Source organism: Salvia hispanica, chromosome 4 (genome assembly GCF_029641045.1).
Source record: "Salvia hispanica isolate PSC_SH4W2 chromosome 4, Shi_PSC_v1, whole genome shotgun sequence".
NCBI lineage: Eukaryota > Viridiplantae > Streptophyta > Magnoliopsida > Lamiales > Lamiaceae > Salvia > Salvia hispanica.
Genome location: NC_142695.1, coordinates 16,824,252 through 16,879,817, shown reverse-complemented (window position 1 = coordinate 16,879,817; position 55,566 = coordinate 16,824,252). Strand labels below are relative to the sequence as shown.

Below are 55,566 nucleotides of genomic sequence, written 5' to 3'. Positions count from 1 at the left end.
CTAATACCCGATTTATCTTATATTTCAATACCCAATCCCACACCCAATCACATAAAATTGGATATTGGGTATCCAAATCCGGCGGATATCGGGTCGAGTACGGGTAAATCCAATACCCGATATCCGTATTCCCACCCCTAGTTCAAATGAACTAGGACTTAAGAAAAATGCAGCCTTTATAAATTCGTCATCTATCATGTTACTTTCCTCTAATAGTAACACAACGACAATTATTCTGAAGATTTTCTACTTTTCAGTTAAACCTTCTTATAGTCATTTCTTGTTACTTTAGGCGATGACTTGTGTCCGAAACTATTTGAGTGATCAAAAGATCCTCAAAACATTCTGTCACTCTAGGATATTCCAATCGAATCATCTTGACAGATTCTATTGATATCCATCTTTCATCGTCATTAACCAAGACTTGTCGAGCTACTTAAAGGAAAATAGCTTGACCTTATTCCTCTAAGAGCTTGTCAAGTACATGCATAATGCATTCTCGAACATTCTTCGTGGAATTATGTCGAGGAAATGGATGACATGAATCATTGAGTATAAACTCCAAGCTTTCAGCGATGGGAATTTTATCCATTTTTGTTTCCGGTCTACATAATTTAGGCATTCGAGTTTTCTTTCTTTAAGGATCGCAGACAAATATTAAATGACATAATAAAGATTTGGCAAAGAAACTTATTATCACACTCATATTCAATACACAATCACAAATAACCACAAAACAATTATGTATCTTACAACAGCAAAATTAATAAATTGTATCCTCCTTTGGAGGTTAATACGCATTAAAATTTTGACAATTTTACTGGTCACAACACCGACGCATTAAATTGTATCCTCCTTTGGAGGTTAATACGCCTAATGTTGCCTAAGCACGACCATCTGATTTAGCATTACAGAATTTTATCTCTACAACACACTCCCATGACAATGTTCATGTGCTAATAACAAAACCAAACTATCTCATAAATTCTGATTGAACCCTGAAACTCGCAGTTCCTTAGGATTATTGTCCCTACTTTGCAGGTGACAATAATATTGGGAACCACTTTATAGTTCATTCTGTTTATTATGTGAGAAGTCCGCCCTTATGAACTTACTGTTTTCGTAGGATTATTGTCCCTACTTTGCAGGTGGCAATAATATTGGAAAATCAGCTTCACAAAATTTGGCAGTCCAACCGATGGAGACCATATACAACGCACTTGTTGTAATCATCACTTAGATATTTTGTATGGTTTTTGCATAATTATCACATAAGCAGATAAAGCAGATAATCCACTTAAAATAGATAAACACCAAATAAACAGATAAATCCATTTAATGCATGGCATTTAAACACACATGATAATTAACGACAATTATTTAATCTAGTCAAGGGAGAATCAATTAAATAATTAAGTTTTATATTGGATCATAATTATCCAATTACTGATAGGATTTATCAAGATAGAGTTAACTATCTAAATCCATTTAGGATTATTCAAGATTTTATTTCGATATAATCAAATCCTACAATTCAAGATAACGTTGATCTAGGATTATCATTATTTAAATCATACTAGTATATTACTAGATAAAAACAATTCCACCATTATCCACAAGATAAAAATAAAATCCTATCAACCAAGATTTATACAAATCTAATTTTATTTAGAATAGACATCCAGAATATATCAAACATATTTTAGGATTTCTTAGATAAATAAATTTATCTAAATCCAATTAAATAAGGATTTCTTATATATCATCTTTATCCTAATCTATCTAGGATATAAATCCAAAGGATAAGGATAAATTTGATTAATACTTATTTTAATCCATCTAAGATTTGGCTCAATAGAATTAAATCTATTCAAATCCATAGGATAAAATAAATTAATATAAATGTTTATCCTAATTCATCTAGGATTTATCTTGGAATAAATCCATAAATCCATAAAATAAGATAATATTATATTATAATTATTCAAATCTATCCAAGATTTATCTAGGAACAAATCCATATAAATCTATATGATAAGAATAAAATATTATATTATCACTATCCAAATCCATCTAGAATTTATCTATGAATAAATTCATATAAACTCATAAGATAAGAATAAAATAATATTATCATCATCTAAATCCAACTAGGATTTTTCTAGGGATAAATCCACATTAATCCATAGGATATATATAAATATTAGATTGTCATTATCCTAATTTAACTAGCTAGGATTTTCGTCTAGAAATTAAATCCCTACAAATCCATAAAATAAGGATAAAATCTATAATTAATCCATGATTTAATACAAAATCAAATCTTATATAATATATAAAATCCACAAAACATATATTCAAATCTTATTTCCAAATTAATCTTGAATTCTTTCCAAAATTAATTCCAAGGGTTAGGAACCCTAATTAATTTTGGAAGGCGAAGTCACGAGAACGAGGCATAGGGAAACCCCTAGTCTAGCACTCCGTCGGACTCCCACTGCTCTGCAGCCTCTGCCTTATTTCCGGCAGCCCGTGCACCGCTGCTGCTGCGTCATCTCTTCTGCGTTCTCTGTTCCGCGTTACCTCCGGCAGTACAGCTGACTGATTTGCCCGGTTACGCAACAGATTGCCCAAGACGTCGCTGCACGCTGCTGCGCCTTTGCAGCGGCTGCTGCACCGTTGACTCGCGATGACTCCCAGCCTGCTCCAACCCCGACTGCTCACGAAGGGCGCTGTCTTTCAAGCCCGGGAATTGCCCCGAAGGGCTCCCACTAAGACCGCCATCGCTGCCGGAGTCGTTTCTGCGGCTGCTGTCTTGGCAATCTCCGACGCCGCTGTCGCACACGTCGCCGCCAGCCCGCCCCCGCTGCTGCGCAGCCACCGGGGATGACTCCAAATTGCCGACGTATTGAATCGATTCAAGATTCACGCAAAAGAAAAATATTTGCATACATGAGAAGTCATCAACAATTTGATTCACATATAACATAATTGGAACAATCATTACGTGAATTGGAGTGATCAAGGAATGTACTCATTACTCAATTAATATATAAACTAGAATTACATTCCTCCGACGTCAAAGTTGTTTTCGTTCTTTTATGTACGGACTTTGTCTCCATAAGAAATATCATATAAACAGCGAACATAAAACGAAAAAATATATCCATTCAAGCGATTCACATAACATGAAATTAATCACATAATCAGAGCCAAAAATTGGCTCTGATACAAATTGATGGGGTTTGGTGCCCCTTGCACAGCGGAAGACTTGTACAAAACAAATAAATCAGACGTAGGATCTATTTGACCGATTATGCGATTAATCAATTCACATGTTAAACAGATAATTGCATGCTACAACGCAAATAATTCATGCTCAAAGAAAGTAAATCCTAAAACATGAATTCTACGGTTTAGAGTTACCGATTTGATTCTCCAAAGAATCGTCGATTGCTCGCGCCTTCTCCACGATGATCTTCAATACTAGACCACGGATCTTCTCTCTGGTTCCCGAACTGTATCTCGATATCAGGGTGGGTTGATCTTATCAAAATACTAGTACTCGAATAAAGAAGACAGAAGAAATCCTTCTCCAATTAGAAGAGAAATTCGAACTCCTCTAGATAGAGGGAGACGAAAAATATGAGTAAATAATAATGAATGATTTATGTCTCCTTTATTCTCTTATTTATATTAAGTTCCTTTTGGGCCCAGACAGGGATCTATGGAAGGTTTTGGATATAGGCTCCCCCAATTAGCTTTTTACTAATTAAATTGAATCCACAATTTAATACAAGCTTTTATTGGAATATTACGAGCAGCCAATACAGAAGTAATATTGAACTCTCCCCATCCAAATCCGAAATTACAAGTAATCCGGGTTTCCACTTTGTTTATTATTTATTTCCCGCGCTTAAGATATAAATGTCCATTAATTAATTAATGTCTGCTATGGACTTAATTAATTAATATCTTATTAATTCCAAGAGTGGACTTAGCAAGAAACATTTATTTATTATTCACAGAGTAATAAAACTCCAACTGGCCAGTTTTTCGAATAATAAAACCTTGTTCGAGCTCCTCTTGAGGACATTATCAAACGAGACTCACCTCGCGCACGTTTCAACATAATAGCAATCCTAGCACCGCTAGATATTAATCACCACTACCCAATATATCAGGATTATTGGGTTGCGAAAAATTCGCACCATTTGATAAGTCAAAGTAGTGCATAATCAATACCGTATGCTCAATGCTAACATATGTAGATTAAGAAATAGTATTTTATCAAGACCTAGTCTTTCAGTAGATAGCATAAAGACACGTCTTGCTGTTAGATCCGTTCAGTGCTATACCACACCAATGTCATCTTATTTCAGTAAGGCTTAGAAATATGCGAACTGACATTCCAACCTTTCACGATAGGTAGCCAAAGCCTATCTAGGTTGTGAAATTCTTCTTTTTCTTTTGCAAAGCATTGCATATATCTGACCGTGTTACCTTAAAGTGGACGACGCCCACAACCGGTCTACTAAGCAAAAGACTTAGACTTTGTTTACTTCTTATGCATTTAATTGTTTGTAAAACATCTTATAATGCACAAGCAAACACAATGTAATAATAATAATAGTGATTCTATTCGTGCGAGACTGCTCGAATAATACTGAATCGGGTTAAAAGTGAATTGTAGAGTTTTACGTATACAAGCAAGATTCTATTCGCGCGAAACTTGCTCGAAACATGCTTTTTTCAGTATACCAAACCTAACACCTAGATCTTTCATCTCAAATTCAGTTGCTAGATTTTTCTTGAGTTGATCGATCTCCTCTTCATCGTTTCCTGTTATGATCATATCGTTAACATAGATCAGTGGCAAGTAATCTATTCTCCTTTCCTTTTTAGGAACAAGGTGTGATCTTCATTGCCTCACTGAATCTACCAAACCATGCTCTTGGAGACTGTTTTAGTCCATACAAAGTTTTCTTCAGTCGGCATACCTCCCCTTCTTTGAATTCTCAATCAAAGCCAGGAGGGCTCTCCATATAGACTTCTTTCTTCAACTCTCCATGTAGAAAGACATTTGTAACTTCGAATTGATGTAAAGGCCAATCTTTGTTTGCTGCAATTGAGAGTAATACTCGAACTGTATCCATCTTGGCTATTAGGGAGAAGGTTTCTGAATAATCCACTCCATAGGTTTGAGTGTATCCTTTTGCTACAAGTCGGGCTTTGTACCTTTCAATGGATCCATTTGGTCGTCGTTTGATTGTGAATACCTATCTACATCCCACTGCGATTTTCCCTTCTGGGAGCAGACATTTTTCCCAAGTATGATTCCTTGCAAGCGCCTATTCTATCTGCATTTCTTCTCTCCACTTTTTATTTTTCATGGCTTCTTCGACTGACTGGGAAATCTCCTCTTCCTCATATAATGCTTCTTCAAAAGCTCTAGCCATTTTTGTCAAGTTTGCCCTGGCTATATTCCCTATTGAGTATCTTGCTTTCCCCCTTCTTTCCGGCGAATATCTTTTGGGTGGGACACCTCGATTACTCCGGTAAGGTAGGATGTATTGTCCAGTGTATCCATCTACTGGGTAATATTCAGAAGTATCATCAGTAATAACATGAATTTCAATTGCAGTATTGTTTACCTCAGGCGTAGGACGGGTTATTGGTGAGTCACCGGGTTCCACAAGTTGTATAGTGTGCAAGACTTGCTCGGGGGCAGTATTAGCTGGCTCGGGTGGACCCTCAGTAGGATCCGTTGTGTATGGCATAGGTGACAAACTTAGGAATTCTGTCGTATTTCCCTCCCCCTGACTTGGAAGTTGGGAACCGTAAAAGAACTCATTTTCCAAAAAATGACAGTTCATTGTGGTAATGACTTGTCGACTGTTAGGATCATAGCATCTATATCCTTTTTGGTTTATGCCATATCCTACAAAAACACATTTTAGGGCACAGGGAGACAGTTTGGTACGGTCATTTTCGGAATATGAACAAATACTGAACATCCAAAAATACGGGGTTCAAGAGATAGAGCAGATGGGACTGTTGTTAAGGAAGGCAAGACTTGGAGAGGAGATCTCATGTTTAAACTGCGAGTAGGAAGACGATTGAGGAGATAAATGGAAGTAGCTACAGCCTCTAACCAAATATATTTTGGAACCTTGGAATCAAGGAGAAGTGCCCTAGTCAATTCTAGGACGACCCTATTTTTCCGTTCGGCTACCCCATTTTACTCAGGCGTATAGGCACAAGATGTTTGATGTAATAAGCCTTTTTCAGCACAAAAATCTTTCATTTTTGAGTTCACGAATTCTCCCCCATTATCAGACCGAAGAATTTGAATTTTGGTTTGGAATTGGGTAAGAATCATCAAGTAGAAATCAACAAACTTTGAAAAAACATCAGATTTATTTTTAAAAAAATAGACCCACGTCATTCGAGTGCAATCATCAATGAATAAGACAAAATAGCGGAACCCATGTCCCCCGGTAATAGAAGACGGACCCCACACATCAAAATGTATTAATGAAAACATAGTCCCAACTCTAGTATCGACAGAAGGAAAAGATTGTATGTGGCTCTTGGCCAAAACACAAGTTTCGCAATACAAATGTTGAATTTGAAACAAGACTAGGAAATAAAATTTTCAAATAACCCGAAGAAGGATGCCCGAACCGCCTATGCCATAACATCATTTCCTGTTCTGAAGTTCTTTGAGGCAACATTACTTTTCCGGTTAAGCTATCTCATCCACGTAGTACAACCCATAGCTTTCAGTGACACGCCCAATAATCGCTCCCGTCCGAATACCCTGTAGAACAATTTGTTACATGGCTGACAGACATCAACTTTTGGCATAGAGACGGAACATAAAGACAATTTGATAGAGTTAATAACTGAGAAATTCGAATAGTGCCAACCCCTTCTACCCGAGCTAGTTCTCCGCTAGCAGTTTCAACATATTTTCGCCGTGACGTAGTTAAGTTACACAAATCTGCTAAATCATACGTCATTGTATCAGTAGCACCACAATAAAAAATCCATCGCTTATCTTTCTTACCCTCCGTGGATTGAACATGACGTATTCGAGCCAAATATGGATCGTCTAAGGTAGAACAATTTTTATGGCCGAAAACAGGATTAATGAGCTTTGGGGGGCTGTTTCATATATGTCGGGAGTTTGAGGTCCAGTTTGAAAGATATTACTAGAATGAGGTGGTTTTTATAAATTATTAAAAATAGAGGGGGTGGGGTGGATTTTGTAATAAGTTAAAAAGAGGAGGGTTTGGGATTAAAATCCCAAACCCTTTACCTTCATTCGCATTCCCACACCGAGCCTTTGCTATTTTGGTGTCGTTGCCGGCGTAGGCGGCCTTTTGGCTACCCGCAGTGGCGACGACTCCGGTGCTCTCCTCTCGCCCCACCGCTGATTTTCCTTTCGCAGTTCCATTCCGATTCAATTTGTGGCCGTCCTCCCACCACTCCGGATATCCAATGCTTTTGAAGCATGTCTCCATTGTGTGTTTGTTCATACCATAGTGTACAGTAAGCTTGGATTTTTCGATTTATGGTGGACGATTCTGGGTGTACCCATGTGGTTGTGGTGGTTGTTGGTCGCGGGTGTGTGGTGGAGCGGGTGTTCTGTTCTGAGCGGGTGGCGGCGGTTGCCTGAACCGGGCACCAAAACCGGCTCCAATTCCGACCTCCCCTGAGTCAGTAGTCGGCTTGACCGATGGCTTCCAAACCGTGGTCCGCCCTTCTTCTTGTTTGACGATGCCAAAAGCTTCTTCGGCTGTTGTGTCGTCCCCAAGTTTTAGGATTTCTCTCCGGAGGCTGTCGTATTTGTCATTGAGGCCACCGAGAAACTGGTGTAACCTTTGACTATTCGTCTCCTTCATGTAAATTTCGATTACCTTGTCACAGTAGGTGTAGCGACATGGTTTTCTTGCATCAAAATTGATCCAATGTTTCTGGAGTTCTCCTCAGTAGAACTCGAGTGTGTTATCTCCTTGAATCGTCTTGATTGTTGTCATTTCGAGATCATAGATTTGGACTCGATCGGCCCTCACGCCGAAGGTTGTGACCAAGCTTTTCCACATGGCCTTGGCCGTCTGATGTTGGGCAAACTGCATGACGAGCCGGGTCTCCATGTTTTGGATCAGCCATGAGAACACCGTGTAGTCAGCGGCCTGCCATTCTTTGAATTTTGGATCGTCGGACTTGGGAGGAATGGCGTCCCCCTCAAGATGGTCCAGCTTGTCTCTGCTGCCGACGGCTACGAGCATGAGTTTGGACCAAATAGGGAAGTTTTTCCCATCGAGTTTGAATCCTATTGAAACTGATTCAATTGATTTGGCCATTTGAATTGGATCTCACTTGATTTTGGTTTGCAGGTTTGAGATTGGAAGAAAAAAAAGAATTGTATATTGCTAGATCTTGGTCGGAGGGTTGGAAAGGTACTGAACAATGATGAAAAAAAAATCTGAGTTCGAAAAAGGTGTTTTCTGATTTTGGATTGAAAAAACTAGGATCGAAACATTGCTCGTGATACCATGTTGAATAATCAGATATTGAACATTGGAGAAGATTGTTTATTCACTGAATTGTGTTTATTTGATACATTGTACATTGGTATTTATAGGGCAAGAGATATAAATGTACATAGGGACTAGACTATTGGGACTCTACATTATAAATGTTATATCCTATTTCCAATGGGTTAGAACTTCATACTTTCTCTTCCCCACATTCTTGGTCTTGGATACTTCAAGTTGTCTTTCCAACATGCTTAACTATTTCACAACTTCATTCTAAACTGAAAATCTTATTATCTTTAAAGAACTTTAGACATCAACAGCCAAAACAAAATTCACCATTTTGATTCAAGATGTGATTTTATTTTTCTTCTCAATTTTCTATCATAAAATTTATAAGCAAATCCAATATAGAAGATCAGAAAATATCCTCCTATTGATTTATCAACATGATATTCAAGAACTTGAAGTACAAAGCAAACGAATTATACAAATTTCAATTATTCAGTGAGGGATGATCAAATTTGTTAAATTTCTTAGCTAGAAGCACAATATACTAGCTAGTATTAACTACCTTTCTTTGCCACTTTCCTCTTCAACCTAATTTGACCCATTTTATAATGTCATTATCCAATCTATCCATGTTCCATCTACAGATCTACTTAGCAAAAACTTAAAATTAATGATATCTCCATTGGCCAAGATATTCGACAAGAATGAAAACAGAAAAAAACTATGTTAAGTCCATTCCATTCCATTCCATTCCAAAAACATGATTATTCTCCTTAATTTATAAAAATGAAGAAAAGGCTATTTAATACTCCCTACGTCCCAAGGAAGATGACCCCTTCCTTGGCGGCACGAGATTTTATGCAACTTTATTTTGTGTGTTAAGTGGAGAGAGTAAAGTAAGAGAGAGGGAATAAAGTAGAGATAAATGTATTTCCATTTTAAGTAATGGGTCATCTTGATTGGGACAAACTAAAAAGGAAAGTGGGTCATCTTCAATGGGACGGAGGGAGTAGTAATCAATCAAGTCAATTAAGTGGCAAGCATAACTTCCGAAATTCAAACCTAGAAAAGTTGGGCATATTTACGTTCTTCAATTTTCTCCTGCCCAAAATGAAATATCATCAAACCAGGTATCAATAGTATGTCTGAAAAAAAGATTAGCTTAATTACAAGCGAAAGAAATCGAACCTCCATTGTTAATTTTAGGCCCTTCTTGGTACGGTGGAATGGAATAGAGGAATGGAATGCCTACCTCCATTCCACATGGGAATACCCATTCCATCCATTTAGCTGAGGAATGGTCATTCCATTCCATTCCATACATTTCACACACTACACACACTTTACACACTACACATACTACACACACTTCACACACTACACATATTTCACACACTACACATTTCACACACTACACATTTCACACACTACACACACTATGCACACTACACACACTTCACACACTATGCACACTACACATTTCACATACTACACACACTACACACATTTCATACACTACACACACTACACACAGTTCACACACTACACACACTACACACACTTTACACACTACACATACTACACACATTTCACACACTACACACGGTTCACATACTACACACACTTCACACATTTCACAAACTACACACAGTACACAAATTCAAAAATAGAATGCTTGAAATGTGTTAAATGTGAGTAGTGTTTGTAGTGTGTGAAAAGTGTGTAGTGTGTGAAATGTGTGTAATGTGTGAAACGTGTAAAGTGTGTGAAATGTGTGAAATGTGTGTAGTGTGTAGTGTGTGAAATGTGTGTAGTGTGTGAAGTGTGTGTAGTGTGTGAAGTGCATGTAGTGCTTTTTTTGGTAGAATCAACATATTAATTATTCATATTTCATTCCATTCCATTTCTATATTAATTTGTAGATATCAAACATAGGAATGGAATCAATCAAGGAATAATAATTCCATTTTTTTTGCATTCCTTGTGCTTACCAAGCACAAACCATTCTCACCTTCATTTCATTCCCATCTCCATTCCATTCCCTCCCCATTCCATTCCATCCTACCAAGTAGGGTTTAAGAGTCTGTGGTGAATTTGGAGTTCGAAATAGAAGAAGGTTGAGAGGGATGTAGAGGCGGAGGCTTAGTAGTCAGCCGTTACAATAATCACTAGCTTAGTCACTCCAAATGCCACATTATAGTTGCCCAATCATATATACTACGGGCTCGTTTAACTTCAACTTAATTTCTAGCTAGTACTCACTTCCTTCATCCCAAAATAAGCAAAGAGTTTGGTTTTTTCCACTCGTACTAACTAAGTTGAGTCGTAATCTTTTTTTATGTCACAACTAAGTTAAGTTATTTCCTTTAAGACAATAATCAATCACTCTTAATTTTTTTTTAATTCACCTACTTTATTCTCACTTTATCTTTTCCATTTTTATTCTTCTTTCCTACTTTTCATCACAATTCCGTAATCTCTGTTACCAAAAGTTTGGACTAAACTTAATCATGGGACAAAGGGAGTACTATAAAATAGTTAGAATGGAGAAATAGTAAAATAAGATAGAGAATGATGTAGAGAAAAGAGTGTTCTCTACATTATTCTCTCTCTTACTTTACTCTTTACTCTGTCTCCACTTTAATTATTTTATACTTTCTCCTTCCCAAGGTAGTTGAGTTATAGTATTCCTTTTTAGAACATGCATGTGCTCACCGCTGTGCTCTTGCACGGCCGTGCTATAGCTAAGAGCACCACCGTGCCGACGGCAAGAGCACGAGGAATCGACGTGGCATGCTTTGATTGGCCAACGTTGGTTTATCATTTTTTCATTTTTATTTTTTAAAAATTTCAAAAAGATCTGAAAAATTCAGATTTAAAAAAAAAAAAAAATTCTCACTTCCCAATTAAATATATTTGTTTTTTCCACACTTTTAATTTATTTTTCCATTATTTTTACCCTGAAATTCACACTTTCATCTATAAATACCCCCATTTCAACATAAAAAATCACACTACACCATACAACTCTCTCAATCTCAATTTTTAGGATTTTAATTATGTAATTTTTAATTTTTTAGGATTTTATTATGTAATATTTTAATTTTTTAGTAATTTGTAATAGTATTACGGGTATTTTAAATGCATTTTAATATGTGGAAATGTTTTTAGTAATTGAAGTATTTTAATTGAATAATAGAATTAATGGTGAGACCCTTGAGCATGCTCTTGCAGAAGAGCGGAGAGTTAAAAATGAATAAAAGTGGATTCAGACCCACATCTATGCTCTTGGCAAGAACATGGATGTGGATGCTCTTAAGCTGTGTCAAGGTAGTTGAATCATTTTCTTATTTGACAAAAACTTTTTCCTCTCTTATATAACTCTCTTTTCCTCATTCTTATTTTATTTCCTCTCTTACTTTACTCTCTCCACACTAACCTTTAACATATCAGTTTCTTAAATCTCGTAACCAAAAGAAATGCCTCAACTACCTTGGAACGGATGAAATATTATTTTTTCTAAAATGAGTAAAAACAAAGAAATGCCTCACTTATATATCTCTTGGGACGGTGGTAGTAAGTATTTTCTTTTCAAAAATCCTTACCGGACACTAATTATTAGAAAATTCTTCACACAATCCTTTAGTTAAATTGTTTTTTTTCTTAAACTTTTATCGTTATAAAATTTGAATTTTCAAACTGTTACAAATATAAACTTAAATTATTATCGTCATAGTATAATTTCACTCAATTAAAACATGCGTGACAATTGAAAAAATAAACACTAACTTTTACAAATTTACAGGCTGGTTTTTATAGTTGCACATAATTTTATAAAATTTTAGTACTATAATTTTTCTAACCATTTGTCTCAACTTTAATACTCCCTCCGTCCAACAAAGATTGTCCCATTTTTCTATTTTTGTCCGTCCCACAAAGTTTGTCCCATTTCACTTTTTATTATTTTTAGTAGTAGACCTCATATTCTACTAACTCATTCCTACTCACACTTTATTATAAAACTAATATATAAAAGTAGAATTCACGTTCCACTAACCTTTTCAACTCACTTTCTATTACATTTCTTAAAACTCGTGCCGGGTCAAAGTGGGACTATCTTTGTGGGTCGGAGGGAGTAATGAAATAGGAATGATCAAATTTATCCTTCGTTAATAATTTAATAAATTTTATTTTGAACTTTATTAGTTTTAACATGGAGTAGTATTTGTATCAATTTTAGCCTATATTTTTCGCCTTACCAATTCTATCTTCATCTTTATCAAGTTAATCATTCTTTTTATTTATAATTATTTCTAAAACTATCATTCCATTTTTTTAAAAATAAAAGTCACCTATGACATCTCATACTACACACATAAATATAAGTGAGTGATCTCACCATCACTTTTATGTTTGTCTATGCAGTACTTATAGATAATCTCCCCTGCAAAAAGCATTCAGCTTATTGTTAGAAGAAAAATATTAGATCTTCCTACATATCATGTCACGATTTCACTATTGAAGTGGAACTACAATATTAGAAATTGATATAAATTGAAAGTTAGAGATATAATTTGTAAGTTTAAAACATTGGAATATGATTCATCATACAATTATTGGAGTCTATAAACAAATTTGATTAATTTTCAAAGGTTGAAAAAAATAGTAGTATAATAAAACCACTAAAGATGAGCACATTAGAGATCCAATAGTCAATGCTTAATTAAACAAACCGGTTTGTTTTGTGATTGTGATCAAGCTACTGTCTCATAAACATTAATGTCTCAGTATGTATAACATATAGTAGTATGCCTTTTTTTCTCGGGAACACAAAATAAGGGGATAGGATAATTGAATAAATTCTTGGCAAAAATAATTTCATTTGAATATTCGTTGCTGAAATGTGAAGATTATAATATTCCAAGCTTGTGGATTGAATTGGAATGAATAAAGTGTTGGCAAGGCAAGTATAAAGGGAAATAGGGAGTAGTAGTACTAGTAAAGGAGTTGAGAAGAATAGTATTCTCCGTATTAAGAAAGAGGCGCGGGAAAAGGAGGAGGTGGTTCTTGATCATTCCGCCCATCTTCATCCACTCATTCTGACCAAATCAGCTAGCATTGATGGAGCAGACCATTATTGTTATGGCTGTGAGAAGTACATCTTCTCCGGAGAGGCGATCTACAGATGCCGTGACGAACACTACACGAAGTATGCGCAGAAATGCCGGCAGAGATCACCTTCTCCTTGCACCCTCAACACACCCTCGTCCAAAGGCCCAAAGGAGTGTGGTCCCACCCATGTGCCATCTGTGAATATGGGGGTGTTTCAAATTGGGTACAACAGCAGTAGCTCATGCCAATTCCGGGTCCACTTCGGCTGCGTAAACAGCATGGACGTGATGGCTGCAGCTGCTTCCGGATCCACCAAACATCCGAGCCATCCGCGCCATGAGCTGACTCTTCTGTGGAAGCCCGGTCGAGCTGCCTCCTTAAGGTGCGATGCTTGTGGCGCCATACACCGAGGGAACTCCTATTTCTGCACCCTTTGTCAATACTGCATCAGCCAGAGCTGCGCGGCCTTACCTGCCAGTCTCGACCGCCACCACCTCCACAACCACCCGCTCTCCTTGGCTTATCGTCTCCCACTTGAATATCTCAAGTACCATTTCAAGTGTGATGTGTGCCTCAAGGTGTTGCTCCCTCGATATTGGGTCTATCACTGTAGGATTTGCAGATATGTTGCCCATCTCAACTGCACCATCTCAACATCTCCCTTCATCACGTAAGATCCCAACCGTCAAATGTTTTGTTATTGAGTAATTGAGTCAAAAAAGGCGCAAATGTTATATGATTATTCATCTATAATTAAGTTGTGAGATTATTTTAGTGGGAGATGTGGCTATGACTCATTGTTATCATATCATTATTCAATCATGATATCTATATAGGGATGTACTAGTATAACAACTAATTTTAAAGTTACAACGTACATCCAATCTGGTGTTGCCATGTGGCACAAAAAATGCAATATTGTAAACACTAAAATGCAATATATATTTGTAGAAGCTATAAATGAATTTCGGCAGATTGCATTTTTGTTATATGCACATTGCATTTTTTATTGTTGAGTTTTGCATTTTAGATATTAACTGTTTAATTTGCATTTTCTATATAGACGGATTGCATTTATATATGTGAAAATGCAAAACTTAACAATATAAAATGCAATTTATGTGAAAATGCAAAACTCAACACTATAAATGCAATTTACCTACAACTAAAATGCAATCTGCGGAAATGCATATACAACTAGATTGCATTTTTGTGTTTAAAATATTGCATGTTTTGTGTCATATGGCAGTACCAAATTGGATGTACGTTGTGACTCTAAATAAGGGGCACCCTAGTGCTCCCCTATCTATATATACACCATAGTTTCTAAATCTATTTGCCCCATCTTATCTTATTAATATAAAATTTATTTATTTGAATTTTTTCCTAGGAGCAATATGAACGTGGATGCAAATGTCACTGTGTTTCCAATAGAAGATGCAGCTGAAGAGCTTATTGGACCTCTCGTTGCAAAATTAGGAGTAACGACTATCTCTCATGATAATGAGATCATCAAAGGCAACTTCAAACTTCATAATACAAACCATCTGTTACGCCTAATCTCATCATTGCATTATCCGGAACTAAACGACCATGTCGTCGATGATGATGATGAAGAAGAAGATGTTGATCTTAACTATGGCTTGAATGGAAAATTAGTAGTGATGGATGCACCACACCAATTTCATCAACAGATAAATACTACTCCCTCCGTCCCAGAGAAGTTGGCACACTTTCCTTTTTAATTTGTCCCACAAAAGATGTCACATTTCCCTTTTTGAAAAAAGTTCTCTCTCACATGAATATAAAAATTATATTTTCTATCTCCATTTAACACACAAAACAAAACCTCCTAAAATCCCGTACCATTTTCAAAGTATGCCAACTTCTCTGGGACGGAGGGAGTACATAAGTTGTGGTGAATGCAACTACCTTCTCCACTTAAGTTGCTGCCAATTACCACTGGAGCTCCCCCCTCATCCACTCCACAGAAAACCTCATCACATCCTATCCCTTGAAGCATCTCCCAAACTGTTCAACTTTGGTTTTTTGCAAAATCTGTCGTTTTTATACAAACGGGCTCTTCTATAAGTGCAAATCGTGCAACTTCAGCATAGATATAAAGTGCGCTTCTCTACCCAACACCATAAAACATTTAGCTCACCCACCCCATCATCTCAACTTGGTCGCTCCAGAGATAACGATGGAATATAGCACTTTTCACAACTGCAGTGCGTGTGGTGCTAATACATTTGCTCAAGCCTACTACAACTGTGATGTCTGCCAAATCAGATTGCATTCTCAATGTGCCATGTTGCCGCCACAAGTGAGTAATCGTAGATGGGATAAGCACGTGTTGGCGCTAACGTTCAATGCTAGCATTAACCACCCAAGTAGCTTCTACTGCGAAGTCTGTGAAGGAGAGATGAATCCCAAAAGGTGGATGTATCATTGTTCAGAATGCGATGTTTCCATCCATCCCACGTGCTTGCCGACAACGTCGGGCAAGTATCGGAACTTCAAGTTTGGACAGCGATATAATGTACGGGCACTTCACCACCACCATGTCGCGCATCAACTAACCAATAGGTTGCGTTACAGCATCTGTGGAAAAAGAAAGGTACATGGTACTCGTGGATTTCAGTGTGTTTCACACGGTGGCGGATGGGGTGGGGGTGGGGGGGGGGGGCAGGAGGGGGCGGTTTCACACAAAGTGACTTCTTCGTGTGTCCAAACCGCTGTGGTTAAAACTTAAAATGACGAAGTTAATTGAGGATACATACTTCAACCGCTTGTAATTAAGAATTGCATGGTAGTGTATTTTTTTTTCTCTGCTTTGAGTTATATCCATCTTTGTTGTATGATATCCAATGTGTAATTTGAAGTTTTATTTCGAATTAATGTGATTTGCTATAGAAATAAAATAAACTAAATTTATAGAATTACAACTGATATGAACATAAGATAATCTTATGTCCATTTGAATGTCATTATCAATTACATAAAATATTCATGATTCTCACATTTTAAAATATATATTTTTCTTATATAAATCTTAATTCCACAATATTGCCACGTGTCAATCATCCAAGAATGTAACCGAATATTTGAATTTATGTGTTTAACAATTATGACCATTACATTACATTGCATGGCCCCGTTTGTTTGTCAGGATTTTAACCAGTAAAGTAATCTGAGATTTTAAAATCCAGCGTTTGTTGCAATAATAAGAGAACAAGGAAAATAATCTTATTCCTAAAATCAGAGAAAGTTAGTGAAAAAACTGGGATTCTGATTCCTCAGTCTAAAGCTGGTATTCTTTTTTCCTGATTTGAGGATTTTAAAAATTACGGAACAAAAGATGTGATACCTGATTTCTCTTCTAGGTATTTCACTTCTGTCGATTTCTGCTCTCACCTCTACCGAGTTATCTTCACCCTTTAAATCTATCAATTTCATGGTTATATCCATTATCAGGTAAAGTTCTCAATGAGACTTTTTTTCAATTCATAAATTTCGTGTATGTAATCTGTTCTTAGTTGCCTACATATAATTTGTCATGTGCAAGTGATTAATTTGTGTAATTGACTGTAATTGACACTCAAAAACTCAAATAGCACATACACCCACATCTTTGTGCGTATATTGTCATCAAAAAATATTTGTGTAATTACCTGCAGTTGGTTGGTTCATCTTGTACCGTTTAATTGTTAACTTTTGTGTAGATTGATTCATTTATGTACTGTTTAATTGTTAACTTTGTGTAGATTGAATGTAATTTGCTTCTAGACGCAGCTACTCATATTGATGAATTATTGTTTATGAAACACAATAATTCTTCCTTTCGTTTTCCTTTCCTTTTCTCTTTCTTTTTTTTGTTCTAATCAATTTCGTATATTTTCTTTGGATGTCAAGCAGGCTAGGCATATTTTATATTTACATTCATGCATCTTTGTTTGGGTTAAATTTTCCTCAGTTAAGTTATGGTATCAAACTATCAATTACTATGTTTCTTCAATTTCATAGAGTTTGTGTGAGCATGTATATTGTCACCCACAATTTTATATGCTGCTGCTTCAATGTTTGTATGCATATATTGATCAAGCTTCCTGTTTTTTATTCCAAGCTCTTATATACTTTGTTCCTTATTAGATTATGCTTGAGAACTTTATTATATTTACTTTCATTTTTCAGGATGTCTTAAAAAGATGACAACAATAAAATCAAATTCAAAGAAACTTCTTTTTCTTATAGTTTGTAAAAAAGAGAATGATCATATTGAAGCTAATAATGTTTGTGATTAAAACTATCACTACTCATTATTATCGAAAATATTATATAAAGGCCCTACGTTTTGTGAATGAGATTGACCGATCACGCTACCTTCATAGATTGATCTATGAGAGTGTTGCCACATGTTATGAAGAATTGTTTTAGGATAAATACACGTTTAGATAATTCATCATGCTTGAAACGATTGGAAGACTAAGTCCTACTATTAATCTAACTGTCGATGAGCAAGTTGGTATTTTCTTGTACCTTATAGCACATCATCAAAAGAATCGTGCAATGAAACTAATTTCGTGATAATAATGTTGATAATATACATTTTTTGCATATAATTATAATAAATTAACTATTATATTTCTTAATTTACTTTTTATATTAAAATATAAAATTCAAAATATTGTCATGTTTCCAAACACAGGAAAGTAAAGTCATCAGAAATCATATTCTTAGGATTCATATTCCCAGGAATCATTTTCCCTGACAACTTTACTTTCGTGACAAACAAACAGGGCGTATAGTATATTAGTTAGGAAATTTTGAAAATAAATTTATGATTGTAGCATCTTAACATGTCATTATATACACTCTCTGTTTCATAACACTTCGTAACACTAGTAGTAATATTTTTCCTTTCATTTTGGTATTTACAAAATTAGTAGTACTACATTCATTTGGGCAAATTGCCCCACAGTACTCTAACAACATTTCAATCCATTTTTAATCTATCTCTCCTACTTCAATAAAATTAAACCCCTAAATTTAATAAAATTATATGCTGGATTAAATAACTCCGTTCTTCTGTAGCTGAGTCATATTTCTTTTTGGGTTGTCCCATTGTAGCTGAGTCATTTCCGTTTTTGACAAAAAGTTACTTTTACTCTCTCTTACTTTACCTCTCTTCATATTTCTACATTTTTCCTTTCTACTTTATTCTCCTTTTATTTAACTTATTTAAAACAATTTTTCTTAAATCTCGTGCTGAAAAGAAATGTCCCTACTACAGAGGGATGGAGGGAGTACTATTATTATTTTGTTAAATTTCATTGATTTATTTCAATTTCTAGTTCCATCACTTACCATAGTTCGACCTCAAACTGTGGCGTTTAGCAAAAAAAAATGAAACAAAGAGGAATTTTCATGCAATTCGATACGAGGCCGCTAACATATAAAAGGTGCAGTGATTTGGACAGATAAAACTGGCAAATATAGAGTGAGATGCCCGATAATGGTATGTGTATCATCTGATCATTTTGGCTAAGCTGTTCGGGTATAACTTAGAAATAAAAATATTTCATTACTTGATGATTTTATGCCTAAGAGAGTGATATGTTACTCTATTTGTAGTAATGCGATTTTGAATATCAAGCCATCACAATTTGACCATTTTATACACCAGTAATTCAAATCCCAAGTTTTACTATTATTATAAAACACCCAACCACTAACGTATACTACGTAATTCACATCAAATTGAAGAGACTCCATATGCATTGGTTTGAAAGTTGTAAACTCTAGAATGATCGAGCTGGTAAAAAAACTACTAGTTGATTTACTAAGCTCAGAGGCGGCTTCTCCCTCAATAAATACCAAAAGGTTCCACCACAATTTCTCATAATTTGAAAAAATTCTCTCTGAAAGGAAAGGCATGGGTCCATCGATAATAAGCCGCCAGCCCTGTCAAGTGGGTGTTCGGATAGGCTACTATTTAAAAGATCACAAGCATATTTTATTTTCCATCTTATATTTTTTTTCAATTTTACTTAACTCACTAAATAACACTTCCATAATTCTAGTACCAAAAACGAGTAATTCTTTGCTATTTGTTCTGTGTAGCAGATACATAATAATTGAGCAAAAAGATGAAAAATAATAAGCCGCCAGCCCTGCCAAGTTGAGGTTTGGAATTGGAGTATAAAAGAGGATATTCATATCTTAGTTCAATAGCACACTGGTATTTCAGTTTGACTGATATACCAGTCACATTCCAAATGGAGCTTCATACTGCAACAATGACTCTGTTTCTGCTGCTATGCTTTTTCTTGGCTAATGCAGCTTCATCACATAAAAAATCCACCTACATTGTCCACATGGATAAAACCTCCATGCCCAAACCTTTCTCCTCTCACCATTTCTGGTATTCCTCCCTTCTCAAATCCACCAATCCCAACCCAAAGCTTCTATACATTTACGACCACGCTTTCTGCGGATTCAGCGTCTCCATCTCCCAAACTGAGCTCCAATCACTAAAGCACTCCCCAGGATTCGTGTCCGCTTACCCCGACTCTGCTGTCACCCCAGACACCACCCACACCCCTGACTTCCTCTCCCTCAACTCAGCCTCCGGTCTCTGGCCGGCCTCACACTACGGCAAAGACGTCATAATCGGAGTCATCGACTCCGGAATCTGGCCCGAGAGCCCCAGCTTCAGCGATCGTGGGATAACTACTCAAGCCCCTGCTAAATGGAAGGGAGTCTGCGACGGCGGTGCAGGATTCAACTCTTCGCTCTGCAACAACAAAATCATCGGAGCTAGATACTTCAATCAAGGCTGGAAAGTGTCGGGCACCTTTGAGGTGCCCGACACTGCAAGGGACGACGACGGCCACGGCAGCCACGTCTCGTCCATTGCAGCCGGAAACTTCGTGGAGGAGGCCTCCTTCTTCGGGTACGCCACTGGGACCGCGAGAGGGATGGCGCCGCGGGCCAGGCTGGCCGTGTACAAGGCCCTCTGGGGCGGCAGCAGCGTCTCGTCGGATGTACTCGCGGCGATGGACCAGGCTGTGGCGGATGGAGTCGATATACTCTCGATTTCTTTGGGTGTTCTAGAAATTAATTTGTATGAGAGCCCTCTTTCAATAGCTAGCTTCGGAGCGAGGGAGAAGGGAATCGTGGTTTGTATATCGGCTGGAAATCGAGGCCCGGGTTCTCGGACTATCCGATCGGGAATCCCCTGGGCGGTGATAGTTGCTTCGGGCACCGTTGATCGTTGGTTTGCCGGAAATTTGACTCTAGGAAATGGGAAAACGATCACCGGATGGACCACATTCCCGGCTAGGGCGATAGTCCGCAACCTGCCTATCGTGTACAACCAGAGCTTATTCGGTTGCACCGCAGCTGAGCTAGCGGAGGCGCCGGAAAATAGCATCATTGTCTGCAACATCACCGTCGGAGACACGGATTTCGACACCGTTATGGGAGACTTATCCGATTCCAATGTGAAAGCGGCTATAGTGATAACGGAAGACGCATCCATTTTCCGATTCAACGCGTTTCCTCACCCTGGAGTCGTGATCACGGCTGCGCAAGGACGACAAGTGGCGGATTACGCGCTGAGCAGCGCTACCCCGACAGCGAGCATCGATTTCAAACAGACCATTCTCGGCAAAGAGCCGAGAGCCGCGCCGGCTCTCTCAGATGACTCGTCGAGAGGCCCGGGGCTAAACTATGAGGGCATCCTGAAGCCCGACTTGATGGCGCCGGGAGTATTGATCTTGGCAGCGTTTCATCCTCAGCTTATGGCCGCAAGTATCGGTAGAAATATCGACCTCGCAACCGACTACAACCTCCTGGCGGGCACGTCAATGGCGTGCCCGCATATCTCAGGGGTCGCGGCGCTTCTCAAAGCCGCGCACCCTGAGTGGAGCCCCGCAATGATACAATCTGCTATGATGACCACCGCCAATCCTCTGGATAATACCAACCAGCCCATTCGGGCACATGATGGCTCGGTGGCCACACCGTTTGGCATCGGGTCGGGTCAAGTTGACCCGAACCGGGCGCTTGACCCGGGCCTTGTTTATGACGCTTCCTTGCAAGATCTTGTGAATCTAGTTTGTTCCATGAACTTCGCTCGCAATCAGACTCAGACGATCATAAGGTCGAGCTACAATTGTTCGAATCCATCCTCGGACCTCAATTATCCGTCGTTCGTGGCTCTGATTCGTGCAGCGGAGATCGGGAGGACGCTAACTCGGTGGTTCCGTAGAAACGTGACAAATGTAGGCGATGCGGCCACATATAGAGTTATGGTGGAGGCGCCGGTGAACACAACAGTCGTAGTTCGGCCTCAAACTTTGGTGTTTAAGAAGAAATACGAGACAATTAGCTATTATCTCACGATTCAATACAACGCTGACATAAGGATTCAACACAGGGAAGGTGCAGTGATTTGGATCGACCAAGCTGGCAAGTACCGAGTGAGAAGTCCGATTATGGTCGCCGCCGCCGCCGACAACTTCGAATAATGCGACAATAATTACAAGTCCAATCATGGTCTATTTTAACCAATAATGATGTTATAAAATGTACTACTCCATTACTTAAAATAATTCAGAGCAAGTTACATAAAATATTCCCAAAATAGAATGCTTTGTATCTAATTTTCTCATGCACAAGAAATTCCAGTGAATATCGGTCTTTCTATTTTCAATTTAGAGTTCAATAATTTTCTTTTAAAGTTATAACTCACATTAGTCACATATACTAAGCAGGTATTCCCTCCGTCCCATATTAGATACTCCCTCCGTCCACGAAAATTTGTCCCAGTTTTCCATTTCCGTCCGTCCCCCAAAATTTGTCCCATTTCACTTTTACCATTTTTGGTAGTGGACTCCACATTCTACTAACTCATTCCTACTCACATTTTATTATAAAACTAATATATAAAAGTAGGACCCACAATCCACTAACTTTTTCAACTCACTTTCCATTACATTTCTTAAAACACGTGCTCGGTCAAACTGGGACGAATTTTCGTGGACGGAGGGAGTAATAGTTAAAGAATGACACAAGATTTTATGAGATGTTTTGTGTGTTAGATAAAGAAAGAAAATAATATATACTTATTTATATTAATGTGAGAGAGAATAATTTTTTCATAAAAATAAATATGACATTTTTTTAGGATAAACTAAAAAAAAATATGTGACATTTATCATGGGAAGTTAATTCGATGAAAAAACTTCTTACCGAGGAGTAAATTGCATTTCATTTTGTGCAAAACTAATTCGGGCCTCTTTAATATGTAGCCCATCAAAAAGCCCAAAGCAAGCGTAAACTCGCATCGCACAAATTGACAAAATCCCTCTTTCCTAACAGGGTTTAGGGTTTAACCTCTGCTGCATTCATCTCCTTCAATCTCTAGCGGTTTTGGCATCTGAAATTTCTCAATATTTGTGCTTACTTCTCAGAGTTCAATTAAGCTGGAATGGCGAAGAAGCGAAAGCACAGCGAAACTAAGGTGGCAGAAAATGAGAACAAGGAAGAAACCGCGCCGGAAAGGCCGAAAAGAACTCTTTTCGGATTTAAAACCAGTCCTGAAGATGTAAAGGAGAATGATTCTACCCCTTTTTTCCGAAACAAAGAGAAAGTTTTGGTTACTTGTTCTCGCCGCATTAGTTTCAGGTTTGGTTCCTATAGTTATATGCAGTATTTGATGAGTTGAGCTTTGCTAGTTTTTGGCGTTAGACCAAAATTGAGTTCGTACCATGTTTCTATTTGATTGCTCTTTTTATTGGAAATGTTGAATGTGTGGTTTTAGGTATAGGCAGTTATATTACTCTTTTTTTTATTGGATTGTTGAATTAATTATTTTAGGTATTGGAATTTATTCAGTTAGCTGTTATGTTTGCATTTGATTACATTTTTAATTGAAAATGTTGAGTGAGGGATTTTAGGCATTGGCGTTTATTCAGTTGCTCAGTGTTATGTTTATATTGGATTGGATTACTCTTTTTATTGGATTAGTTAATTGTGTGATTTTAGGTATCGGCATTTGATGTTGAACTTGGTTGATTTATTGCCTCATTGTAAGAAAGATAACAAGGTCGAGTCCAAGGGGAGCAAAGGCACAGATCTGAATGAGCTTGTCGAGCTCAGGAGCTGCTCCTCATGCTTGTTTTTTGAGGTACTATGAGTTTCACAACTTATCTTCTGATAGTTTTTGATAGAAACATCAATGGTTGTGTAACAGCAATGCTTGCTCTCTGCAGTGCAGGAAAGGTAAAGATCTCTACTTATGGATGGCTAAGTGCCCCAATGGTCCCTCTGTCAAGTTTTTGGTTAATGCAGGTATGGCCAGCTATAGTTGTTGACTTTTAGACATTCGACCCTCCCAATGCCCCATAATCCTTTACTCTGCCTTTTAGATTGGTTGTAATTATGTTTATTGTGTGTCGATGTCTGAAGTGCACACAATGGAGGAACTGAAACTTACTGGAAATCATCTCAAGGGTTCGCGTCCTATCCTGACATTTTCAGCCAACTTCGATAAAAGCCCTCATTGGAAGCTTTTAAAGGAGATGATCACTCAGGTAGGTCTTCCTAGTAGCAAGACCTTGTTTATGCATGAATTTCTTTCATTTTGCCCTATTCCATATGTTTATTGCTTTTTGCTGTCATGAGTGTCTTACCATCTTTATATATTGATTTATGATTTCAAATTTTTGTACTTTGCTTTATGTATTTCAGATATTTGCCACACCAAAGGATCATAGGAAATCTAAACCATACCATGACCATGTATATGTCTTCTCAATAGCCGATGACCACATATGGTTCCGTAATTACCAGGTTTGTCATGTTTCTTTAAGTTAAATAATTGGATATTAATAATATCAAAATGCTAAGCATAGAGCACTAAAGAGGCTAGCTGTGATTAGCTACAACTATGTTAGTGCATCAAATATACTCGGTTGTTAGTCTTTCTCCACGAGAGGAATTTATCTTAGTATCTTCATTTTCGTGAAGCAGATATCAACCGACCATACTGGTACAGCACAAAAGTTAGACCGTGGAGACTTGGAAAATATGACGTTGATTGAGGTTTGTGAAGATACACCACATCTGTACACCTAATGTTTACATTGCAAAAATTTGTGTTAACATATTTCTTGTGCAGGTTGGTCCAAGGTTCTGCTTAAACCCAATCAAGATATTTAGTGGGAGCTTTGGCGGCCCAACATTGTACGAGAATCCTTTCTACGTTTCACCCAACACGGTTAGTTCTTGCAGTATTTCTTCATGGTATTGCCAAAATTCATTGCATGGTTCTGTTGAATGAAACCTTTTAATTATCCTTTCTCTATACCGTCCCCAGATACGCTCTATGGAGAAAAGGCAGAAGGCTGGGAAATATGCAAAGAAGGTTAAAGCCAAAACCAGGAAGAAGATGCATGAGCTGGAAAATCCCCTCGAAGTCGATGAGTTTGCTGATATGTGGAAGGAGTAAGGATATAATAACTTTGGCACCTCTTTTTATTTGCTTCCTATAGTGAAAAAGGTGTTTGATTATCTATAGTTGTTTTTGGTTGCAATGATCATCAAATCATCATGTTCAAATCTGTATCCTATCTTGAATTGTTTTTTATTTCATATAAACTGTGTTTGTTCTGTGCTCAACCATCTTCCTGAATATAGATGGAAACCAAAGGCTTATCCACACTGTTTGGAGATTTTTGAAGATATGTATTGTAGTAGTACTTTTGAAGATAATATATTAGATTCGTAATTGGGTAAATTAATCGAACTAAATGGCATAAATGCATTTTTACAAAATGGTAAATTATAAAAATAGTAGAAGGCGATAATTAAAGATACTCTTAGGCAAAAACAATTTTGATTTGGATATATTCTTTGCTCACATGTGAGCTTAATAATATTCTAACTTGTGGAGTTAATTCGAACATATATTTCCTCTTCGGTGAAGGCAAAGATTATAAAATAAAGTGCTGGTAAGTGAAAACTTAACAAGGCAAGTATCAAAGTGGAGTGACAGTACTAATCACACTTGATGCAATATATATAGAGGGTGAAATCTTAATTTATCATATCAATTCAAATAAAATCAAACAGACATTGTTTGTTTGTGAATTGAGAAGAGTAAAAAGAGAGAAAATATGAGTGAGAATGAGTTTATTCTTCTTGATCATCCCATCCATCACCATCAACTCATTCTTACCGAATTTGATGGCACTAGAAGAAACCAATGTGAAGGCTGCCTGAGGTGCTTCTTCTACGGCGAGGCGATCTACGTATGCACTCACCGCTGCAGCTACCCACTCTTACATGAAGCATGTGCAGAAATGCCGCGAGAGATCACTCTCTCCTTGCACCCTCAACACACCCTCGTCCAAAAGCAAAGCTATTGTATTTGCGCAGTCTGCGACTATGGGATCAACTTTGGCTACTGCTGCAGTATTAGCTCTTGCAGATTCGAAATCCACCCAGTTTGCGCGAGGAGCATCGAAGTGATGGGTGCAAGTGAACGCAGCTGCATCAAACACCCGAGCCATCCGCACCATGAGCTGACACTGCTGTGGAGGCCTGGCCGCGCTGCTTGGATAAGGTGCGATGCTTGTGGATCCATACACCGAGGGAACTCCTATCTCTGCATCCTTTGTCAATACTCCATCAACGAGAGCTGTGCAGCTTTACCTGCCACCCTCGACCGCTACCACCTCCACGACCACCCGCTCTCCCTTGCTTATGGCCTCCCACTTGAATACATCGAGTACCATTTGGAGGAGTGTCAAGTGTGTTACAAGGAGTTGCTACCTAGATATTGGGTCTACCATTGTGGGCTTTGCAAATATGTTTCCCATATCAATTGCGCCCTGTCAACAACTGCCCTCATGATGCAAGTATAAGTATAACATCCTCCATTTTCCAACATTTGAGTACAATTAACTAATTTCAAGTTATTTGTTTTATTTTCTAGGAGCAATACTGACGACGATACGAATGTTGTCGCGTTTCCTATAAATGACGCATCGGAAGAGATCATTGGACCTTTTGTTGCTAAATTAGGAATACCGGCCATCTCTCATGATAATGAGATCGTTAAAGGTAAATACAAACTCCATAATCCCGACCATCAGTTACGTTTAATCTCACCATCACTGCATGATCAAGAAGAAAACGATAATAGTGATGATGATGTTGATCTTAACTGTGGCTTAAAATCAAAATTAGTATGTGATGGATGCACCGGACCAATATCATCGTTAAATAAGTACGTAAGTTGTGGTGAATGCAATTACATTGTCCACTTAACTTGCTTCCAGTTACCGGTAGAGCTCTCCTCTCACCCATTCCACCAAGAACCTCATCACATCTTAACCCTTCAAACTCCTCCCACACTCGACTCTGTTTTTTGCAACATTTGTCAATTTTATACAAATGGGCACTTTTATGGTTGCACAAAGTGCGACTTCAAAGTGGATATAAAGTGTGTTTCTCTGCCCGATACCATAAAACACGAAACTCACCTACGCCATAACCTCAAGCTGCAAACTGAAGAGATAACGAGATTCGGTTACATCCGCCCCTGCAGAGCATGTAATTGGAGTACATGGGATCGAGTCTCCTACAAATGTGATGTCTGCCATATCATGTTTCACGCTGAGTGTGCACTGCTGCCGAAACAAGTGAGTAATCGTAGATGGGATAAGCACCTGTTGCTGCTAACGTACAATGCTAGCGCCAACCATCCAAGTAAATTCTACTGCGAAATCTGCGAAGAATATATGAATCCAAAGTGGTGGATGTATCACTGCAGATAATCCGATGTTTCCATCCATACAAAATGCTTGCCCACAACGTCGGGGGAGTATCGGAACGTCAAGTTTGGGCAGCGATATGATTTAGGGGAACATCACTCACACCCCGTCGTGCATCAACTAACCACCAGGTTGCGTTGCAGCGCCTGTTGTAAAAGGAAGGTTTATGGTACCCTTGGATTTCAGTGTGCTTCGGACAAATGTGACTTCTTCATGTGTTTACAATGGTGGTGTGGAAAAAAACACAAAGATAACATACGTGCTATTGATGGAAGAAACAGTGTGGAGTGTTCCATAGAGGAGTAATTTTTAGCAAATAACTACTCCTATGTACTACTGTTTTCTTAGTTTGTGATGAATCCATCTTTGTCCACTTAAATATTTGGTGTGTCATTTGAAGTTTGGTTACGAATTTACTGTGGTTATCTATTGTTGTAAAATAAAATATACTAGTATCATTTGACTTAAATCTGAAAGCTTTGTAATAAAATTTCCGGTTTGCAATTTACGTTGTTTATAATCAGTCTGAGTTATAATGTGAAATTTTAGTATAAAAATTTATAGGATCAAACGCTTCAAATGTTACAAGTTGTTGGGAGGGAGAACATAATTCTATGCACAATGGATAACCAAGCATAGTCAATTTGCAAGAATATATTAGAAGCACAATTTATTTGCATTCAATGTAGACGAGTTAAGGTGATAATAATGAGAAACGAGAACAAAGATAGCAACATCAAGATTTTACTTGGAAAACCGTCTCCAACATGAAGAGGTAAAAACCACAAGACTCATCGATCTACAAATCCACTATCATCAAGGAGATAATACAACCAAGAAGTTTACCTATGATATCTAGTCCTTAACAATACAACGAAAGTACTAGATAATGCACAATTGGTAAAATAAATTACTCCCTCCGTCCCGCTTTAGGAGTCCCGGTTGATCAATTTTGGGCGTCCCGCTTTAGGAGTTCCGGTTGAGATAAATTAATAAAAAATATCTACAAAGTGTTAAAAGTGGGTCCCAACATCCACTACAATTAATAAAAAAGTGTTAAATGTGGGTCCCAACATCAACTACAACATTTATTTATTGGACACTCAATTAAAAGTGGGTCCCAACATCCACTACAATATTTATTTATTACACACTCAAACAATTTTTTCTTAAAACATGTGCCCGACTCAACCGGGACTCCTAATGCGGGACAGAGGGAGTATAAGAATTGGTAAAGTAAGAGAGAGGAAAGGAAAAAGTAGTGAAAGTAGAGTTAGTGGATTGTAGGGTCGATGTCATAAAATAGAAAGATTCTAAAGTTTTTATTGTTAAGGAACGGCCCAAAATGAAAAATATTTGTAGATAGTACATATTTGGAAGATCATAAGATTGGAAATATATACTCCATATTTGAAGGGCTACTAGTTAGTAGGTAGTGAGTATAATGAGAGTCTTCATTCTCCGGTGGCTGTATTATTTAATCTAAGATTCCCGTCGTCCTATTTGAATAAACAATTGGATTGGCGTCAGCTGTTGAATAAATTGATAATTTTTCAAATCTAATCAATACAGTCATCGTTCTCCTTGAATAATTAATTATTTAAGCAAGATTTCGGTCAATGTAGTCCGCCCCATGCAGCTAGTGAGTCGAATAAGACACTCTTCCCTTCTCCTTGTATAAATTCATGATTATTTTCAAATCTACAAATTGACTAAATCATGGCTCTCTCACTCTTGATCGCAATAATCGTATCGATTTTGGCATGGTCCCATTTCCGCCGCCGCCACCAGAACCTCCCGCCGGGGCCATACCCGTTTCCGATCATCGGAAACATCCTCCAACTCGGCCGTAATCCCCACAAGTCCCTCTCCGACCTCTCCAAAACCTACGGCCCTCTGATGTCTCTCAAGCTCGGAAGCATCCACACCGTCGTCGTATCATCCCCGGATTTCGCCAGACTGGTGCTGCAAGAGCACGACCAAGCCTTCTCCGGCCGCACCATCCCTGCCGCCGCCGAAGCCCATGGCTTCGACAAGGTTTCAGTCGGGCTCATACCCGTCGGAGAGAGGTGGAGAAAACTAAGGAGACTGTGCAAAGAGCAGATGTTCTCGGCGCGGCGCCTCGACGGCGGCGCGGGCAACCGGCGCGAGAAGGTTTCGAGGCTGGTGGATTACTTGCGCGAGTGCAGCGCGAGGGGGCGAGCCGTGGACTTGGGGCAGGCGGCGTTTGTGACGTCGTTTAATCTTCTCAGCGCTACATTTTTCTCGGTGGATTTGATTGAGTTTGGATCCGATGCGACGCAGCAGCTGAAGGAGACGATCCAGGGCGTGACGAAGACTTTGGGGACTCCGAATGTTGCCGACTTTTTTCCGATTCTGAAGCGGTTGGATCCGCAGGGGATCAAGAAGCGGTCGGAGTTTTACTTTGGGAGATTGCTTGGTGTTTTGGGAGGGATAATTGATGAGAGGATGGAATCAAGATCTATGGAGACGAAGAATGATTTGCTGGCTGCGCTTCTTGATCTCATGGACGGATCTGACTATGACTTGACCTGCAAGGACATTCAACATTTGTTTCTGGTGAGTTATCATGCGTTTCACAAACTCATTTCATTCACGTATTTTTAAAACTCGTGTCCGTTATATGGCTTTTGATGGTCTTTGGTCTGGTTTGAAAAATAGTTCAATTAAAGTTCATATTCAGTTAGTTTGTGGCGTAAGAGATGTTAATTCAAATTCTGTCTCCACATATATTAGGACTTATTTGTGGGAGGATCAGACTCGACTCAATGCACAGTTGAATGGGCAATGACAGAATTGTTAGCTAATCCGGAGAAAATGAGTAATGCAAAGAATGAGCTTAGAAGTGTGATAGGAGAAAAGAATCAAATTGAAGAATCGGACATATCAAGGCTCCCATACTTGCAAGCACTAATCAAAGAGACCTTACGACTCCACACTCCCGGTCCATTTCTTGTTCCTCGACGGGCGGTTCGTGATGTCGAGATTGGAGGTTACATAATCCCCCAACACTCCCAAATATTCGTCAATGCTTGGGCTATAGGCAGAGATTCGAGCGTCTGGCCCTACCCTACTTCGTTCGAGCCTGAAAGATTCTTAAACAACAATATAGGGTTCAAGGGCCAAAATTTTGAACTTATTCCATTTGGGTCGGGGAGAAGAATGTGCCCGGGGTTGCCTCTAGCTGATAGAATGTTGTTTCTGATGTTGGGCTCTATGCTTCACAATTTTGAATGGGAAATGGAAGGAGGGGTGAGACCTGACACCACCGAGGAATTCGGAATGGCATTGCACAAGGCGGTTCCTCTCAAGGCCATTCCACTTAGTTGTTTCTGAAATTTGGACTTCTTTTTTTACTTGAAAATTGGATGAGATATTGTGCGTTGTATCTTTATCCCTACTTTAATAAAATATGGTTTGGTACATGGTTGTAATTCGATGAACATCCAATTTAGTTTGTTACATTTAAGGCGGTTGGATGATGCATCTTCCTCATCCAAAAAGAAATGATGTAATCTCTCCGTCCACGATTAGAAGTCTCGTTTTAGCTTATTTGCCAATAAGAGTCTCAATTCACCTTTACTATAATGGTAGGTCTCACATTCAATTAAGAGCATCCGTAACGGTGCCCACAGGTGTCTCGGTCTCGTCTCGCCGGCCGAAACGAGATGCCGGCGAGACACCATTGCAAGTGTCTCGCGAGGGGAGGTGCATTAATCGAGAAAGTGTGCCACCCCCTTCCCACATGGCGCGATTTCTTTGAGCAGTGACGCCCACTTGCAATATTAATTTTTTTAAAATCAAATAAAATTAGCATTTAAAGAAAATTTTCCACTTCCCCAAATATCAATGTTTTTTATCCAATTTTTTTAATTTTTTTAATTTTTTTAACTTCCATCTTATCATAAAATCATCTATAAATAACTCATTTATCACATTTTTCACACTATAAACACTCTATCTTCATTTCTCACTCATATTTCTGTCCAAATTATCATTTTAAATTGTGCAAATATGGTCGGTCAACTCGGATTGAATTTGTGAGCCTCAATCTCCAACAACAATAAGGTTTTGTCACTGGATTATCCGAGTTTGAGTACCCCAGACTCGGCGACACCCACCAGAGGCTACAGACACCAACTAAGGACTTTTACCAACCTTACATGTCGCACATGCCCCACATGAAGTACGGGGCGATGCCCAATTGCCAGAGGTCACAAACTCCAACTAAGGACTTATACCGACCTTACATGTCTCATGCCCCACATGAAGTGCAGGGCGATGCCCTACGGGTCGTCGCAATCGTTGTCCAAAATTCAGGAAGATAACGGCCAAAATCCGGAAGAAAATTTGGAAGCTGGCGGCCAATCCGAGGTTGGTGTCCGTCATCCTTACACTGCCGGCAAGATGAAGAAATTGTTTGTAATATGGGTTGCCACTACGGAGAATCCGATCGTGGGAACTAACAAAACTGGAATTTTTTGGGTGAGGATGACTGAAACCTACAACAACGTGCTGCCAGCAAGAACTCCCCCGCATGTGAAAGATGCTTCAGAGTCATTTCAACCAAGTGAGCGCGGATATCCAAAGATTCTCTAGCATCAACAGGAGTAGAGAAAGGCGACTCAAAAAGTAGCGAATGAAACCGTCATTATGAGATCAGTTAGGATGATCTACTAACAAAAGACACTGGTTAATTTTTTGGATTTAAATAATGAATTTTTTATTTTTTAGAAATCTATAATGTAACTTTTTTATTTTTTTAATGAATATTTTTTAATTAATTGTATTTTGAAATTATTGAAATGGATTAGTGGAATACATAAAAAGGTAAAAGAAGAGATAGTTAAGAGATGAATAATTACAAATGTTATAAGTATTACTACCTCCGTCCACCAAAATTTGTCCCACTTTGACCCGGCATGGGTTTTAAGAAATGCAATGAAAAGTGAGTTGAAAAAATTAGTGGATTGTGGGTCCTACTTTTATAGATTAGTTTTATAAAAATGTGAGTAGGAATGAGTTGGTGGAATATGGGGTCCATGAAGAGTCTAGAAACGTGCAGTGCAGTGTGTGATATCTCTCAATCTAACAGGTCCAGAGGATTCGACTAGATCTCAGAGGCTAGACGATCATGAAACTATTAGATAGAGGTCATTGGATGCACTCTATTTCTTCAAAAAACCTCAACCAACTATACTACAACTAGCACAGGGAAGTAAAGGATCGATCCCACGAGGACGGACGTGTTATGAAACTGCATTTGGGATGTTTTGGAAAAGGGGGTTGGCTGCTGCCACGCAATTTTTGGGGTTGAGAACTTAAAACTCTACTGGGTTGAGAGATTTAAAAATTACTTTACTCTACCTACTGGGTCTAGGAAATGAGAACGTACGGAACATGCATGACTTTGAGAAACGAAATATTTGAAAGTTTTAAAACCGGAGTTAACGGACTAGACGTACTTTCCTAATTTAGACAAACAAAAGTAAAGCAAACAGTGGGGACCAATTTCCTTAAATGACCAGGGTCTGGAAAAACTGCAGAAAAGCAATAAGACATGCAGAAAGTACTGACAAAAGCAGATTTAATTCTAACTACCAACAAACTTCATCTTCTTCGGAAAACAAACGAGAATAGCAGATAAAACAGAGCATTTAACACCATAAAAACATAGCAAACTTCATATCTAAGCTTAAAACGAGAAATTAAAGCCGAAACTAATAGATCTACGCTACTGGACCTAGAGAATGCAGAAACAGAACGTAAATAGCCATAATCATGCAGAATTTAAACAACACACACCAGATCTACAAAACTCCAACTCAAATCCACCACAATTCAACAGATCCAAACATCTCCATATGTAAATCCACAGCCTCCAACAACAAACCAATAGATCTTAGCTCTAAACATCCAACAATCAACAATAACGAAAGCAAAAAGTAAGAAATAAACATCAACTCAGCGAGATCCAACAAAACCAACATAAACTTCCATAATAACGTGAAATAGGTTCGAATCCAGTAGATCAAAGTCAGAAACTAAAGTTACGAAACTAAAAACCAACAAGTACTTGAAACAAAAAGCAAACTAAACAAAGCAAGGTAAATATTGTTTCTTCGCCTTCACAAGGCGGTGTTACACGACAACAAAATGATGAGAACCACGATGGCAGCCAGAATTCACCCCATCTCCAAGTGCGCAGCAAGTGAAACGAGTATTTGAAGTGTGAAAAACAGGAATGGAACAAGGAGCCTCCAAAAGTGAGCTAAGAGAGTGTGTGTAGAAGTGATGATTTCTTCCTTAAGGTTGAGCTCTTTATATAGGTGAGGCTCTTATCCCTAGGGCATCCTTTTGGTGATTTGACGCTTGTGCCCTTGAATAAGATGCTCTAAATATCTGCTCTTTGCTCTTTTCTGCTCCTGTCGCCAACTTCTGATCCTCCAGGTCTGAACGACGACATCTGAATTTCACTTCAATTTCATCTCTTTTGCATCTGCCAGGTCAGGTAACAACAACTCCTTGGTCCGGCAGATTTATTACGCACCTGAACTCAGAAATATAGATTAGCGCCTCAAATGCACAGAATTTTCACCTAAAACCAATGCATGAAACGAGCCTTATCAGTCCACTACCAAAAATGAAAAAAGTGAAATTAGACAAATTTTGGGGGACGGATGGAAATAGAAAAAGAGACAAATTTTGGTAGACGAGGTAGTAGAAAAGATTTTTAATGACCTTGAATAGTGTAGTTACTGTTGTGAATAAGGACTTGATTATTTAAGTAACACATCCTTTTTCTCCTATCACAGAATTAACTGAATGGCTCTCTCACTCTTGATCGCAATAATCGTATCGATTTTGGCATGGTCCCATTTCCGCAGCCGCCGCCAGAACCTTCCCCCGGGGCCATACCCGTTTCCTATCATCGGAAACATCCTCCAGCTAGGGTGGAACCCCCACAAGTCCCTCGCCGACCTCTCCAAAACCTACAGCCCCCTGATGTCTCTCAAGCTCGGTAGCATCAACACCGTCGTCGTATCATCCCCGGATTCCGCCAGACTGGTGCTGCAAGAGCACGACCAAGCCTTCTCCAGCCGCACCATCCCCGCCGCGGCCGAAGCCCACGGCTTCGACAAGATTTCAATCGGGCTCATACCGGTGGGTGAGAGGTGGAGAAAACTAAGGAAGTTGTGCAAAGAGCGGATGTTCTCGGCGCGGCGCCTCAACGGCGGCGCGGGAGTGCAGCGCGAGCGGGCGGGCCATGGACTTGGGGCAGGCGGCGTTTGTGACGACGTTTAATCTTCTCAGCGCGACGTTTTTCTCGGTGGATTTGATTGAGTTTGATTCCGGCACGACGCAGCAGCTGAAGGAGACGGTTGAGGGCGTGATGATGACTTTGGGGACTCCTAATGTGGCCGACTTTTTCCCGTTTCTCAAGTGGTTGGATCCGCAGAGGATCAAGAAGAGGTCAGAGTTTTACTTGGGGAGATTGCTTGGTGTGTTGTAAGGGATAATTGATGAGAGGTTTGAATCAAGATCTATGGAATTGAAAGGAAGAATGATTTGTTGGCTGCACTTTTCGATCTCATGGAGGGATTTGATGAGTATGACTTTAACTTCAAGGACATTCAACATCTGTTTTTGGTGACATCTCTCTTTCTCTCTCTAACATTTGTTTCAATATTATGCTACTCCCTCCGTCCCACCATAAGTGATGGATTTCTTTTGGACACGAGATTTAAGAAAATGATACTCCCTCAATCCGCGACTATGAGTCCCGTTTTTCATTTTAGTCCATCCGCGAATAAGAGTCCCGGTTAATTTTTACCATAAATGATACTCCCTCCGTCCGCAAATAGGAGTCTCATTTTTCCATTTTAGTCCGTTCGCGAATAGGAGTCACGGTTCATTATTACTATAAATAATAAAGAGACACCACATTCCACCAACTCATTCCTCTCACATATCATTTAAAACTAATATATACAAGTGGACCTCATATTCCATTAACTTTCTTCCACCCACTTTTCTTAACATTTCTTAAAACTCGTGTCAAAATGGAATGAGACTCCTATTCGCGGACGGAGGGAGTAATAGGGTCCCACTTTCACCTAACTCATTCCACTCACATTTTATTTAAAACTAATATATACAAGTGGACCCCTATTCCACTAACCTTTTCCACCCACTTTCTTAACATTTTTTAAAACCCGCGCTGCCAAGGAATGAGACTCCTAATGGTGGACGAATGGAGTATATATTAAGTTAAAGTGGAGAGAATAAAGTATGAGAGATGAAAAAATAAGAAAGTTAAAGAGAGAATAAAGTAAGAAGGAGAGAATAGAGTAAAAGAGAGTTAAAGTTTTGTTTTTTGTTAAAAATTGAAATTGATCACTTACGGTGGGACAATCCAAAATAGAAAATTGATCACTTGTAGTGGGACGGAGGGAGTAGTATATTCTAAAAACTTACAAGGTTGCACAATTTATATAGGACTTATTTCTGGGAGGATCAGACACGACTCAAAGCACAATGGAATGGGCAATGATAGAACTGCTAGCTAATTTGGATAAGATGAATGATGCAAAGAATGAGCTAAAAAGTGTGATTGAAGAGAACAAGCAAGTTTAAGAATCACACATATCAACACTCCCATACTTGCAGGCACTGATCAAAGAGACCTTACGGCTGTTAGAGTTTGTATACTAGAAATCACCTTTCGAGTGATTGAATACTGTTAAAACTCTTATTCTATTTTCCAAAGGAATAAACATATTATTTTTGTCATAATGTTATGTTTTACATTTAATGGATGTTTATTACATGTTTAAATGTATAAGTAACTTAACACAGTCTAAGTCTTTGTTTTAGTAGACCGGTTGTGGGCGTCGCTCACTTTAAGGTAACACGATCAGTTCTGAACAAAGAAAAAGAAGAATTTCACAACCTAGATAGGCTTAGACTACCTATCGTGAAAGGTTGCAATGTCATTCCGATTATTTCAAAGCCTTACTGAAATAAGATGACGTTGGTGTGGTATAACACTGAATGGATCTAACAGCGAGACAGTCTTTATGCTATCTATTGAAAGACGAGGTCTTGTAAATTATTGTTTCTTAATCAATGTACGTTAGCAATGAGCATACGGTATTGATTATGCACTACTTTGACTTACCAAATGGTGCGAGTTTTTCGCAACTCAATAAGACTGGTATATTGGGTAGTGGTGATTAATATCTAGCGGTGCTAGGATTGCTATTATGTTGAATCGTGTGCGAGGTGAGTCTCGTTTGATAACATCCTCAAGAAGAGCTTGAAATAAGGTTTTATTATTCGGAACCTAACTAGTTGGAGTTTGATTACTCTAAGAATAATAAATAAGAATTTCTTGGTGAGTCCACTCTTGGAATAAATAAGATGATAATTAATTAAGTCCATAGCAGACAATAATTAATTAATGGATGTTTCTATTTTAAGCGCGGGAAATAAATATCAAGCAATGGAAACCCGAAGTACTTATAATTTTGGATTTGGATGGGGAGTGCAATATTACTTCTGTAGTGGCTTCTCGTAATATTCCAATTATAAGCTTATATTAAATTGGGTTTAATTTAATTAGTAAAAAGCTAATTGGAGGAGCCCATATCCAAAACCTTCCATAGATCCCTGTCTGGGCCCAATATGTGTCTTAATATAAATAGGAGAATAAAGGAGACAGAAAACACACTTGTTTTTATTCAAAATATTCGTCCCCCTCTCCACATAGTGATACGCTCGGATTTTGCACGGTTTTAAGGCCATTATTTGGCCCGTTTTTAAGGTCAAAGTTGCAATACATGTCCATTATTTGCATATTTCGTCTATTTTGGTATTTTGACATGTTTTGTGAAAAATGTGCATATTTGAGCCGAAAAAGGGAGTTAAAACGCGAAGTAGGGAATCTGGAGCTTCTCCGGCGACCGCCGGCACTTAGCGGAGACAAAGACACGCCCGGCGACCGCCGGGAAGTGCGTGGCGACCGCCACAAGTAGTCAGAAGCTACTGGACTGCGCGCGGCGACCGCCGGCAAAGGTGCGGCGGCCCGCCACAGAAACGCGGCGCGCGACAGTTGTCTTCAAACTCATTATTCCGGCTATACTGAAGTCCGATCGGAGCGTTCTATACACCATTCTCTTCGTCTTGAAAAGAGCTTCAAGATGGTTCAAGAATTATCTCAATCAGAATTCTGTGGAGAGAGTTATGGCCGTTCTACCAAAGTCGCGCAAAGCTGTCAGCTGCAGTCTATGCGGGAATTTGAAGAAGGAAAGAAGATATTACCTTGTGAAACCAAATCTTTTCCTTCTACAATGGGGAACGAAAATTACATATTTCCTAATGCTTGGAGGACACTTATTACCAAATTTAAATCCTTCTAAAGCCTATATACACCCCATAACCTCATTGATAGAATTCAACCCTTCCTTAGCCCCCAAAAGGGTAGCTTTCATAGCTCCTCCTCCAACCCTAATCTTTCATCTTCTTTTTGCCAATTACTTCCATAGCATAAATTTGAGAGTTCTTCATTGTGCAAGGGGTTGGAGAAAGAAGCAACAACATCAAGAACGACAAGGATTCAACCTACGGGTTTTATTTGCTTTAGTTTTATGTTCCAATTGTTTTCACTCCAATCTATGTTTTTAGCTTATTCAATTATGTCTAACTAAATTCATAGGATTCTTTGGATGTGTTAGTAACTTTTATTGGTTTATACAAGTTCCGTTTTCTATTTAATATCCGTTTTGTTTTTACTTTGTTTCTTCCCTAAGTTAATCTTGATACTTCATGATTGAGTGACACAATCGTGTATGATTTAATATAACTTGCTTCATAACTGTGACAGAGTTCTAGCGAGTTAGATCCACTTAGTAGACGCTACAGTTAGCTTCCCTTAAAACGACACTGTTAATTGAGAGTGATGACTTTTCAGGGGTCTTAGGAGCTTTTTGGAGTTACGTGTTAGGTTTGACAACCCTAATCTTGTAATCAATGTTTGCATCGCATAAGCATAAGCTAGGTGACTCGTTCTATCAAAGTAATAACTGTGCTAGGGTATTGTAGTTTGAAATTTGTATAACCCTAATTGTGAACGCACATCTATGGAATTCTCTTATCTCTCATATTTTATCTTTGTGATTTAATTGCATTTAGTTGTTTGATTGCTTTTAATTGTTTTTACTTTCAAAAACCCAAAACTTCTCTTGTTTCTCTAGATAGTATTTGACTCTTAGTACATAATAGCCAGTTGCAATTATATTTCCCGTGTTCGATATCCGGTACTGACCTTTAGCTATACTAGATCTACTCTGTATACTTGCAGGTTTATTTAGTGCTAATAAAAAGTGCATCACATAGAAGAGGGACGATTTTTCTCCTTCGTGCGAAAGGATTTCCGTCTTCTTTATTTAAGTCCTAGTATACTGGTGAGATCAGCCCACCCTGATATCAGTTTACAGTCCGAGAACCAGACAGAAGATCCGTGGTTTTGTACTAAAGATCTTCACGTGGAGAAGGCGCTAGCTATCTTCGATTAATTTAATTTAAAGCATATTTTAGGTTTTAATTAATTTAAAGCATGATTTATTTGAGTTATGAGCATGATACATGTAATAATTACGCGAATAGAATTTGTCTAAATAATCTGCTAAATAGATCAGGATTATTATGTAATCGATTTATGTGAGCGCTTCCGCTGCAAGTTCCTTCAATTGGTATCAGAGCCAGTCTTTGGCTCTGATTATTTGGATTTAAATTTCGCAAAATTCATGTATGCATGCGTTTTTGTTTTCGAAGCATGTTCTTGTTTTTAGTTGTTATTTTTTTTTTCATGCATGACGGACTCAAGAACAATCGAAACAAAGAACTCAAATATTTCGAACGCACGAGATGTGCGATTCGTCGGCGCTTGCGCCGAGACGAATCACGCTACATGCGATCGATGTAGGGTTGTCGAGCGAGTGGGAGCGAGGGAGGTGATCAGCCGGCGACGCGCTGACGAGGGTGGACTCGTGCACCCCGCCGGAGAGAGCACTGAACCCCAAGAAGACGCGGCCGAACAGTGGGAGCAACGAAGCGATCGGTTGACGACGTGAATACGAGCGAGGGCTCGTCCACGCCGCCGGCCAGACCGCATCGCAGGTCTTCCTGCAACTGTCGGCGATCGACGGTCATGGTAGGCGAACCTGATCGCTGCTCGTCCGAGAGCAGCGGCGGTTCATCCATGGCAGAACCCTAACCCTAACCCTAACCCTAATCCTAACCCTAGTCGAACCCAGCCCTAGCGACGCCGTTCGCGACTGCTGCTGGTTTGCGCGAGGTCGTCTGGGCGGAGGGAGGCGTCGGAGCTGCGCGGCGGTGACTACGTGGCTGGACGACGTCGACGGAGGAGGAACTCGTCGCTTTCGCGATGGGTAGAGGGAGAAAGGAAGCAGTCGCGCGAACCGCGCGCTGCCGGTGGTGGCTGGACGGCGGAATCGTCGTTCCGGCGGGAATATCGCCGGCGGATCTTTCGTCGTCATTGATCGTGCGAATCTCGATCACGAGATAACGATGAAATATTATTTTAATGATTATTTGATTCATAAATTAAAAGATATCATTAATATATTATTATTTAATGGAAATAAAATATTTTCGGAAGATTTCCCAAGATTTTAGAAATATTTAGATTATTGACTATATCTATGGATATAAATATATTTATTTTATTCCTAGATGATATGGACAAGAATAATTTAATGGTTTCCTAATTATATTATGTATCTAGAATCCTAATAAGGATAGATATGTAGGATTTCATGTCAGTCCAAGATATAAATAATTAATTATTTTAGATAAATCTGATAGAAGACATGAATATGGATTAAACTTTAGTAATTAATGTATTATCCTTTAATAAGATGATTAAAAGATTATAAAAGATTTAATTATCTAGTCAATTAAATACCAACAGAATTTAGTTAAGCCTTTAAATCTGCACTAAGGCTAAGGATAATTAATTAAAAACCATAACCCAAATATCTAAGCGAAAATTACGAACTAAGTTTGCACTAAGTCCACAACTTACGAAGCTACTTTCTGAATCTTATCTCCACCCATGCTGTGGGGACAATAATCCTAAGAAATAGTGAGTTCTTATAGGTGGACTTCTCATATGTAAATAGTATGGACTAGAAAGTAATTTTCAATATTATCGCTACCCATGCTGTGGGGACAATTGTGACATCCCTAACCCAAAACATGCACTATTTTGCATATTATCATATTATATTGTCATTGCATATTAAATTGTCATTTTAACTCCAAAGATAGTAAGTGTATCATAGAAAATATATTTATTGTTATGACGACTCAATATAATCGAATATATAGATAGTTTTGATTTATAAGAATTGTTAAAATGGATGTGTATATATTATTTTATTATATAAATTAGTATATATATATATTAGTTATGTAAATGTTTGTGCATGTGTACCATGTAGTACTACTGTACTAGTATTTATGTACGTACATATATATATATATAGATATTAATTAAATAGATAATGATAGTGATCAAAACTAATATAATATAAATAATAGTACTAGCTTATCTTGAAATATAAATGTGCTAGTATGTACGTGGTCACTAGTTAATAGTGTCACTAATCTTATTTTGGACAAATGTCAAAGAATGGACTATATAGTATGCATGCTGCTTTATATTGTAATATGTATAATTGATATCAGTTGTTTTAAGTAAATTTTTAATAACCGTCTTTGCATGTTTATATATATACGCAGAGATAGTGAGTTTGGAATAAGAAAAGAAAAGGAGAAAAGGAAAAATGAAATAAGAGAAAGAAAAATAGAATAGTAGTTGGAGACGGGAGCAAAAATTAGAAGAAGAAATAAGAGTCGTAGCTCACAAAGCATAATTGGGATTTTAGTTAAATTACTTATCTTAAGGTACGTATAAATCATACTTTTAATTTTACATATATTATGTGATTGATTGCTATGTGTTAAATTGGAGTAAATATTTGAATTATATGATGTGAGCCTGAAATGGTTATGTGTGGAGTATTTGATATTGATGTTGTGAATGATGGATATGTGATTTTTGCAATGAATATGTTTATCTATAGTATTATAGTTATTGATGGATTATATGGATATGTAATTGGTGCAACGGATATGTTTGATGTATGGTATTGGAATTATTCGAGTCATGAGATTAAAGAGGATATGTGACTGTCTTGCTCTGGATCTGATATACAATGGCAAAAGACCTACGGCTCATATACAATGATAATGGACTTACGGGTCAAAGAAAATATGCAAAGAGGGGCCTTCGTGGAAAGGTCAAATAATTAAAAAGGAACCTGCAGGTCGTATACAATGGAAATCCCGGGCAGATACCAGGCTTGATGTGTCACAGAATAATAAAAAGCACGGAGAGGCATATGCATATGGATATTAAATTGTTTATGATATTTATTACTTTCGGTGATATATGTTGGTGAATGAATGTGTTTGATATTTGTATGTGAAATTAAAGGTAAAGTTTATATACACTGAGTTGTGGCTCATATAAACCATTATAATTTTTTAGGAATAAGATATCAGTGAAATTATTCGTTGACATGGGTCGTAGGAACTCCACATGTTATCAGGGTCGGTGGCTGACGCATTTTGGCAACTTTTCTTCCTCATCATTTTTGCATGTAGATAAATGTGTAGTATATAGAGTGGTGAGAGGGTCCCACTATGGTTTAGAATGTTTTGGAATATGTACTTGATAAATGTTGGTTTTTGAAATAATAAAATGTGCGTTTCATTTACTCGGCGTGTGGATTATTTATTTTAAATTTTGAATTTATTTATAGTAAGTGCATACGTCATAAGGGTTGAGGTGTAACAGGAATAATCCTAAGAAATTACGAGTTTCAGAAGTCCAAACAGAATTAACGAGATAGCTTGGTCCAGTTATCAATCCATGAGCATTTTTATGGGAGTGGGTTGTAGAAACTAGATTCTGTAATGCTAAATCTGATGGTCGTACTTAGGCAACATTTGGCGGCCATGCCGTGCTGCCGTCTCAGACTATTCGTCGGTGTTGTGACCAGTAAAAATGTTAAAATTTTAATGCGTATTGACCTCTGCTTGAGGGTACAAAATTTTAATTTTACAGTTGTGAGAATTTGAAAAGTTTTATGGTTAATCTCCTCAATTTCATCACATAAGTTTATGACAAATAGTAAATATTTTGTTTTGAAGTGCAAACTAAATCGTCAAAATGTCACTCAATCCTCTTTCTGCAATTCTTAAAGAAAACAAACTCGAGGGCCAAAATTACATAGAATGGAAACAAAATTTGGACATCGTTCTCACGGCTGATGAGTACAAGTTTGTGATCACTACTCCACGACCTCCAGTGCCGGCGGCTAATGCCGCGCAGGCAGTGCGAGATGCGCATAGACGGTGGCATAAGGAGAATGAGATAAACCCATGCCGCTATGGCGACTGCCACCGATATTATGCAAAATCTCACAAACCTCTTTGGTACTCAGAATCGAACGGCTAAGTCTCAAGCCTTTCGGAGTATCATGTGCATGACTATGAAGGAGGGCTTATCTGTGCGGGACGATGTCCTCGAGATGATGAGCCACCTCAATCAAATTGAGGTTTTGGGAGGCGTCATTGATGCCGAGTCCCAAGTTACTATCATCCTTCAGAGTTTGTCCCCTAGCTTTCAGCAGTTCAAGCTCAACTTTGAGATGAACAAAAGAAATTACACCTTGGCTGAGTTGTTGACTGAACTTCAGTCAGCAGAGGGTCTAATGAACCAAGCCAAGGCTGCGATGGTTAGTTCGTCACATCGTTCCTCTGGCCCTAGGCCTGGCGCAGGAAAGAAGAAAGTGATGAACCAAGTCGCAGCAAAGGAAGCTAAGGGAAAGAAAAAGAGGAGGTCGGGAAAGAAGCAAATAGGAAAGTGTTTCAAGTGTGGAGAGAAGGGGCATTGGAAGCCAGACTGCCCTAAAAAGGGTAAGGCTACAGGTATGCATCAAGCTCTAGTTGTCGAGTCATGTCTGGCTTCGACTTCATCTCATACTTGGGTTATAGACAGTGGAGCAAATGATCATATGTGTTTTGATCCTGACTTAATGCATGTGACAAGACGGCTATATGATGGAGAGATCAAAGTCCAGCTGGGCGACGCTACTAAAGTGGCGGCCGTTGCAGTGGGAGACGTTTACTTGCATTTTAGTAGTGATAGATTATTGGTTTTGAAGAATGTTTTGTTGATACCTTCTTTTAGAAGAAATTTAATTTTAGTTTCTAAATTGGTTTTTGATGGATGTTCAATTTCTTTCAATGACAGTTGTGTTATTAAGGAAGATGGTTCTTATATCTGTCGTGGTATCATGGAAAGCAATCTGTACACAATCATATCTACACAATTTAATAATCGCAAATTAGAACTCAATAATGCATCGAAAATTTTAAAGAACAGAAAAGAACCTTCAACTTCAATGAAAGAAACGTACTTATGGCACCTAAGACTTGGTCATGCCAACCAAAGAAGGATTCAAACTCTAGTGGATCAAGACCTTCTTAAAGGTCTAGATACTGAGTCGTTTTCCACATGTGAATCCTGCTTAGAAGGCAAGATGACTAAGAGACCTTTTAGGGTGAAAGGAAATAGGGCCAAGGAATTACTAGAACTCATTCATACTGATGTGTGTGGACCAATGTCAACCGAGGCAAAAGGCGGCTTTTGCTATTTCATCACCTTTATTGATGATTACTCGAAAGTCGGATGTGTTTATTTGATGCGCTTTATGTCTGAAGCTTTTGACAAGTTCAAGGAGTTTAAGGCTTATGCGGAGACGCATCATGGAAAACGTATCAAAAGCCTGCGATCTGATCGCGGAGGCGAATACCTCAATGCCGAGTTTTTGGACTACCTATCGGTAGAGGGAATTGAATCCCAACTGACTGCGCCGGGCACACCCCAGCAGAATGGCGTAGCTGAAAGAAGGAACAAGACCTTGTTAAACATGGTCCGATCGATGATGAGTTATGCACGACTGTCTATTTCGTTTTGGGGACATGCCTTGCTTTCCGCGAGCCATATTTTAGACAATTTACCATCAAAATCTGTTCTTGCCACTCCATATGAGTTATGGAATGGGCGCAAGCCCAATCTAGAGCATCTCAAGATATGGGGGTGTCCAGCTCATGTTTTGGAAAAAGATCCGACTAAGCTGGACACAAGGACAAAGGTATGTTTGTTTATATTTTACCCCAAAGTTTTTCGAAAGCTTATGCGTTCTATAGTCTCCGAGACAAGAAACTCATTGTGAGCACTCACGCGACATTCTTAAAGGAAGACTTTGCAATGAATCATAAACCCAGCAGTGAGGTGGCTCTAGAAGAGCTCACTTCAGTCACAAGTTCCATTAACCGAGAACAAGTACGGATTGTACAACCAATTCCCGAACCTTCAACTTCTACACCTAATGTTGTAGTGCCGCGCCGCAGTGGGAGGGTCTCTCATTAGCCCGATAGGTACATTGGTTTGGGAGAATCTATGGATCAATCTTCGGACAGCAATGTACTAGATCTCTGAATTTTGGAGAGGCGCATGCGGATGTCGATCATTGCCAATGGGTAAAGGCAATGGATTCGGAACTACAATCTATGATAGACAAAGACGTCTACGATTTGTCAGTCCTACCCGAAGGTTGTACTGCCATTGGGAGTAAGTGGATATACAAGCGTAAGTGTGGAACCGATGGACGAGTTAAAGTCTTTAAGGCAAGACTAGTGGCTAAGGGGTACACCCAAAAGGAAGGTGTCGATTACAACGAGACCTTCTTCCCAGTGGCCATGCTCAAATCGATTCGGATTCTATTGTCTATAGCAGCTTACATGGATTGGGATGTATGGCAGATGAACGTTAAGACTGCGTTCTTGAACGGTAGTCTTGAGTAGACCATCTACATGGAACAACCCAAGGGTTATGCCGTCAAGGGCAAAGAGCACATGGTTTGGAAGCTTAAGAAGGCCATTTATGGCCTCAAGCAAGCATCTAGATCATGAAATCAGTGCTTCGATCAAGCTGTTCACAAGTTTGGATTCGAAAAATGCCCTAACGAGAGCTGCGTGTACAAGAAGGTTGAGAAGGGGAATGTGGTGTTCTTAGTTTTATATGTAGATGACATTCTTCTAATTGGAAACAATAAAAAGATGTTGTCATCAGTACGAACGTGGTTGTCAAACCAGTTCGAGATGAAGGATATGGGAGACGCGGGACACATTCTAGGATGTTGTGCTTATCTCAAGAACCTTACATCGACACTGTACTTAGTCGCTTTAGCATGCAAGATGCCAAGAAAGGTTTCTTACCTTTTAGACATGGCATCCATTTATCTCAAGAGATGTGTCATAAGACAACATCTGAGATAGCAGAGATGAGAAGGATATCATACGCTTCGGCAGTTGGAAGTCTCACGTATGCTATGCTTTGTACAAGGCCTGATATTTGCTTTGCTGTTGGCATGGTAGCAAGATATCAGTCGAATCCGGGCCAAGGACATTGGACTGCAGTAAAGAACATACTCAAGTACCTTAAACGGACTAAGGACTATGTTCTAGTTTACCAAGCAGGCGAGCTCTGTCCTTTGAGATATACTGATTCAGACTTTCAAGTTGATCAAGACTCGAGGAAATGTACTTCTGGTTATATGTTTACCTTAGGAGGTGGAACCGTAATTTGGAAGAGTGTAAAGCAGAAATGAGGCTTTATGGCTCAAGAACTTTCTTATGGACATGGAAGCCGAATATGTGGCCGAATATGGACATGGAAATGAGTGTAATTTGGAAGACTCTACCATGGAAGCCGAATATGTGGCCGCTTCGGAAGCTGCAAAGGAGGATTTATGGCTCAAGAACTTTCTTATGGACATAGGTGTGGTTACGAATCTGCCTAAGAGCATCACCATTTATTGTGACAATTCTGGTGTTGTGGCGAATTCGAAGGAATCAAGTGCTCACAAAGCAAGCAAACACATAGAGAGGAAGTACCATATCATCAGAGATATAGTGTAGAGAGGAGACATATAAGTGGTCAAGATTGCGTCAGAGAACAACCTGGCAAATCCCTTTACAAAGGCATTGGCAGTGAAACCGTACGAGCGCCATGTAGAAAGAATGGGAGTTCGACTCGCTCGAGACCTCAACTCGCTTTCAGTATAAGTGGGAGAATTAGACGTAATGCACATTTTTTTTGTATACTCGAAAACTGTTTTGAGTATAAGTGGGAGATTGTTAGAGTTTGTATACTAGAAATCACCTTTCGAGTGATTGAAAACTGTTAAAACTCTTATTCTATTTTCCAAAGGAATAAACAGATTATTTTTGTCATAATGTTGTTATGTTTTACATTTAATGGATGTTTATTACATGTTTAAATGTATAAGTAACTTAACAAATTCTAAGTCTTTGTTTTAGTAGACTGGTTGTGGGCGTCGTTCACTTTATGGTAACACGGTCAGTTCTGAACAAAGAAAAAGAATAATTTCACAACCTAGATAGGCTTAGACTACCTATCGTGAAAGGTTGCAATGTCAGTCCAATTATTTCTAAGCCTTATTGAAATAAGATGATGTTGGTGTGGTATAGCACTGAATGGATCTAACAGCGAGACAGTCATTATGCTATCTACTGAAAGACGAGATCTTGTAAATTATTATTTCTTAATAAGTGTACGTTGGCATTGAGCATACAGTATTGATAATGCACTACTTTGATTTACCAAATCGTGCGCGAGGTGAGTCTTGTTTGATAACATCCTCAAGAGGAGCTTGAAATAAGGTTTTATTATTCGGAACCTAGCTAGTTGGAGTTTGATTACTCTAAGAATAATAAATAAGAATTTCTTGCTGAGTCCACTCTTGGAATAAATAAGATATTAATTAATTAAGTCCATAGCATACAATAATTAATTAATGGATGTTTCTATCTTAAGCGCAGGAAATAAATATCAAGCAATGGAAACCCGAAGTACTTATAATTTCAGATTTGGATGGAGAGTGCAATATTACTTCTGTAGTGGTTGCTCGTAATATTCCAATTATAAGCTTATATTAAATTGGGTTTAATTTAATTAGTAAAAAGCTAATTGGAGGAGCTCATATCCAAAACCTTTCATAGATCCCTGTCTAGGCCCAATATGTGACTTAATATATATAGAAGAATAAAGGAGACAGAAAACACACTTGTTTTTATTCAAAATTTTTGTCCCCCTCTCTACATAGAAGATGGACAATTTTTCTCCTTCGTGGGAAAGGATTTCCGTCTTCTTTATTTAAGTCCTAGTATACTGGTGAGATCAAACCACCCTGATATCAGTTTACAGTCCGGGAACCAGACAGAAGATCCGTGGTTTTGTACTAAAGATCTTCACGTGGAGAAAGCGCTAGCTATCTACGATTATTTGGAGAATCATAAAGGTATAATAGCTAAACCGTAGAAAGCATGTTTTAGGTTTTAATTAATTTAAAGCATGATTTATTTGAGTTATGAGCATGATACATGTGATAATTTCGCGAATAGAATTTGTCTAAATAATCTGCTAAGTAGATTAGAATTATTATGTAATCGATTTATGTGAGCGCTTCCGCTGCCAGTTCCTTCAGCGGCTCCACCGTCCCACTCCGTTTCTGGTTCCTCAACAGGTGGATCGTGAGGTCAAGATTGGGGATTACATAATTCCCCAACACTCCCAGGTATTCGTTAACGCTTGGGCTATAGACAGAGATTCGAGCATCTGGCCCTATTGGGAAGAAACCAAACAACCAAAACCTGCGTAAGCACAAATGGTGTTCTTTCTCTCCCAATAATACAAGTCGGTATTTATTTCTAACACAATGTGGCACGATAATATCAACGACAAATAATCAGCAGAAATATAAACTGAGACAACAATTTTTACGTTGAAAACCCTTTCGAAGCAAAAGGGAAAAACCACGGGACTTGAGAGTCCACTCAAAAGCTCCACTATAATATGTTTTTGCTACAAGATCAAATATCCAACCTCTAAAATAAGTATAAACTCCAACTAGGTTAATAAAACAGACTTAAGCAAAATACCCAAAACAAGACAAGCAAAATACCCAAAACAAGATGAGAAAATCACCAAAACAGAGGCTAACTTCGACAGCAGAAAATCTGACCTTACTGTTCACAGATCAACAATCCCACCGTACAAAATCCAGATCTTCAAGTCGACTACCCACTGTCCGAATTTCAGCTCAATCAGACTACGGCTGAATACCCGATCGAAGCCTCGAACAGAACTGCACCAAGCTGAAAATCTGCACTCACCTTCTTTCACAAAATGGAGTTCCGTTGCCACTCTCAATCTCTCAATTCTGACTCTGAATTGATGATACAACAGATGACTCTCACCCTCTTTTCTCTTCTCCACCGTCTCAATTTTTGTGTTTCACCCAAATCAAAAGATGTGCTGTCAATTTCTAATTAAACACACACACTAATTAGCATTAAGGAAAAAAGAAATATGCCCATTTAGTTTGGGCCAGCTTGAGTTGGGCTCCCACATAATGGGACCAGCCCAACAAATCTCTCCATCCCGGCGATCGCGACAAACTTCAAACTTCCCTCCCGGTAAAGATTTGTTGAACATATCTGCACCATTATCATCGGTGTGAATCTTCTCAAGCTCTAACAATTTAGCCTCAAGAACTTCTCGTATCTAATGATATCTCACATCAATATGCTTCGATCTTGAATGAAAGGTCGAATTTTTACGAGATGAATTGCACTTTGGCTATCACAAAACAAGACATACCTTTCTTGAGTAAAGTCGTGCTCTTGCATAAACTTCTTCATCCAAAGAAACTCCTTGCATTCTTCGGTCACCGCAATGAACTCAGACTCAGTAGTAGACAAAGCAACACACTTTTGCAACTTAGATTGGCATGACATAGCTCCCCCTGCACAAGTAATCAAGTAACCTGAAGTAGATCTTCTTGAGTCAATATCTCCGGCCATATCTGCATTTGTATAACCAACTAGAACAGGTTTCTCAATGTCGAAACATAGTTTCAAGTGGGAAGTTCCACGAAGATATCTCATAATCCACTTCACTGCATTCCAATGATCCTTGCCCGGATTAGAAAGAAATCGACTAACTGCACCAACAGAAAAGGCTAAGTCCGGACTCGTGCATACCATCACATACATCAAACTACCCACGACTGAAGAATATGGAACTTTCTACATCTCTTACTTCTCTTTATCTGTGGAGGGAGTTTTGCTTCACGCTCAATCTAAAATGTGGAGCAAGAGGGATGCTCACCTTTTTATCTTTATACATACTAAACCTTTCAAGTACTTTTTCAATGTACCTCTCCTGTGATAACCATAATTTCTTGGCATTTCTGTCACGTGTCGATTGCATGCCAAGAATCTGCTTTGCCGGCCCCAAGTCCTTCATTGCAAAGGACTTACTCAATTCCTTCTTCAACAAATTGATTCTAGAAGTATTGCAGCCAAAAATAAGCATATCATCAACATTGAGCGGTAGAATAATAAAATCATCATCAGAGAATTTCTTAACAAAAACACAATGATCAGAAGCAGTTCTCTTATATCCTTGCTCCCCCATAACAAACTCAAACTTCTTATACCATTGGCAGGAAGCTTGCTTAAGACCGTACAAACTCTTCTTCAATCTGCACACATAATCTTCTTTTCCTTGTGCAATAAATCCCTCTGGTTGCTCCATGTAAAGCTCTTTCTCCAAATCCCCATGAAGAAAATCGGTTTTTACATCCATCTGTTCAACCTCTAAATTATAATAAGCTGCCAAACTCAAAACGGTTTTGATAGAAGACATCTTTACAACCGGAGAAAATATTTGTTCAAAATCAATCCCCTTTTTCTGACTATAACCTTTGACGACCAATCTGGCTTTGTTTCGTGGAGCTGCAGAATATTCTTCTCGTTTTAACATGTAAACTAGAGGTGGCCACGGTTCGAAAGCTTGAACCGTAACCGGCTCGGATACCGGTTATCCGGTTCCGGTTTAACCGCCGGTTACCGCCGGTTCCGGTTCCGGTTAATAACCGCCGGTTTTTCACCGGTTCCAGGCCGGTTCCGGTTCAGTTCCGGTTCAGTTTTTATTTTTTATTTTTTTTAAATCTTAGAATTATTTAAATCTTAGAGTTATAACTTTTATTGCAATTCTATAGTAAAATCCAAAGAGAATTGATAACGATAACGATAAAGAATTGCAATTTTATTGATTTGAAACTTTGAATGTAAATTTCTACAATACAATTACAAGTTACAAAATACAACAATACAAGTACAACTTAAGTAAACAAGTAGAGAGCAAATTGAGAGAATGAGGTAGAGAATAGAGAATTGGAGATTGAGAGAGAAATACTTGTTAACACAAGAATGGGGTGAGTAGAAGTGATGAAGAAGGGGGTATTTATAGATGAAAAATGGGGGGAAAATCTGATATACAAAAAAAAAAAAAAAAAAATTGAATTTCAAATTTGAAAACTGTCGAAAACCGTCGGTTTTCTGACCGAACCGCCGGTTTGTGTCAGAAAACCGTCGGTTTCTCACCGAAAACCGGCGGTTTTCGACACCTTTTCAGACCCTACGCTGCAACCCTACACGCCTACGCCTGAACCTAGCCCTGAACCGTCGGGAACCGGCGGTTTTGTGTCAAAAACCGCCGGTTTTCCGACACAAACCGCCAGTTTTCCAGCCTTTTTCAGCCCTACGCCTGCAACCCTAGGAACCTACCGGCGACAACTACATATTCCCGGTTAACCGGCGGTTAACCGCTTAACCGGTGGTTCCAAACCGGCGGTTAACCGCCGGTTCCGATTTCGTATTTTTGAAACCGTAACCGAACCGTTATAATCGTGAAACCGGATTTCGAACCGGAACCGTCGTCCGGTTCCGGTTCCGGTTCCGACCCGCCGGTTGGGAACCGGCAGTCCGGTTTGGTTTGGCCACCTCTAATGTAAACCCACCGATTTTTCAAAGCTCGTTTACCCTTAGGCAGTTTCACCAACTCAAAAGTATGGTTGTCATACAAGGATTGAAGATCATCTTTCATAGCCTCAACCCACTTATTTTTGCTTTCACTTTCCATAGCCTCATCATAACATTCAGGTTCTCCCCCGTCAGTTAAAAGAACATACCCTTCGAAGTATACTTCACATTAGAACATTAGAACGTCGATCTCTAATAGATCTCCGAAGTGGAACTGTTGGTGGAGCTATATGTGCTTGGTGTTGATCATTCCCATCATCATCCATAGGAGCATCAACATCATCTATACCTTACTGGTCATCAACAATGTCATCTTGCACGTGATCCTGAACAGGATATGGCAAATGACCTAGAGGGACGGGATCCATGTTAGTCAAGTCACTAGTTTTTTCTGGATCCTTTTTCTCGCCTCGTCAATATTATCAACAGTTTGATCCTCAAGGAACATCACATCCCAACATCTCATCAACTTTCTTTTAACTGGATCATAAAGTCTATACCCAAATTCAAATTGACCATAACCAATAAAGATGCATTGTCGAGTCTTGGCATCTAGCTTAGATCTCTCATCCTTAGGAATGTGAACAAATGCTTTACAGCCGAACACACGGAGTTGATCATATGACACGTCTTTACCAAACCAAACCTTATCTAGTACATCACTTTGCAAAGGAACACTAGGAGAAAGATCAATCACATGAGCTACAGTAGACATAGCTTCTGCCCAAAAGCTTCTAGGCAACTTTGCATCATGAAGCAAACATCTAACTCTCTCAATCAGTGTTCGATTCATTCGTTCAACCAATCCATTCAGTTGTGGAGTTTTCGGTGGTGTCTTTTGATGTCTGATTCCTGCACATGACAATAATCATCAAAAGGACCACAATATTCACCACCATTATCAGTACAGATGCACTTTAGCTTCTTCCCTATTTGCCTTTCAACTGAAGCTTGAAACTGTTTGAACACATCAAGAACTTGGTCTTTTGTTTTCAAAACATAAACCCAAAGTTTTCTAGAACAATCATCAACGAAAGTAACAAAATAAAGTGCACCACCATGTGATCTTACCTTCAATGGACCACAAACATCGGAGTGAACCAACTCTAGCAGGTCAGACTTTCTCGGCGGAGGATGACGCTTAAATGAAACTCTTCTTTGTTTTCCTACAACACAATGAGCATAATTCTTCAGTAAAGTACTCTTCAAACCCGAAAGTAAGTTCTTTTTAGCTAAACAATTAAGGCCCTTCTCACTTATGTGACTAAATCTTATGTGCCATAGCTCAGTTGAGCTATCATTCTCTGTCACATTTACAATGGTACTTGAAGTCGAAGCTTGCATCAAGTACAAATTCGCATTCTTAGTTCCTCGAGCCACAACTAAAGAACCTTTAGTCAATTTCCACTGCCCTTCACTGAATGTATTACAGAATCCCTCATCATCTAGCTTTCCTGCAGATATCAAATTCAAACGAATATCCGGGGCATGCCTGACATCTCTGAGTGTAAACTTTGTTCCATTATTAGTAACTAAGCAAACATCTCTTGTGCCAACAACCTTCACTAAACCATCATTGCCCATCTTTGATACTCCAAAATCACCTGAAGTATTAGATGTGAAGAACTCCTTCTTTGACGTGACATGAAGTGAAGCACCGGTATCAATCACCCAACTCGTCTCGTCGTATGCTAGGTTGATCACATTTTTATCACAAACAACTAGCAAATCATCATCATAAGTGGTAGTAGCAACAGAATCAGATTTTTCATCTTCTTTTCTTTCTGATTTATCTTGGCCAGCTTTGTTCTCTTTCCTCCACTTGAAGCAGTTTTTCTTAATATGGCCAGGCTTACCACAATGGTAACATTCTATATTCTTGTATCTTGATTTTGATTTGCCCCGACTTTTATCTCTGTCCTTTTTGCCTTTATTTTTGCTTCTCCCCCTGTCTTCGGTAACCAAAACCTCTAACAGCGATGAAGAACCCTGCGACCGTCTTCTCACCTCTTCATTTAACACACCATTCTTGGCTATTTCCAAAGTCACAATACCACTAGGAGCTGAATTAATAAGTGAAATCCTAAGAGTTTCCCAAGAATCTGGTAGAGTAGAAAGAAACCAAAGTCCTACAATCTCATCATCTAATGTGACCCCCAATGCCGAGTAATTGAGTTAATGAACTCTGAAACTCACTCACATGATCATCTATAGATGTTTCATCTTTGTATCTCAACATCATCATCTTCTTAAGTGAGAATAACTTCTTATTACCTGACTTGGAAGCATACAAATTTTCAAGCTTATCCCATAGTGTGTGAGTGTGTCGCTTAATCAACGTGGTGATAAACATTCTCTTCAACAATTTACCAAATAAAGCCACACACTTGATGATGTTCAAACTCACATTCTTCATCACTTTTAGACTAGGATTTTTGAGTAGCAAAAACTGGAAGATGCAAAGCTTTTACAAAAAGCAAGTCCTTCATCTTATTTCGCCAAAGTTGATAATTTGTGCCGTTCAACATAATCATTCTGCTTATGCTAATTTCCATAATTACTGAACACAATAACCGTAGCTCTGGATACCAGTTTGTTGGGAAGAAACCAAACAACCAAAACCTGCGGAAGCACAAATGGTGTTCTTTCTCTCCCAATAATACAAGTCCATAATTATTTCTAACACAATGTGGCACGATAATATCAACGACAAACAATAGGCAGAAATATAAACTGATACAACAATTTTTACGTGGAAAACCCTTTCGAAGCAAAAGGGAAAAACCACGGGACTTGAGAGTTCACTCAAAAGCTCCACTGTAATATATTTTTTCTACAAGATCAAAATATCCAACCTCTACAACAAGTATAAACTCCAACTAGGCTGATAAAACAATCTTAAGCAATATACCCAAACAAGATAAGAAAATCACCAAAACAGGGGCTGACTTCGACAGCAGAAAATCTGACCTTACTGTTCACGGAATAACAATCCCACCGTACAAAATCAAGATCTTCAAGTCGACTACCCACTGTCCAAATTTCAGCTCAATCAGACCACAGATGAATACCCGATCAAAGCCTCGAACAGAACTGCACCAAGCTGAAAATCTACACTCACCTTCTTTCACAAAATGGAGTTCCGTTGCCTCTCTCAATCTCTCAATTCTGACTCTGAATTGATAATACACCAGCTGACTCTCACCCTCTTTTCTCTTCTCCACCGTCTCAATTTTTTGTGATTCACCCAAATCAAAAGATGTGCTGTCAATTTCTAATTAAATACACACACTAATTAGCATTAAGGAAAAAAGAAATATGCCCATTTAGTTTGGGCCAGCTTGAGTTGGGCTCCCACATAATGGGGCCAGCCCAACGGGCCCAACCCTAGTTTGTTTAAACCTGAATGATTCTTAAATAACAATATGGGGTTCAAGTGCCAAGATTTCGAGTTTGTTCCATTTGGGTCGGGGAGAAGAATGTGCCCAGGTTTGCCTTTGGCTGATAGAATGTTTTCTCTTCTGTTGGGATCTACACTTCACAATTTTGAATGGGAAATGGAAGGAGAGGTGACATCTGACACCACGGAGGAATTCGGAATGACATTGCACAAGGCAGTTCCTCTCAAGGCCATTCCACTTTGTTGTTTCTGAATTTTGGACCTCTTCTTTTACTTTAAAATTTTGGATGAGATCTGGTGTGTCGTATCTTCATCCCTACTTTAATAAAAATTTAGTTTGGTTTGTTTACAATTCAACGAACATTCACTTAAGTTTGTTAGATTTAAGGAGGGTTGGATGATGCATCTTCATGTCCAAAAAGAAGGGATGTATAGAATCCATATGCGGTGTGCCAATATGTGATAGGAATTGGTTGCAATTGCAGTAGATCGTTCC

The 55,566-nt window shown here is 38.7% G+C and overlaps 4 protein-coding genes and 3 pseudogenes across 6 annotated transcripts; all 7 read left to right on the top strand.

Annotated features, from left to right (window-relative positions):
- Positions 1–13,579: 13,579 nt before the first annotated feature.
- Positions 13,580–15,415, top strand: LOC125197278 (uncharacterized). The gene is made up of 2 exons (XM_048096005.2): positions 13,580–14,340; positions 15,061–15,415. The coding sequence occupies exons 1-2, from the start codon at positions 13,874–13,876 to the stop codon at positions 15,413–15,415; spliced, it is 822 nt and encodes a 273-aa protein (XP_047951962.1). The 5' UTR covers positions 13,580–13,873.
- A 48-nt stretch (positions 15,416–15,463) lies between these two features.
- Positions 15,464–16,425, top strand: LOC148927370 (protein VACUOLELESS GAMETOPHYTES-like; annotated as a pseudogene).
- Positions 16,426–19,925: 3,500 nt separating this feature from the next.
- Positions 19,926–22,309, top strand: LOC125197299 (subtilisin-like protease SBT3 pseudogene; annotated as a pseudogene).
- Positions 22,310–23,043: 734 nt separating this feature from the next.
- On the top strand, positions 23,044–25,421 carry LOC125192754 (ribosome biogenesis protein BRX1 homolog 1-like). The gene is made up of 8 exons (XM_048090390.2): positions 23,044–23,363; positions 23,724–23,865; positions 23,951–24,029; positions 24,147–24,271; positions 24,429–24,530; positions 24,711–24,782; positions 24,859–24,957; positions 25,057–25,421. The coding sequence occupies exons 1-8, from the start codon at positions 23,167–23,169 to the stop codon at positions 25,186–25,188; spliced, it is 948 nt and encodes a 315-aa protein (XP_047946347.1). The 5' UTR covers positions 23,044–23,166; the 3' UTR covers positions 25,189–25,421.
- A 394-nt stretch (positions 25,422–25,815) lies between these two features.
- Positions 25,816–28,012, top strand: LOC125193674 (uncharacterized). Of its 3 annotated transcripts, none has more exons than XM_089056076.1 (3): positions 25,816–26,595; positions 26,677–26,804; positions 27,292–27,417. In XM_089056076.1, exons 1-3 carry the CDS (start codon positions 25,856–25,858, stop codon positions 27,387–27,389), a joined length of 966 nt encoding a protein of 321 aa, XP_088912202.1. In that variant the 5' UTR covers positions 25,816–25,855; the 3' UTR covers positions 27,390–27,417. The 3 variants fall into 3 exon arrangements, 2 of the variants coding, with proteins under 2 accessions (XP_088912202.1, XP_047947472.1); XR_016128666.1 differs by having other exon boundaries at positions 26,469–26,599; XM_048091515.2 differs by having other exon boundaries at positions 26,677–28,012.
- Positions 28,013–29,230: 1,218 nt separating this feature from the next.
- Positions 29,231–30,972, top strand: LOC125197822 (ferruginol synthase-like). The gene is made up of 2 exons (XM_048096341.2): positions 29,231–30,097; positions 30,275–30,972. The coding sequence occupies exons 1-2, from the start codon at positions 29,237–29,239 to the stop codon at positions 30,872–30,874; spliced, it is 1,461 nt and encodes a 486-aa protein (XP_047952298.2). The 5' UTR covers positions 29,231–29,236; the 3' UTR covers positions 30,875–30,972.
- A 3,391-nt stretch (positions 30,973–34,363) lies between these two features.
- On the top strand, positions 34,364–55,323 carry LOC125197819 (ferruginol synthase-like; annotated as a pseudogene).
- Positions 55,324–55,566: the final 243 nt, after the last annotated feature.

What these genes read in the sequence shown, in the direction of transcription:
- LOC125197278 (XM_048096005.2), top strand. Translation starts at nt 13,874, where the DNA reads ATGGGGGTGTTTCAAATTGGGTACAACAGCAGTAGCTCATGCCAATTC. An exon ending in TCAACATCTCCCTTCATCAC is followed by an intron (nt 14,341 to 15,060) that starts GTAAGATCCCAA and finishes ATTTTTTCCTAG; the next exon opens with GAGCAATATGAACGTGGATG.
- LOC125192754 (XM_048090390.2), top strand. Translation starts at nt 23,167, where the DNA reads ATGGCGAAGAAGCGAAAGCACAGCGAAACTAAGGTGGCAGAAAATGAG. An exon ending in CCTCATGCTTGTTTTTTGAG is followed by an intron (nt 23,866 to 23,950) that starts GTACTATGAGTT and finishes TGCTCTCTGCAG; the next exon opens with TGCAGGAAAGGTAAAGATCT. An exon ending in TCTACGTTTCACCCAACACG is followed by an intron (nt 24,958 to 25,056) that starts GTTAGTTCTTGC and finishes TACCGTCCCCAG; the next exon opens with ATACGCTCTATGGAGAAAAG.
- LOC125193674 (XM_048091515.2), top strand. Translation starts at nt 25,856, where the DNA reads ATGAGTGAGAATGAGTTTATTCTTCTTGATCATCCCATCCATCACCAT. An exon ending in TCAACAACTGCCCTCATGAT is followed by an intron (nt 26,596 to 26,676) that starts GCAAGTATAAGT and finishes TTTATTTTCTAG; the next exon opens with GAGCAATACTGACGACGATA.
- LOC125197822 (XM_048096341.2), top strand. Translation starts at nt 29,237, where the DNA reads ATGGCTCTCTCACTCTTGATCGCAATAATCGTATCGATTTTGGCATGG. An exon ending in ACATTCAACATTTGTTTCTG is followed by an intron (nt 30,098 to 30,274) that starts GTGAGTTATCAT and finishes CACATATATTAG; the next exon opens with GACTTATTTGTGGGAGGATC.